The sequence below is a fragment of the Muntiacus reevesi genome, chromosome 11 (genome assembly GCF_963930625.1).
Source record: "Muntiacus reevesi chromosome 11, mMunRee1.1, whole genome shotgun sequence".
In the NCBI taxonomy this organism is placed as follows: Eukaryota; Metazoa; Chordata; class Mammalia; order Artiodactyla; family Cervidae; genus Muntiacus; species Muntiacus reevesi.
The window spans coordinates 58,273,497-58,345,585 of NC_089259.1; the positions used below are offsets into that span (position 1 = coordinate 58,273,497).

General features: G+C 36.5%; 1 protein-coding gene and 1 non-coding gene across 3 annotated transcripts; one reads left to right on the plus strand and one right to left on the minus strand.

The window, feature by feature from the left end:
* Nucleotides 1-22,205: 22,205 nt before the first annotated feature.
* SLITRK5 (SLIT and NTRK like family member 5) lies at nt 22,206-29,682 on the plus strand. Of its 2 annotated transcripts, none has more exons than XM_065901992.1 (2): nt 22,206-22,243; nt 25,429-29,682. In XM_065901992.1, exon 2 carries the CDS (start codon nt 25,437-25,439, stop codon nt 28,323-28,325), a length of 2,889 nt encoding a protein of 962 aa, XP_065758064.1. In that variant the 5' UTR covers nt 22,206-22,243; nt 25,429-25,436; the 3' UTR covers nt 28,326-29,682. The 2 variants fall into 2 exon arrangements, with proteins under 2 accessions (XP_065758064.1, XP_065758063.1); XM_065901991.1 differs by lacking the exon at nt 22,206-22,243 and adding an exon at nt 22,844-22,868.
* A 30,975-nt stretch (nt 29,683-60,657) lies between these two features.
* Nucleotides 60,658-60,730, minus strand: TRNAY-GUA (transfer RNA tyrosine (anticodon GUA)). Its single transcript has one exon. It is a non-coding gene; the product is annotated as a tRNA-Tyr (tRNA).
* Nucleotides 60,731-72,089: the final 11,359 nt, after the last annotated feature.

The window sequence follows — 72,089 nt, forward strand, 5'->3', positions numbered from 1 at the left end:
AAAGGAGAAGGGAGTGGTAGAGGATGAGATAATTAGATAGCATCACTAACTCAATGGACATGAATTTAAGCAAACTCTGGAAGATATGGAGAACAAGGGAACCTGGCATGCTGCAGTCCATGGAGTTGCAAAAGTCAGACATGACTTCACACTGAAACAACAACAGCAGCAATTAGTGAAGCTTCACTTTATAAAATAATCCACCTAAAATATTTTTTCTGATAAAATTTATTAAGTTTTATTTACACATTTCATTTTGGTATTTCTTAGAAATAAACTGAAAAAAATGTGCCAATATTGATAAAAAATATGCCATTGATACCAATTACTTGTTTTGGTAATGATACATTTTCTGTGACAATAATGTATTTTCAAATTTTTAAGAAAGATTGCTATTTCAATTTTTTAAAAATAGTATATTAGATACAGAAAATCCAAAATTATAAATTGTAATGATCTATATTTTTCTGAATATAGATGAATGAAATATGAATGAAAAATGCTACTCTATGATTTTTATGTTAATATTATTTCTTATATTAATATTGGTAAGAATTGATCATATTCAAGCTGTCAAATATATTATTGACCCAGGTATATTAATTTTTAAAAGACAGCCCGGCCTCATGTTGCAACATTCCCATGAATTGCACCTGTGATTATGACAGAAGATGTTTATAATTTATATGAAACTTATAATGAAAGCAAAGTCATTCACTTTTTTCTCTAGTAATTTACATGTGTTTTTTATGCAGTTGGAAAATCTCAAGTGTTTTCAAAGAGGTTTTGCTGCTTGCTCAAGAATACAATATTAATCATAAGATTTTCATGTTATTGACATAAACTATGAGCTAAGAATTTTAACTAAAAACACGGAGAGAAACTGAGTGGACTGTTGCTTATAAATCTGTACAATTTTACATAAGTTTTTACTTTAAAGACACTTTAAATAAGTCCCAAGCTAAAGTTTAGAAGATATATCAAGTCATAAAAGGCATTTAGAGTTGTTCCAAGATTATTAATGTTTATTACATAAAAGAAGTCCAAGATCTACCTATGAATTTATTCCAATGCCTGATTTTTTGGCCCAAAATGTATTCTAAAACAAACCTCACATGACAGAATCCACAAAGTGTAACCTCTGAAAATCCATTTAGTACTGAACAACACCCAGGTTCATTGTCATGGCTATTGTGGAAATTTTGTTGGACATATCATGTCTAACATTCACACACAAATTAATTTGCCAAAACATTAATTCTCAAAATGATTTCTTCTTCGTCATGATTTCTGCCTAAGCCAATATCTGGTGTGTGATCACTTGATGTCACCTAACTAACAAATGGAAAATGCTACATTGAGCTTGAACAATGGAGAGAGCTTTGGGACTAAATTTTGAGTCCTGGCACCATGATTGGGCAAATCATTCAGCCTCCTTGAATTTCCAGTTTTCTCCTTTTTGAAATGGCAATAAAAATGTTTAACATTCATGACTTGTCAACTGCTTTATTGAATTCTCATCAAGCAAACATTTATTGATCCTTTATCATAAGCTGCTTATATACGATACTTGATTTTAGAGAAATAATTTTCATTATATTTTAAAGTTCAAAGAATTTATTTTAGAATAAGTCACTGGGACAAATAAATCACCATGTGATAAGTACACTCACAAAGGTATGCACATTTTCTCTAAAGCAAAAGAAAGACAGATGTAAATTTTATGAAAGGGTTGGGGAAAGGCTTCTTAGGAACACTGATTCTTTGAAAGACATTTGAGCAAAAGAGGTAACTAGATAAAGATATGGAGAGAAGGTACAGACAAAGCAGAAAGCGTGTAAACAGACATGAAAGCATTTACTTCAGAGCTTGGATAGTCATTCCTATTATGTCATTTAGGCTTTTCATCAATTCTAAGACACTTGTTTTTCCCACAGTTTTACTTCATGGAAAAAAATGGTGTGTTTTACGGCCAATGATGCCTTACAATCACCATCAGTCAGATGACAATTGTTAGTGCTAGTTGCTCAGTCATGTCATTCTTTGGGACCTCATGGACAGTAGCCCGCCAGGCTCCTCTGTCCATGGAATTCTCCAGACAAGAATCCTGGGATGGGTTGCCATTCCTTTCTCCAGAGGATCCTTCCCTATCCAGGGATTGAACCCGTGTCTCTTATGTCTCCTGCATTGTAGGTGGATTCTTTACCGGTTGAGCCACCAGGGAAGCCTAACAATTGTTAGAAATTTGTGTAAAAACTTTCACTGAGGTCTCTTATTAAGAGGAAGCAAGAGCCAAGATCAATATATTGTGGATTTGGTGAAATACAGAGAAAAATATAGAGATGGAGATGAAGATGGAGACAAAAGAGGGAGAGGGAGGAGGAAGATCCCTCTGATTGTAGGACAGAAGAAGAGAAGAGACATCTGCTCTTTCACTGTGAATTTCTATAAATTCTTTTATATACATCTCTTACATTTTTTAAATTGAGGCATAGTTGACTTACAATATTATTTCAGTTTCAGGTATTCAACATGGTAGTTCGATATTTTTATAGATTCCATACAAATCAAAGTTACTATAAAATAATTGACTATATTTCTTGTGCTATAAATCACATCCCTGCTTATTCCATAACTCGTAATTTTTACTTCTTAATCCCCATTACCCATTTCACCTCTCCCCACACCTCTTGTTCCTTTCTATTTACACTGATTTACTTTTCAGCTACTTATCCGCAGATAAGTATTAACACCTGATGAACGTCTGTGCTATTTTCACCTGAATTACTTATGAAGAAGACTTTAGTGTACCCTCAACAAACTGTGGAATATTCTTAAAGAGATGGGAATAACAGATCACCTTACCTGCCTTCTGCAAAACCTGTATGCAGGTCAAGAAGCAACAGTTAGAAACAGACATGGAACAACAGACTGGTTCAAAATTGGGAAAGTAGTACGTCAAGGTTGTATATTGGCTCTCTGTTTATTTAACTTATATGCAGAGTACATCATGAGAAATGCTGGACTGGACAAATCATAAGCTGGAATCAAGATTGCTGGGAGAAACATCAATAACCTCAGATATGTAGATGACAGAAAGTGAAGAGGAACTAAAGAGCCTCTTGATGAACGTGAAAGAGGATGGTGAAAAAGCTGGCTTAAAACTCAATATCCAACAAACTAAGATCATGGCATCCTGTCCAATCACTTCATGGCAAATAGATGGGGAAACAGTGTAAACAGTAACAGACTATATTTTCTTGGGCTCCAAAGTCACTGCAGATGGTGATTGCAGTCATGAAATTTAAAAAAAAAAAAAAAAAAAAAAACACTTGCTCCTTGGAAGAAAAGCTATGACAAACCTAGACATCATATTTAAAAAGAGAGACATCGCTTTGCCAACAAAGGTCCATCTAGTCAAAGCTATGGTTTTTCCAGTGGTCACGTATGGATATGAGCCGTTTAGTCGCTCAGTCGTGTCTGACTTATTGCAACCCCACGGACTGAAGCCACCCAGGCTCTTACATCCATGGAATTCTCCAAGCAAGAATACTGGAGTGGGTTGCCACTTCCTTCTCTAATGGATGTGAGAGTTGGACTATAAAGAAGGCTGAGTGCTGAAGAATTGATGCTTTTGAACTGTGGTGTTGGAGAAGACTCTTGAGATTCTCTTAGACTGCAAGGAGATCCAAACAATCAATCTTAAAGGAAATCAGTCCTGAATATTAATTGGAAGGACTGATGCTGAAGCTGAAGCTCCAACACTTTGGCCACCTGATGGAAGAGTCAAATTATTAGAAAAGACCCTGATGCTGTGAAAGATTGAAGGCAGGAGGAGAAGGGGATGACAGAGGGCAAGATGGTTGGATGGCATCACGGACTCATTGGACATAAATTTGAGCAAGCTCCAGGAGATGGTGAAGGACAGGAAAGCCTGGCGTGCTGCAGAGTTGGACATGGTTGAGTGACTGAACAACAGCAACAACAACAAAGTTTGTGCTTCCTTATGAAATAAATTACAAATTAATTTAAAATGCAAGCTCAACTTCTCCTTCCAGAATGATTTATATCTATAATCAACAAGTGACACACCCCCTGGCCAACACTTTGTATCATATTCTCAATGCTTCCAAACCTGTTCAAAGCAAAGGTGCTGCTTTCCTGAAAATAACAACCCTAGAATTTATTCTGTACTAAACTTATAGCAAAATAAAGCCAAACATACACTATTCTGGTTCTTCTATTGGTTAATAAATTATTGGAAGATTTTTTTAAACGATAAGGAGAAGTCTAGTCAAAATTTACTCTTAACCCACAGTATTCTGAATTGGAAGGACTGATGCTGAAGCTGAAACTCCAATACTTTTGCCGCCTGATGTGAAGAGCTGACTCATTGGAAAAGACCCTGATGCTGGGAAAGACTGAGGGCAGGAGGAGAAGGGGCTACAGGGGATAAGATGGTTGGATGGCATCACCGATTCAATGGACATGGGTTTGGGTGGATTCTGGGAGTTGGTGATGGACAGGGAGGCCTGGCATGCTGCAGTTCATGGGGTTGCAAAGAGTTGGACATGACTGAGCGACTGAACTGAACTGAACTGATTCTGAATACCTGTTTTTCATATTAGTTGAACTATCAATATAATTCACTACATTTTAAATATTTGTTTTTGTGTTTCTTCAGTAGACTGTGAACCCTCTAAAAGTTTGATCCTTTGTGAGTTATTTATTTCTGAAAATTGACAAAGGACCTTACACTTATTAAGGAAATGGAAAATGATGTTTAAATATTTAACTATATTATTTAATTAAATAATTAAATTTATAATTTAATTTTTGAACATATAAACACACACAAGCAATGTTATGGATGTTACTGATAAAAAACATACTAGACTGAAAGCTCATAATCTAAACTGAGAATAATTTTTTTTATTTCATAAATAAAACACATGTTAATCAAATCTAATCAAATCACCTAATATGGATATCTAAAGACATCTGACTCAGGTGCAAGTAGTAATCAAGTGCAGAGATATTAAAATTTTAAACTTCCATAAAGTTTAGGTAATGACAGAAAAAAAGTGGAAGACAGGAATTACAAAAAATAGCACATGAACTATTCATTGGGTATATTTGTCCTCATGAACAATTATAAATAAAACCTACTTGTACTATTCACATAACAATTTAAAAGATAAGAAAGTACTCTAACCATTTAAAATTTTTACTGAAGAAATTAAATAATTATACATGCAATAGTGAAGTATTTATATTTTGGAGGTAAGAGATCTGTAAGTGTCATCAGATACCAAAAAACATTTTTGTATAATTTACCCTAGAAAGCAAATATAAGAAATGATTAAGGGTTAACTGTGAGGTTTTCAGGGCTTCCCTGATGGCTCAGTGGTAAAGAACCTGCCTACCAATGCAGGAGACGTGGGTTTGACTCCTGGCTCAGGAAGATCCCTTGGAGAAGGAAATGTCAATCCACTCCAGTATCCTTGCTTGGGAAATCCCATGGACAGAGGAGCTTTGTGGGTTACAATCCATGGGATCACAAAGAGTCAGACAGAGTCAGACAGGCCTTAGTGACTGAGCATGCAGGCACATGAGGTTTTAAGGAAAAGCTTCATATTAAAGTCAGATGAGACAAAAAGTAAAAATTTCTACAGTACAATCTCTTCTAAATTAGGCAGGATGCATCCAGTACTTCAGGAAAATCAGGTTAGAATGATCAAAGATGCATCATCCCTAAAGCAACTAATTTTGAGCATTTTTTTCATTTAACCAGTGAATTTAACTAAATTTACTTCTTGTATAACCATTTTTTTTGCTGTGAAATTTCATTCTCTGTTGCTAATATGAGTGCAATAGATTGCTTTAAAAAATTAATAATACATCAGCCTACTGACTATGCTTCCATTTAAAGAGTAAATTTTTTTATATAGTCTGCATGTGTTGGCAGACATCCAGCTCTTATTTTGTATCACACAATGAGAAGAGTTTTAAAACAAACAAACAAGTAAACAAACCAAAACCCATTTCAGAGTGTTTTGTTTCGTGAAAACATTTATCAGGCTTTCCTAACATTTCACACTGGGAACTCGGGAACTCCGGAGGGCAGAACACTTTAGAATCACCTATTGCTCTCAGCAGACAAGGAAGGCTTCTAGAAATAATTGCTCTAACAACTGCCAAAAGGTTTCTACAGTCTTTTAAGCTAGCACAGAACAGCTTTGATGGTCAGCTACAACCTGTCTCCTCAAACAACCAGGATTCACATGGCCATATATTGTATTTCTGAAAGGTTTCTCCAGCAGGAACTCTCTGGATGATTGAGGAGTCCAGCTACTGTGGCTCAGGCTCCTCCTTATCAATATGCTCACGGTCTGAACTCCAGGTTATTCTGCATTTTACTAGAATATGACTGGGGGTGTAGGGAGTAAAATTTTCAACAGCAGACAATTGCACAAATCCATCCACTCAGGTTTTAGAAAACAACAATCATTAGAAAAAGCAAGCTTAAGGACCATGTCTTAGCATGCTATCTGAATATATAGCCTTGGTGTATATAATCAAAGTAACATGTTTAATAAAATATTTTATAAGCATCTAAACTTCCAAATGCAGTAAAATCCGAATCACTGGATTTTCTTCCAGAAAAAAAAAAGTTTATTAACTAACATTTGGATATAATAATAAATGTCAAGTGAAATAATGGGCATATGTAGTAGATTGTATTTTTCATGTGAACATAAGTCAACAAGTAGCCTTGTTCCTGGGAGATATAAATAGTAGTACAAGCTAGTTGCTACCTATCATCAAGGAAATTATAGATTAGTAAGAACACATAAAGAATTCATTTGCATATATGTGGTAAGTGTCTTCTGAAATTGGCAACCAAAAAAATCGATTTTCAGGATGACATTCATGGTGAGTGCATTTTATTATGCTCTGATATTTGAAAATATATAGTGTGTACATTTATCATTTTCACTTCCTCTCTGTTCACATGCATGTGTGTATGTATGTGTGTATTTGCATGTGTACTCATGTGTATAAACTAGGACCATCCATCTCCACAAATAAGATACCAAAGTTAATATACCACTTTCTGTCATGTGAAAAGCAGCATCTGTAAGTCAAATGCACTAAAATTAATCTTCGTGAACTCAAACAAAATATCCATGCTCAAAATATTTTCTTCAAGAAGGAATAGGTTTTTCTTTTTATATATGACTTTCAAGGTCATAATCTTGGACTTTGAAATTGCACTTTAACAAAGTATTTCTTTAATAGGGACATTTAGAAAAAATATTTTAATAATGGAATTCAAACTTAGCATGAAAGGATGCTTAAAATAGTACAAGTTCAGGGATGGCAGAAATCATTCACAATATACAAGCAAATATATATGTGTTTATATGTATATATAAACACATACATATATTTTTAAAGTAGCAATGAAACGATAACATTTCTAATTTATAACTACATACATATGACAAAAATTAACAGAAGATACAGCAGAGCAATAATTTGAATTAGTGGTGCACATATATAATGTTCTAACTGCATGATAAACTAAATAATTTACACCAGAGTTTAATATCTCATAATTTGACTGTATGTCTATAAAAATTAACCTTTACTTTAATATCTAAATATTAACTATTAACTCCAGACTTATTTTAAATATATCCAAATTATATATTCATCCTAAAGATACTTGTAAGAATTGCTTTTTGCCTTTAGCATATCAAAATATTTCACATTCACACCTGACAGTTTCCCATACAATTTCATTACAGTATTTCATTATTTATGATGTTGTATACCTAAGATACAAAACTGTGGTTTCTCCTCTATTTTGTCCTCCAGATCTTTTGGAACAATGTACATACAGGAATTTTATAAAATTCATTACTAGGAAGTGCTGTCTGGCAAGCACTCCCATTTTCTTATTCCAGGCGCCAAAATAGCTGGTGAAATTTGCAAGCCAGCAACCACTTCATCTAGGGCAGGCCCTTGTACTATAAATCCATAACTAATCAGGGTCAGCTGATAATGAAGGCAACTTTTGAAAAATGTCTGTTCTGGGGAAAAAAATCTTTGTTGCAATCCTATGTAGCATCCTCAAATTCTATGCTCTACAGTTATGCTCTACAGATTCAAATTCTGTTGGTTTGACTAATATAACAATTTGCGCTGTCACTTGAGTCATGTCTGATTCTTTTCGAGCCTGTGGACTGTTGCCAGCCAGGCTCCTCTGTCCATGGGAATTCTACAAGCAAGAATACTGGAGTGGGTTGCCAGGCCCTCCTCCAGGGGATCTTCCCAACCCAGGGATCAAACCCAAATCTCTCTCTTATATCTTGTGCATTGGCAAATGGGTTCTTTACCACTAGTGCCATCTGGGAAACTAGTGAACAAAAATAATTGTTGTGTTGTTTAGTTAAGCCATGTCTGACTTTTTTGCAGCCCCATGGGCTGGAGCCCACCAGGCTCCTCTGTCCATGGGATTTCCCAGGCAAGAATACTGGAGTGGGTTGACATTTCCTCCTCCAGGGTTTCTTCCCAACCCAGGGATGGAACCTGCATCTCCTGCATTGCAGGTGGATTCTAATAGTTAATACTTACATAGTGCTTAAAATGTGCTGGGAAGTATGCTAAGATGTTAATGAGTTACCTCATATAATCCTCACAATTAATGCAGGTATTATCATTATACACATCCTATAGATGATGAAACAGAGGCACTGATTTAAATAAATTAACCAATATTTCAAGAAATCACTAAAATGTAGAGATGGGACTGGAATCCTAGGAAATGTTTACCCAAATATCTGTTTTTAATCCCTTCACTATCTTTGAAAAAGTCCATCACACACAGTAGAAAGCAATAATGTAATAAAAAATGTTTTGTGTTTGAAGACATTAAATGCATATGTTTTAATAAATCAGTATTGGATTAAAAATACAATAAAAATGACTTAGTTTAAGCCTGTTTTTTCCTAACAATGTTTTGAGGAAAAATCTATATGCTTCAGATATTTGCTCAATCTCCTATATAGAGTACGTATCCCAAAAGCCATGTGGAGAAACATTCTGTATTTTAATTCTGTTAAAAATGTTGAGGTTTGACCAAAAACAATGAAGTTTGTAAGCAATTATCCTTCAGTAAAAAAATAAATTTAAAAAAAAGCAAAAAAGTTATCAAATTCACAGGCAGAAAAATAAGAATCCAAAATATAATGTATTTATAGTGCATTAGCTGATATCAGATACCTACAGATATGAAACCCTTAACAGGAATGAGGGTATTTTAAGCAAGATCTAACACGCATAAATTAGGGTGCATGACTATAATTGTAAGATATTTTAATCACAGGCCAACTTTATTTATTCCCATAAACTATTGGCTTGATTTTCTTTTTTCTGTCAATGAACACATGGCAAAACAACAATTTACTTGTTACCTATTGATCACTTGTATAATGAAGTTTTTCAATAAACCAAGCTGACTTTTTTATAATCCACTCCATATATGAAGGTCTTATTCAAATGACATGGAATGCTGCCAAAGTAGCATGGGATCTGTGGCTGTTAGTGTCTTATTTTTATTTTGTATTTTTCAGAATAAATTATTAAGTTAACTCAGTTATACACCTTTGTTTTAGTCTTAAGCACGCTGACTAAGGGGTGAGAAAATCAGGAGAAAATTAGTCAAAAGTTGGTTAAAACATTTGCATTGTCTGAGTCTTTTAAATTAGGCTGTAGTACTCCGCATTCTCTAAATGCCTTGACAATTTAAAGATTAAGTGACTAGTTTTCCAGTTTTCTTCATTATTTCTCATACCCACAACTCCAAAAACATACTCAGAAACTGATATTTTTTTAAAGGCTTATAACTGTTTTTAATTTTAGATGGGATAGAAAATCTTCAATAATTCATTTGGTTTTAGGAACCAGATCTTTATAATATTATAATATTTAGAAACTATTGATCAACTAAGTGACTCAACAATTAAAAATGGATACATTTTCCAATGGGTTTTTCTATTCAACCATACAGTTGAATAGTTACCTGAAGGTAAGCTAATCCATTTACTTCCATTTGGACCTCACCTAAACTATTACAGAAACAGAGATTTATAATCTCACTTAAAATTTTAAGATATTTTCAAAAAGTATATTTTTTAAGTAATTCAAACTCTCAGTGACTGTTATCTCCATATGGATATAGAGAATATAAGGCTGAATATTTCCAGCAGAGTAATCATTTGTCCTTGGAGAAAGAAATGGCACCCACTCCAGTATTCTTGCCTGGGAAATTCCATGGACAGAGAAGCCTGGTGGACTATAGTCCATGGGGTGACAAAGAGTCGGACATGACTGTCCGGCAAATAATAAATAATCATTTGCCCCAAAAACCCCTGATAATGAATTGGGATAGACTATTCCAGACTGAAAAGCTTATTTGCAAATATAGCTTGTTTTTATATTATTCTACTCAACTATATTAAACATTTGACCAAAAAATGCATTCTATGCACTTGATCAAGTATAAATGGAAACAAAATACCTGTTTATGTGTGCTTTTCCTCACTCATGCCTGCTCTCACACACTCATTTCTACCTAGTATTGCTTTGCAGATTCTGCTACAATTCATGCTGCAATTTTTACCATCCTAAATCTCATGCTCTCACTGCTAGCAGGTATCTGCAGGTGTTTGCCTACAAGAAGTTCTTTGACAGTTTATCGCAATAAGAGTGCTTTCTGTGGCAGTGAAAATTAGCTGCAAAAGCGGAGCAGGCTAAGTAATGTAGGACAAGGATGCTTCATGTGTTGTGAATGCATAATTATTTATTACTGGTCAGGCAAAGAGTCATCATGCTGCTGTGATTATTTTTTTTCCCATGGAAGAAAATTAGTTATCAAATTCTAGTTTCCACAGATACTGTCAGTGTACTGGAAGGACTGCAGCTGTATCGTGAGTCTCATGGACATTTAACTTCTGACAGCTGTGAATGCTTCTTTGTGAATGCAGACATTGCTCTTTGACTCAGTTCCTGGAAGAGCTCCAAGATGCATTCTCAAGCACTGCTGCCTGCTCTCTGAGCGCATATTAGGAGAAGGTGGTCAGAAACGTCACAAACCGCCAAAGAGGACAGATCCTTTTACTGTTTTCACACACTTACATATTTCAGCATGGTAATAAATAGATGAAGTGTGATAGCCAATGATGATTCTAATATTTATGAATGTTCAATATTTGGAGATTCATAATTATGGCAAACCATCCCATTATAATTTTATTGACATTGAGGAAAGACTAACATACACAAGCACCCAAATATTTTGAGTTTTATGAAGTTTTGCATGTTGTATTCAAAAGGAAATAAGACTTTTTGACAAAGAGGGTTGATACAGTTAAAGTCAGGTGTTCAAAAATGATAAAATATTTGTAGTTCTTTGTAAGTAGATGTTAGCTATTTGTGATTAATATTTTCATGAACTAAAATGATTTTTCAATGACTAATAAAATTAATTAAATCATAGGTATCTCATTGTATGTATTATTTTGAAAAATTTTAGAAAATGTGTCATTCCAATTTTCAATTATTTTTATAACAAATTGATATCACAAAAGGCTATGGAGTAATCTCTTTAAACCTTTGCATGAAAGTGTTTATATGAATACTCCTCAAAGGTATCATTTTAGTATGTTATTAATGATTTTTAGGTGGCTTTATAATGATTGATTTTATAATGCTTGCTCAATGATTGATTTTATAATGCTTGCTCTAACTCTTTACTAAATGTAAAATAATCATTAGTAAAAAACTCAAAAATAAGGGAAAATTATTATTAGAGACTTCTTTACTCTAGAAAAAATTATATTTAATGCTACAAATGGGCTTCCCAGGTGACTCAGTGGTAAAGAATCCACCTGCCAATGTAGGAGATGTGGGTTGCTTCCTGAGTTGGGAAGAACCCTGGAACAGGAAATGACCCCACACCAGTATCCTTGCCTGGAGAATTCCACGGACAGCAGAGCCTGGCGAGCTACAGTCCACGCGGTTGCAAGGGTCCGACATGACCGAGTGAGCAGAGTACAGCACATAATATAAATATTCAAAAATAATTGTGGGTTACTGTATAATATCCTCTGGTAGTTAATAATGTCTTTGATATTCTTAATGTAGACTAATATAAGGATGGCTTATTTATAAATGTATTTCATGACCAATTTAAGATATATTTTATTATGATGATATCTTAAAAAGTAGTATTATACATTAATAATTTGGAATATATTTCTATTGTTGATTTAGAATCCATTTGATATTATAGAAATGATGAATCACTTAGAAGGTATCTTTACTGAACCTAATCATTAAGTATTGATAAATTATTTTCACTTTTCCTTTAAACTGAGGTAAAAGTTCAAAAGAACGCATTTGAAGTTGAAAAAATGAATACTGAGAGTCCTTGTAATTCTATCACAGTGTGGATCTGCTATGTACTGTCTGTATGAAATATGGACCATCACCAACTACCTTGAAATTCAGTTTTCTTATCTGTAAAGAAAGACAATACTTCATGAAGTTTCTGTAATAATCACATGGAAGAATGGGACAAATCTATGTGAAATAGCTACCAGTGAATGAGTATAGGTATGTTGCCTTTTATTTTGGATTATAGGAAAGTGAAAGTGAAAGTGAAGTCGCTCAGTCGTGTCTGCCTCTTTGCGACCCAATGGACTGTGACCCACCAGGCTCCTCCGTCCACGGGATTCTCCAGGCAAGAATACTGGAGTGGGTTGCCATTTCCTTCTCCAAATTATAAATGATGTTTAAATTGCCTGTTGATGCTTGTGTTAGCTGAGGTTGATAAACCACATAACAAATTGAAAAACATAGTCAAACAAATTCCTATTTTTTTCTGGGAAATCAATCTAGGCTCCATTTCTCTATATGGGGTTCTCTGGTGGTGGTAAAGAATCCACAGTGCGGGAGATTCAGGTTCGATCCCTGGGTCAGAAAGATCCCCTGGAGAAGCTAATGGCCACCCACTCCAGTATTCTTGCATGGAAAATCCCATGGACAAAGGAGCCTAGCGGGCTATAGCCATGGGGTCGTAAAGAATCAGACATGACTGAGCACACACACACATTCTCTATCTACTAGGAATCGTTTTAGTGTTTAATTATTGATTTTTTTTTTTTTAGGAGGCATACAAAGCTTGCTCTAACTACTGTTTTACTAAATGTAAAACAATAATTGGTAGAAAAACTCAAAAATAAGGGAAAACTATCATTAGAAACTTCTTTACTTTAGGAAAAAGTATACTATAAATGGGCTATCATATCAACACTATAATTAAATACTTTTAAGTTTAAAAGTACCTAGAAATAAATTCATGACTATCTTCATATGAGTAAGTGGCAGTGTAGTAATTGATCAAAGTCAACCTACATAGCAAACACTACTCATATAATATAGCAATTAAGGATGTAGATTGATTGTACAAAGAACTGTGCATCTTATACTGGTGATTCAAATCCAAATTAGTTTTTTGTTCACTGGGATATATAACAATCAATTAAAATTGCAGCAAACATTAAAATATGTCATATGACAATAACTATGAATCTAGTGTCACTATAAAAGCTTCATGAGATTGATGGAATGTCTTTGATAAATGCATCATGTTAAATTAAAAAAAACACTGAACTGCCTCTGATCTGTCTTTCTCAGAAGGTATACCATTCACAAGTGAGCACTGGATTGCCAATATTTATTTACATGAAGTTTACTTTATGTTTTAGTATAATGTGAAAATTTTAAATCTACAGTATAAGAGTAATGATTATGTTATTTTTCTTCCAATGAGATTACATTTTAATACTTATCCTTTGGTGAACCAGTGTGGCAGTCTTAAGGTCCACTGAAGAGAAAGCACAGTAAATTCCTTATATATAAAATATATGACCTACCCAGGGAGGGGTCTTCATAAATGCACGTGTACGATGGATGCAAAGGCAGAGTCATGAATGGGGCTGAGATCTCTGAGAGCCAGTCTACTGCTCTGGACCACGTGGCTTCCTACCTACTTGGGACTTGAGCTCTGAAGCCATTAATGCCCCTTTATGAAGCTACATTGATTTGTCCCATAGTGGAAGTATAGGTCAATTTTATTAGCAACATTTTATTTTATTTTATTTTTATTACCAACATTTTAGATTGATTAAAAACAAAACAATCCCAAAATTGTTAACAATTTGTTTTAATTGAAACTGATTACCAAGCTATTACAATTTTGTTTCCAATATATAAACTGATTTCATATGAACTGAGATTTACTCAGATCTTCATAGATATTAGAGGCCATATTTGCATTCAATGGTGGTAGTGGTTTAGTCCCATAGTCATGTCTTAATTCTTTTGCGATCTTGTGGGCTGTAGCCTGCCAGGCTCCTCTGTCCATGAGATTTCCCAGGCAAGAATACTGGAGCTATTTCCTTCTCCAGAGGATCCTTCAGACCCAGGGATTGAACTGTGTTTCCTGTGTCTCCTCCAAAGCAGGTTGATTCTTTATCGCTGAGCCGACAGGGAAACCCTTTTTGCATTCAATAAATTCATTAATTACAATTTGCTGTCCAAACTCTGTTTACTTTAATTGTGCAAAACACCACTCAGCTTCAAAATAGAGCTTTTGCATTCAAATAGATGGAATGCGAGAGAGTTCAAGTGCACTTTTTTTTTTTTTCCCAACTGACTGACAGGCTTTTCTGCACAAAGAGCCTATTCTAGAAAACTCCTAAAGCAAATGACCCCTTTAAGACTTTCTTTTCCAGTTCTACTAACATTCCATTGTGTGATCTGGAGAAAAACACTTTAGAGGGTACTTCATCATGCATAAAAAGGCACTTATCTTCTAATAAAATTCTATTGATATAATCTACCTTTCCTTCTTGATGGGGGTGTAATGAGGATGTAATAAGGAATTTTTAAATGCCTCTAAAATGCCTTGGAACCTTTAAAAGAATGGTAGAAACCCTCAACTCATGGAAATTTGGTAGAATTGAATAGAGACCCTCAACAGAAGCAAATCAGGCCTCTTGCAAATATGAATCATAATTGTCCTTGTTTATTGAGAGTGTCATAATCACCATCATTAGTTATGAGTGCAGCTGTTCATACTGATTGAATTTCCAAGGTATCCCGGATACTGCACAAGAAACACTATTTCAGTCTTTCAGGGATTTATACCCCCAAACTGCACGACCAATATGGTAGTCACTCACCACATGTGGTTATTTAAATTAATTAAAATTTTGAAAATCAAAATTTATTTCCTGTAACACGAGCTGCATTTCAATTAATCAGTAATCATTTGTAGTCAATGGCTATCATGTTAGACAAAACAGGTATAAATTACTCCCTTCACAGAAAGTTCTATTGGAGAACCCTTGGAGAGGCTTGACAAATGTAAGCTACAAGAAATATTCAAGTGCACAATTTATGCAACAGTATTTTTATACTTTATGCCATTTATTTTGACTAGAGAACGTAGGTGGTTTATCAGAAAGTCAAAATATCTCTGAAATCGCCCAACCATCCTGATATGAATCAATTCATTGTTTTATATAAAACATAATAGGGTTTAACACAATATGGGTACTAAAAAAATCTGTTGAATGAATAAACTCATAAGTGGATAAGTATTTCTTGGATATACAAAGGGGCTTCCCAGGTGACTCAATGGTAAAGAAACTGCCTGCCAATGCAGGAGACTCAGGAGACCCAGGTTCAGTCCCTGGGTCTGGAAGATTCACTGGAAGAGGAAATGGCAACCCACTCCAGTGTTCTTGCCTGAAGAATCCCATGGCTACAGGAGCCTGGTGGGTTGCATCCATAGGGTCGCAGAGTCAGACACGACTGAGAGGCTAGACACACACGCACGTGTATACAAATAATTATTGGGAGCTCATTTTTCTCACTGCTAACGAGGTAATAAGCACAATAAAATTCTGTTCTCAGTAAAACATGATAGTCTAGTCCAAATTAAAAGAAAACTTTACGCAGTGACTAGAACACTGTGCTAGATAATGTAAGATAATGTTTCGATAATTAAATCTTTAATGTTGGTTAGAGGAGGCAGGGAAGACTGTTTTGATGAAGAAAGTATTTACAGTGAATTTTCGAGTACAATAGATAGAAGGGAAACTCCAGTTGCTTAAGAAGGCAGCACACAGCCAAGGGTTGGAGTTAGAGGAAAGGTGAATTTATTTTGAAGGGCTAAAATGATTATGGGAGTCTCCTGTTGAATGAAGGATTCCAGCTGATAACAGTTGAATCAACTATGGTCAGTGTAGACATTCTCACGCAAGCAGGAGTCATTTTTTAAACATTGTGAGGACACTGTGTTTTAGAATGATTGTTTTTCTCTGCAAAACCAGAAAAGATACAGAAAAGATAGGCATAACAAAATGCTTGTTTGGACTTGTTTCCTAGAAGTGACTAGAGATATTTGAGAACCAAGACCTGATGATTCCAAGAGACAAATCATAGCTCCAGGAGGAAGATACAGTTAAAGGCTTATCCGGCTCTATAATGAAACTGCCTCTGGTCAATGCGCATATTTCAATGCAAGTGAGTCTAAGCCAGATGGCAGCAGACTTTGTTCTAACAGGGCCTGATATTAGTTTGTATATTTAGAATATGTCACAATTACACACTCACTCATCTTCCTGCAGATAGCAGTGAAGATCTGCTGCTGACAATTTCAAGTATAATCACTTATTCTCTCTAGAGAATCATTTTGATCATCCCCTTCACCCATCATATCAAATAAAGCTAATATTGCCAGTACACAGTATAACTCTGTATAGTGAAGATAAAGGGAAGCTAGCTTCTATTAATTAATATTGGCAGCTAGAATTGAGTGGCACATATAAGCGCTATGGAGAGAAATCATTTTCACTAACTAGTTTATACTCATATTTTTAGAAAGATATTCGGTACCTCCATAGGTAATAGTGCGTCATAAAAAAATAAAATAGTTTTGAGAACTATAAAACAGAATGTAACATGGTAAATTCATCTTCTTCATCACCTTTCCTATCATTCTTCCAAATATTATCCTTATTTCTCAAGTACATAGTGTTTTTATAGGGAATGTGCATGTAAATTGAAATGTTTATATATAATGTGCATGTAAATATATATATGCGTGTGTGTGTATATATATATATATATATATACACTCTTCCAGGTGGCTTCCATGGTAACTCAGAGGTAAAGGACCCTCCTGCCAACACAGGAGACAGAAATTCAAGCCCTGTGTTGGGAAGATCCCTTGAGGAGAAGATGGCAACCTACTCCAGTTGCCTGGGAAATCCCATGGACAAAGGAGCATGGCAGACTACAGTCTGTGGGGTTGCAAAAGAATCAGATGCCACTGAACACTCACTCACTCACTCTGTGTGTGTGTGTGTGTGTGTGTGTGTGTGTGTGTTATGGTGAAAAATAAATCTCCATTCTATTCAAGATTTCCCAGTTCTCCAAGAGGCAATGGCTACTGCAGAATTTGTGTATCTTTCCTGAAAATTTCTCTTTTCTCCCTTTCCTACTGTCTTTCTCTCTTTGTTTCTCTCTCTGTTTCAACAGGGTTCATAGATGATGCTACATACACTATTAATAATGACAGATCTGGATTCCTATGTACACTGTTATTACAGGAAGAAAGGTCTCCCAAACTATAGGTTGATATGTACCACCTCCCATTTAGTCAGACATGTAGGCTGTTTTAAACCATGTACAAATGCATGAGTCTGTTACAATGAATATCTTCTTACATGTCACGTCCTATACCTTACTCTGGTAACATCTGTAGACTACTTTCTGAAAGTATGATGGTTCAAAGGAGATATCCATTTAACTTTGGGTAGTTATTTTCAAGTGGTCCTCCAAAGAGGAGGTTTTCATACCCAAAACTGGCACACAGAAAAAAAATTAGACGGTATGTACAAGGAACTATATGAGACAGGAAGGAAATGGTCTATTTTATACATCTTTTCTTTGATGCCTCTGAGAGCATATTTCTAAGACTGCAGATAACTAAGTCTGTAAGTGAACAAATAATCTTGGTAAATTAAGTCAGTTTAGCCAGCCATTTCAGATTTGATAAATATCACTACATGATATATTTAATTGTAATTTGAAATGTAGGAAACTGATCAAAACAATATGCTATATCATTATTTAGATTAGCAACTGCACAGAGAAACAATCATAAATGATGACTCATGTTTTCACCTCCAAGAAAAATGTTTCTCCTTTCAGGGGTACGTGGGATATGTAATTTCAATTTCAAAGACATTAAAAATATAATTTAAATCTGAAACCTTTTTCATTTATTAAATAAGGTAGTATATAGTCTTCTTAGCTATTATTATCACAAAAGTAATTTATCCAAGTTAATTTGGGAGGAGTCTGGAATCCAGTATTAGAATTCTAAAATCCTAATTCACTAGTTGGGCTAACAACAACAACAGGAAATACAAGGTCTACTGGTTTTGGTCTCAATGATTTTGATTTATAGTTGTAAAATCTCGTAATTATCACCAAAAAATGTCCTTTTTTATAATCTCTGTTAGGTTCCTGCATGATGGACTATAATTCTTGACTAAGCCCTTTACTATTCTAAATAAACCACAGAGTGATACACAAAAGTAATTTGATGAGATATCTTAAGAAATGCTTTCAGTATAAGAAATTTTCCCTCGTTCATAAGGCACTAAAACAATAATTCCAGGTAATAATAAATATGAATTCACAAAACTATATGGTCAATTTTAAGTGACAAATATGCTAATTGTAGTTTGAACTTAAATTTTAATATGCAGGTATTAAATTAGGTCCATAATTTGCCCTAATTATTGACAAATCTATTACCACATAGGAAATGTATTCATAATGACATGAGATCATGAGCTAATTATAATATGCATAAATATATTCATAAACAGCTGGACAAAGATTCTCAGCTTTTCACATTCATCTCTATCAAAAAATGTCCAATTTGGTATCAATGACCTAAAATCTGGAGAGATGTATTTGATCAGTCATTTCATTTTCTAGTTCCTAAGTGTGTTTATGTAATCATATGCGTACATTTGAGTGTTGAGTTGTAGCATGTATACATATCACATGACTATATATTGTTCAGTACAGACTAAAACATGTTTGCTCCTCTAAATAAAAATCTTGCTCAAATTAGATCAGCTACATGATTCATTTATACCTTTTCTAGGCAGTAGTCAACAGTCAAAGCAAACAAAAGTCTACACACTAAAAAACGAGGCCTTTTCTTGTTTTTATGATGTTTTCTTTCTCCATTCTTCTGTTCTTGTCTCTTCATGTCACAGTATTTTCTCAAAATTCACTTTCCCGCAGGGAAGCTTACAGAGACACCTAGTGGTAAACTCATGGTGGCATCTCAGGCCATCTTCCATACTGAGTTAATGATAGAAAGTTGTCATTAACTTACCTAACCACAAGAGGTAAACTAGAATACTTTTAGTGTCAGTGTTTCTAACAAAATTATAACCTAAATTAATTGCAAACATGTTAATACTGCTTAACAAGCTTTATTTTAATTAGGATAACAAAGTAAAAATAACACAAAGCCAACAATTAAACTAAAATTTGATATTAAATGCAATTGTGAAGATTTAGGAAAGGAATAGAAGAAGGAACTAAAATAACTATGCTTCAGTTACTTTGAGAAGTCTAATAATTATATGTCACTTCATACCCATTGAGAACTTCTATAGAGATTATCAACATTATAAAATATGTCTCTGTGATAGAGCTTAACATTTATATTTCAAAAGTTTCTAACTGTAATTAACATGTAATTTGAAAAGTATGACACTTAAATACTTTCATTTTGCAAATATAAAAGCAATTTTATACTTTAAAAAAATTTCTACAGTGTTTATATCATGTTAGAAGATAATGACTAAATAAACAATACAGCAACAAGCCTGTTTTGGGTGAAGTTTAAGTTGCCTGTTTATATAATGTACCTGTAACATTAGGACTATCATTCCTAGGCCAAATGATTGTAAATTTACTAGGAAGTTCTCTTATTATAATACTTTACTTTTAATTATCTGATACTATAGATTTCTTTATAGATTTCTCCTTTTCTCCCTTCCTGGTAACTACCCCAAATTTAAGCAAAACTAACAAAATCTTTCCAAACCAAGTATGAATGGTTTTAGTAAAAAAAAAAAAAAAAGAAGAAAGAAATTGCAAAATAGACTCAGAAGAAATTTCAAGAAATATTGCAAAACCTCAGAAGATTATCATACTCACCACCTCTAGAAAACTCTAATTCAACAGAGAGGATGTAGAAAGGCATGATAGTGGCAATATGTATATACATATTTTTCAGAATTAATTTTATATGTAATCAGGGTATTATAACCACAATGTTACCCCAAATATTACCAAAAAGGACACGATATCAGTTATGTTTAAGACAACTACAAACGATACTACATAATTAATTCCAAAATTAAATGGATAAAATACATTTAAGTGATAAAACTACCCAGCTATCAAAAGAACAGACACATGTGAAACTCAGCCTACATTGAGCCACTTAGAACGATCAACTTTTCTTCTATGCCTCAGATGGTCTACCAGCTCTAGTATTACAAACTGTGGAAATGTTCCTTATGAAAGTAAAGACTCCCTTTTGGGGAGGGAGCTCTCTGGTTTCATGAAAAGAGCCAGGAATACTTACTGTAGAGAAGACGCTAGTAGAGTTTAGCAGGTGACTCTTCAAGAAACTTGCTTTCTATCCTTACTGCATTTATTTAGGGATTTCCAGCTTTTTATACACCAAACAATATTCACAATCTCTCTGAAAGTCGTTCACATCCCTTGTATCGCCTAGGCATACTTATCAAACGTAATTCTTAAAAAAAAAAAAAAAAAAAATTGCCCTTGTTGGCAGCTAGGATGGACCACTCCCTCTTCCAGGGTCCTTTACAGGACGAGAGAGACAGCAGCACGGGCTGTGTGAGTCTAATAAACGCGAGGTGGAAGGCAGATCATCAGCCCAGGGCTGGAATCAGCTGTTCCTGACCACCAAGCAGCCTGACACTGTCGGGGTTATTTCCACTCCTCCCTTTTTCAATCGGAGGGTTCCAACAGTCCCACGCTCGTGTTACGCACATGGTCCAAGACTCCTCTGTCTCCCACGAAGGTGGCAGTCGGGGCGGGGGAGGGGGACGGGGGCGGCGGGGGGCGGGTAGCGGGGAGGCTCCGGTAGCGCCGCCGGAGCCCGGGGACGCCTTCGCCCTCGGCTGCCATCTATCGGCCGCGGAGCGCCCGCTTCGCCCCGGGCCCATCATGTCTGCTGCAGCTTGGCTCGCACCAGCCGCGCGACAATAAGCAAGTGCGCCGGACGGGGCCCTGCGCCCGCGCCGGAGCAGCTGTCTCAGAGACCCCCGCGAGGCTTACCGCGTGGCCGCCTCCTCGCCGCCCGGGAGGGAAGACGCGACTTTTCTCTGAGTTTTGGGGGGTTTTTTAAGAGCCGCCGGGCGGCCGGGACACGCCACAGGCTTAGAACAACGCTGTTCCTGCCCTCCCGGCCCCTCAAGGATGTCGGAGATAGAGAATCCCAAATAATGAAGATCGTGCGCCGCATCCGAAGCAGGAATAGAGGAAAAGCCCCTGCAAACACCCGGAGCGACGAAATGGCCAAGAGGATGCGGGAGCCTTCCACCCACTGATCAGGGGCCGCGGCGGCGGCGGCGGGCTCGGCGCGGGGACGCCGGCGGCGGGATCCCAGTGCGGTGGTCGCCGCGGCACGGGGGGGCGGAGGACGACGCGGGAGCCGCAGCCGCCGCGGGAGCAGCCGAGGGGCCGCTGCCAGCTTCGCTCGCCCCCTCTCTACCATGTACAGTGTGCGCTGCAAGAAGAAGCCGGGCGATGCATGTGCACCCCTGCGCCCCGCTCCCTCCGGCTCGTCCCCGGGCGTGCGCCACTGACCAGGGGGGAATGTGGTGAAGACGGCGAGGACAGCCCAGGGGGGAGGGGAGGGCCGGCCCGCGCGAAGCCAGGCCGGCGGGTGCCAGGAGCCAGAGGCGGCTGGAGGGGGCGGCGGCCGCTGCTGGCTGGGAGAAAGTTGGCCCCTAGGCAGATGGCAACTGTAAGTACCCGCCTGGGGGGACGGCGGGGTGCGGCGGACGATGGCGGGGACCCCGCGATCGCGCGGTGGCGCGGGCTTGGGAGCGAGTGAGCCTGAGCGTGAGCGGATGCGAGCGCTCGGCGAGGCTGACCGTCACGTTGGCTGGGCCGCCCGGGGCCAGGCAAGCCCGCTCGGCGTCCCCCTCCTCGGGCTCCGCGCCTCCTCCCCTCCTCCAGCAGCTCTCTCCCCGCCCCGCCCGGCTCCCGGCCCCTACAGCGCGGCGCCTCGACCGCCGGCCCTCCGCCGCCCCCTCCCCCTCCCTTCCCAGCCCGCCGCTCGCGATCCCCCCCCACCACCACCCGCCCCGACACTCCCCCCACACCCCGCTGCCCGCTCCAACTACCACGGAGAGCGCCGGGGACAGCCTTTCGGGGAGCCCCGGAACCCGCGGTCGCCACCGCGGCGGCGGCCCGGGGCTGGCGGCGTCCGGGCGCCTCTGTCCTCGCAGCCGCCCGGATCGCGGTGCTAGCCCCGCCTGGACTCGCAAACCCTAGTGCACACCCCAAAGAGGTTTTTGGATTTGTTTTTTGTTTGTTTGTTTTGCAAGGGTGGCTATGATGAGTGGGCCTCGGAGATGTGAGACGGGGTAAGTCGGCCGTTTACTTTGCCAAAGAGGCTCCAGCGTGTGTGTGTGTGTCTGTGTGTCTGTGTCTCTGTGTGTGGCGGCCGGGTGGCTGTCTTCCCTCTCCTCCCGCCCCTCCTTCCTCCCCTTTCCCGGCCTTCGCTTTGGGGCGGGGTGGGGGAGGGGGAGCCTCGCGTTCTGGAACTCCGGGGGCTCCTGCCTGGGGGCCGCCGCGGGAGCAGCTGCGCCCTGGAGCCGAGGGTCCGGCCTGGGGGCCGGGCTTCAGCCCACCCGTTCCCACGAGGCTTCATGCGGGGATGCTTAGGACGACGATCCAGGGTTTAATTCTTTGTGGGCAGGAGGGGGGAAACAGATACAGCTTCCCCGCCCCCGCCCTCCAAAAAAGAAAAAATCTGAGACTCTGAGAATGTGCAGTCCCCGCGAATTTACATCGGAGGTGCGTTTCCCAGTCAGAAATGTCAGCCTTGCCAGGCTCATTCAACTTTATTTGCTCAAATTTTCGGGCTCCTTTGATAGCAGGGAGGAGGGAATCGGGAGTGGGGTGAGAGGAAAGCTCTTCGACCCTGGCGAGCCAGAACTGAATTAAAGTTGTAAACGCTCAAGTTTAATATTGGCTGGACGCGTTTGGCGATGGGCTGTCAGAGCGGGTGGGAGGTGAATGGGGGCGGGGAAGCGCCGGGCAGGAGGGGGAGGGGACCCAACCCCCGCCGAATGGCTGTGCCGATTTGATCCAGCGGAGAACGGCGATTTCAAGGTAAACGTTTTGCTTTCATAGAGGGTGTCTGTGCCGCTGTTAAGCCAGGAGGTGTTCTGTCGCTGCGTTGGGAGGTCGGGGATACTTGCAAGGTTTAGACACTGTGGGTTCCCATTCGTCTCGACACGTCTGGGTGACCACACGTGAATGATTCGCAGGCATACTTGCACACGTGCGTGCGAATGCAGGGGCTCTTCATAACGCGGGCTGGAGTCCACTCGGGGGATCCAGATCGTGGTCTCCAGGCTTGAACCCGTGCTTCAGAACCGTCTTGGCTTTACTTAGGGGTTGCGATTCGACATCAGACTTCGGGGGTGGTGAGGCAGAGCCAAGCAAGGCTGGACAGAGAAAAAAGGCATTGGTTCCACGAGCCCAGCATTTCTACCGAATGTTCCCTCTCCCCCTTCTTCCCCCAACCAACGCAACACACACACACTCGCTCCATTTATGTCCTTTCCTTCTGAGCGCTGCTGTCGACTCGAAGTAGAAAGTCGAAGGAAGCCTTTAAAGGGGCAAAAAGAAAGCCAGAAAGAAAAGGGAGAGGAGGGTCAGATTGATTCCTTGGGGAGATGAAATTCGGATATTAAAGCACTGACTTGTATCACTTGCTGTCCCCCCTTCCTTGCTCCCTTCTATTTTGCCTCTTAATCACCCCAAGTCCCCTTTCTGAGGAAAGAAGGTGGGGGGGGGGGGAGTAAAGCCTTTGTAATTAAATACAATAAGCAACTCCAATGGTGGGGATGTGGCGAGGTGGTAGTTCAGTCCCAATCTTGCTAATTTGGTAGGGTTAGTTTTGCATACCGTGGCAAAGAGACGCGGAGCCCGAGGTGAGGGAAGCTTTGGCGCTGGTCCTGGGTTTACTTTTAGCTGATTCCGGGTAAGCGGTGGGAACGTCTTCTTTAAACTCCAGGTACCCGGAGCTTGTTCCGTGATTGCGGATGCCTTCGCAGAGTTCTTTGTAATCCACCGTGCAGAACTATTTCAGTGGCTTAAAAATGCGGTTTAGTAGCGTCGCTGACATGATCAATGAAGTGGACGCAGGGCGCTCTGGGGAGGCGCTGCTAAATGGCACCGTGCATGCAATTAGGACGCTGATGTGCTTAATAGCGTGATAGTGAAGTCCACCATCAAAGCGAAAGCGCTCTCCTTTTTCTCCATGCTCAAAGCTCCCGAAGACAATTGGCCTTAACAGCTTCTTCTGGGTCCTTTTGATGCCTTCTCTTGCATGTTTTTTGCCTCTGTGAAAAGTATTCTTTAGGTTCCCACCCTGGCATTACCAGCGATGGTTTTAAAATAGCCCAAGTATTGTGGCTCCTGGGCTTTTCCGTGAAAATGGGAGACCTTCACGGTGAACTGTTAACTGAAGAGGTTTTGAAAAAAAAGCAGGGGGACAGGGTATAGGTGAGGTGGGGAACCTGATAAATATGGTGCTTCTTTTCTCTAAAATTTAAACTGTGAATCTGAACTGACAGCCATTTGATGTATATTTATGGATTGGTTTTGAAAGTGGGGGGGGGGGGACACGCAAGATTACTAAAACGGGACTTTAACTTGCCCTTATCTTGTAAGGAGCAGCATGTTCCTGTTGTCATTAGGGAATGAAATCAACCTTTAAATCAAAGTGAATATCAGATTTTAATAAAGTCTGGAGAATGTCCATGTACCTCAGGGTGTGGGGTGTCATTACTCTCCCCTTCTTCTGTCTGCCAGAAAAACAGTATTAGAAAGGAAAGAGACTTTCTGATTGATCCCTTAAGTTTTTGTCATATTCTGTTGTTTCCTTTTTTCCCCCCTCTCTCTCCCTTGCAGGAGATAAAATGCACACGTGCTGCCCCCCAGTAACTTTGGAACAGGATCTTCACAGAAAAATGCAGAGCTGGATGCTGCAGACTCTAGCGTTTGCTCTAACATCTCTCGTCCTTTCGTGTGCAGAAACCATCGATTATTATGGGGAAATCTGTGACAATGCATGTCCTTGTGAGGAAAAGGACGGCATTTTAACTGTGAGCTGTGAAAATCGGGGAATCATCAGCCTTTCAGAAATTAGCCCTCCCCGTTTCCCAATCTACCACCTCTTGTTGTCTGGAAACCTTTTGAGTCGTCTTTATCCCAATGAGTTTGTCAATTACACTGGGGCTTCGATTTTGCATCTGGGGAGCAATGTAATCCAGGACATTGAGACCGGGGCTTTCCACGGGCTGCGGGGTTTAAGGAGATTGCATCTGAACAATAATAAACTGGAACTTCTGCGTGATGATACCTTCCTTGGCTTGGAGAGCCTGGAGTACCTACAGGTCGATTACAATTACATCAGTGTCATTGAACCCAACGCTTTTGGGAAACTGCATTTGTTGCAGGTGCTTATCCTCAATGACAATCTCTTGTCGAGTTTACCCAACAACCTTTTCCGTTTTGTGCCGTTAACGCACTTGGACCTGCGGGGGAACCGGCTGAAACTTCTGCCCTATGTGGGGCTCTTGCAGCATATGGATAAAGTCGTGGAGTTACAACTGGAGGAAAACCCCTGGAATTGCTCCTGTGAGCTGATCTCCCTGAAGGATTGGTTAGACAGCATCTCCTACTCCGCCCTGGTGGGGGATGTGGTTTGTGAGACCCCCTTCCGCTTACACGGCCGGGACTTGGACGAAGTGTCCAAGCAGGAACTCTGCCCAAGGAAACTTATTTCGGACTACGAGATGAGGCCGCAGACGCCTCTGAGCACCACGGGGTACTTACATACCACCCCGGCCTCGGTGAATTCCGTGGCCACTTCTTCCTCTGCTGTTTACAAACCCCCCTTGAAGCCCCCTAAGGGGACTCGCCAACCCAATAAGCCCAGGGTGCGCCCCACCTCTCGGCAGCCCTCCAAGGACCTGGGCTATGGCAACTATGGCCCCAGCATCGCCTACCAGACCAAATCTCCGGTGCCTTTGGAGTGTCCCACCGCGTGCACTTGCAACCTGCAAATCTCCGATCTGGGCCTCAACGTCAACTGCCAGGAGCGCAAGATCGAGAGCATCGCAGAGCTGCAGCCCAAGCCCTACAACCCCAAGAAAATGTATCTGACGGAGAACTACATCGCCCTGGTGCGCAGGAGTGACTTCCTGGATGCCACGGGGCTGGACCTCCTCCACCTGGGCAACAACCGCATCTCCACGATCCAGGACCGCGCCTTCGGGGACCTCACCAACCTGAGGCGCCTCTACCTAAATGGCAACAGGATCGAGCGGCTGAGCCCGGAGCTGTTCTACGGCCTGCAGAGCCTGCAGTATCTCTTCCTCCAATACAACCTCATCCGCGAGATTCAACCTGGGACTTTCGACCCGGTCCCAAACCTCCAGCTGCTATTCCTGAACAACAACCTCCTGCAGACCTTGCCGTCAGGCGTCTTCTCAGGCCTGACTCTCCTGAGGCTCAACCTCAGGAGTAACCACTTCGCCTCCTTGCCGGTGAGCGGAGTCCTGGACCAGCTGACGTCACTCATCCAAATCGACCTGCACGACAACCCTTGGGATTGTACCTGCGACGTGGTGGGCATGAAGCTGTGGGTGGAGCAGCTCAAGGCGGGCGTGCTGGTGGACGAGGTCATCTGCAAGGCGCCCAAGAAGTTCGCCGAGACGGATATGCGCTCCATTAAGTCGGAGCTGCTGTGCCCTGACTACTCGGACGTGGTGGTGTCCACGCCCGCGCCCTCGTCCATCCAGGTCCCCGCGAGGACCAGCGCGGTGACCCCCGCCGTGCGGCTGAACGGCACCGGGGCGCCCGCGGGCTTGGGCGCGGGCGGAGGCGCCGCGTCGTCGGTGCCCTTGTCGGTGCTGATCCTCAGCCTGCTGCTGGTTTTCATCATGTCGGTCTTCGTGGCTGCGGGGCTCTTCGTGCTCGTCGTGAAGCGCCGGAAGAAGCACCAGAGCGACCACGCCAGCACCCACAACTCCGACGTGAGCTCCTTCAACATGCAGTACAGCGTGTACGGCGGCGGCGGCGGCGGCGGCAGCGGCGGCGGCGCGGGGGGCCTCCCGCACGCGCACGCGCAGCACCGCGCGCCGGCGCTGCCCAAGGTGAAGACGCCCGCGGGCCACGTGTACGAGTACATCCCCCACCCCCTGGGCCACATGTGCAAAAACCCCATCTACCGCTCGCGGGAGGGCAACTCCGTGGAGGATTACAAGGACCTGCACGAGCTCAAGGTCACCTACAGCGGCAGCAACCACCACCTGCAGCAGCCGCCGCCGCCGCCGCCGCAGCCGCAGCCCCCGCCCCCGGTGCAGCTGCAGCCGGCGGGGGAGGACGAGAGGCGGGAAAGCCACCACTTGCGGAGCCCCGCCTACAGCGTCAGCACGATCGAGCCCCGGGAGGACCTGCTCTCGCCGGTGCAGGACGCCGATCGCTTTTACAGGGGCATTTTAGAACCAGACAAACACTGCGCCACCACCCCCGCCGGCAACAGCCTCCCGGAATACCCCAAATTCCCGTGCAGCCCCGCTGCTTACACCTTCTCCCCCAACTATGACCTGAGACGCCCCCATCAGTATTTGCACCCGGGGGCGGGGGACAGCAGGCTGAGGGAACCGGTGCTCTACGGCCCCCCCAGTGCGGTCTTTGTAGAACCCAACCGGAACGAGTATCTGGAGCTAAAAGCTAAACTAAACGTTGAGCCGGACTACCTCGAAGTGCTGGAAAAACAGACCACCTTTAGCCAGTTCTAAAAGGCAAAGAAACTCCCTTGGAGCTCTTGCATTTCAAACAAACAAGCGAGCAGATACACACGTGAACCCCATTTGATTCATTGTGTTGTTTCAACGTTTAGGGTGAAGTGCCTTGGCACGAGATTCTCAGCTTCGGCGGAAGATACTGAAAGGGTGTGCAATTTCCTTTTAATATCACACGCGGGGAAACGTTTGTGTACACTGGGCACATCACTTCTTGCGTGTGGGGGAGGCGAGGAGAAGGGCTTTATGTAGGGCAGTTTGCTTCGCGGGTGACTTGTAAAAGGTCGTAGTCATTTTTGTAGTGGTTGGAAGTGTTGAGAATGGTGGAAGGTGACAGCGCGTAGATTCTCCTCTTCTCTTTTATTCTTTTCCCCTTTCCCTTCTCCCCCTTTGAGCCATGGGTGGGTCTAGATGGCTTTTGTGGAGAGATTAGCACACCCCCAACTTTAATAGAAAGTTTGTTGTTTTTTTTATTTTCTGTCTCTCTTTCCCCCGTCCCCATTCTCTCTTTTCTTCTCTGCTTCCTCTCTTTCTCTGCCTCCCTGCCTCCCTCCTCTCATTCCTTTCCTTCTTTTTAAAGGATGTGTTTGTATGCATTCTGGACATTTGAATTAAAAGAACAAAAGTATTGTGATCTTGAAAAGATCACCATAGATGTGGACAAATCATTAAAATTACAGAGCTATATGATCCATAATTGATTAGTCAAAATAACTTATTGATGAAATATACGAATATTTTATTGTAGCACCTATTTTTATATGCACATTTAGCATTTCTCTTTCCTTCACTATTTAGCCTATGATTTTCACAGAGGTGTCGCACTATACCAGGAGCTGTATTTCCAAAACTGAAGTGATATCAGGAAGGCATTTAAAATTATATTAAAAATATGGAGAACTTACATTTTAAAAGTCAATGCAACCCACCCAATTGGATCTGTAATTAAAAAAAAAAAAAAAAAAAACTGGTTGTATCCCAATGTATAAAAGAAAAATATTTAGGGCAATTAATTGGGCCATTCCAGTGAGAATCATGTGCAAGTTTCTGGTTTTATTAGAGAAGATTTAAAAGTATTTCTATTAGTCAACCAAAATGATGTATTGATTTGACTACTATTGTAGCCAATTTTTGATTGTTTAACCAAACCCAGTTGCATTTGTACAGATCCACGTGTACTGGCACCTCAGAAGACCAAATGATGGACTGTACAAATCTCTATCCAATGTCTTTATCCCTCTGGGCAGCAAGCAATGATGACAGCCACAAACAGGATCTCTGTAAGATGGGGCTACTGTTGTTACAGTCTCATGTATCCCAGCACATGTAATTTTTTAAATAGTTTCTGAATAAACACTTGATAACTATGTCAAATATGAGGGACTGAAGTAATGATTACTTAAGTGCAAAGAAATAGCTGTGTGATTTAATGAATAACCATTGTTAATTTAAGACAGTAGCTAACTTCTACTCCTAAAATGTCCCCCTAATGATCAAATATATATAATTGCACCTTTGTTGGTTCAGGGAAGTATGGTTATCTAAATGTGTCATTTAATGTGCTCATTCATGAAATTTCAACTGTTTACTTCTTTTCCTTATTGAAGTATCCATCTAACATGTGGAGCATGGTAAGTAATGTACTGCATATTGATTTTATATTTTGTGATACCAGTATTATTTATTTGGTCTACAATTTTGCATAGTTTACCTTCTGTAAAGCTACCTGCAACAACCGTGATGGGTACTTTTATCTCCAGTTGATCTATATCCTAAATGTCAAAATGTTGGTGAGTATAAGCTGGTCATGTCTGAGTAAGGTTTGCCAGTGAATTAGATTATATTCAAGGGTAGGAAATGTTTGGATTAATTGAACCTTAAAGAGCCACATGCTTCATTGGTGTTTGGTACATGTCTGCATAATCTCACCGGCAGTGTGTACAATGTCAAGGGCTGTACATGAACTTTGTTTAAGGAACATTTTCCGTGGCATTCTGCCACAAAGAGGCAGCATTCACCCATGAGTAAATTGACAGTAACTGCTTGAATTCAGATTGAACAGGTGGTAATAGTTTCCCTAAGGAGTTATAAAAAATAAATAATAATGCTACCTTGGCCAAGAGAAGTAAGCTATCCCAGTTCTGTGCAAAGTTTTCCCTTCCAAATTTTCTTTTCATAGGGGAAGTAATAAATGTCATGATATTATCATGGAAACAATGTATCTCTTACTCTCCATCTACCTCCTCCATGTTAGATCCAGGATTAGAAGATAAATATAAATGATAGTATTTGCCTTCACAATTGGGGTTGCTATTAATTTTGTCTTCACAGTGGGAGTTATTTTTCTTTAAAATTGCTTTCACAATATTATCGTATATAGATATGGCAGTGTTGTACAAATTATAAAATATTAAGGCAAAGTGGAATCCTCCATGTAACTAAGTTTTATTTCTTAATTGATGTATAAAAACTAAGAGGCAACAATTACATGAAGTCAAAAATGTAGGTCTGGACAATAGAAGTAGCTTCCAGAAAGTTTGTTGATGTATTTTGCAAAGATTTACAAAGTAATATTATTGTTTTCAAACCAGCACTATTTCATATAATCTTGTTGCTGTAGGTGGTTTATTTCTACCTCTACTCTTCGTAAGGTATCCAGCATTTTTTAATCTCAAAAAATAACAATTATATAATTTATAGAAAGAAGTTATTTCTAATTTTTAAATTATACTCTTCCCATCTGTATGAAGAGGATAAAAGGAAACTTATCCTTGCCCTAATAAACTTGAAGTTTTAACATATAGAATCGTGAAACTGTGTAGAATTTAAAAATGAATTATTTTTCTCCTTCCATATGGTTTCCTGCCAAAACAGTGGCATATACAACAGAACATAATTTGTGTGGTTTTGAAAATCTGAATTTTGGGTTTTCAGGTATACTGAGTAAATAATTAAGTTGGGTATATCAGTGGTATATGATTGGATTAAGGAACCCAGGAAATTCTTTCTATAGAATTTTGGAGAACAATGTAATGTTTCAGACATCAATTAAAATTTGAATGCAAACTAAGCTTACTCTTTGTGCTTGTTCAATTTGATATGTTGCATAATCTCATACAAATATATCTCCAGGTAGAGATTACAAAATCTTACTTTTATCTATATATATATGATTATAATGTAGATACTTAAATTATCTGAGAAATACGTTTCATGTAAATGTAGATACTTTGTATGCTGATATTCAAAATGCCTTGCAGCTAAACTAATGATTGCAGTTATGAATTAAACAATTCATAACAATTTTAGCATCATACTCAGAACACATCTTTTGTTTAGGCAACAATATCACCTCTATGTGTGTGGAGTGGAAATTTTTGATAAATGTCCTGGATATCCATCTCTGCCCCTCACCCACTGTTCCCTCAACCTTGATAGGAAAATCAAACTAGTATGTAATGAAGAACCCACACAAAATGTGAAAAAGGTCAGAATTTAAGAAAAAGTTTAAAATTTAAGAACTTAGTCTAAGATGTCAGTTTCTTGCCCTGTATCTTTAATCCTATTCTCATGACTCAGCAAAGTATTCAAATTACATATATATATATATATATATACACACACACACATATGTATATATATATATATATATGTATGTATGTATAATATTTATTTCTGGGCTCTCTTACAGTTTTTTTCCTTATGTCTCACCCTTCCCTCCCTCCTTCTCTCTCCTTATACTTTCTTTTCTTCCTTTTTCAATAAGGCAAGGGAAACAATGAGAATAGTTCAGTCCTTGTTTGAAATGACAAAAACTGGCTACTTAATTTCAAGAGTCAATACATTGTTCCCAAAGTCACACAATTCCAAATTAGTGAAAGTAAAGAAGAACACAAATATGCTTCCAATTCATTTGGAAAAATACTTCTGTTGCACTTTCAGATGGTCCCAAATTAAGATATTTGCAAAAGTGGGAAAATATTTCTTATAATTCATTTTAAGAATAAATTTTACACTGAGAAAGAAGAACTAAAAACAACAAAAGCGGCAATTTAAACTCTGGAATGTAGGAGTATTTAATGTATTGATTTTCAAAGGAAATAAAACGTGAAAGTAATAATTTAAGTGATGTTAAATCAGCTATTTAATTTATGCGTAATGTTCTTCATACCCATTGAAGTTCTCTACTACTTTGCAAATACAAATATATGAGGATAAAATTAAAATAGTTGGATGAACTTTAGTCATGTTGCTAAAAGTAATCATCTAACATCTAAATCCAAAGAACTTTATGTCAATCAATATAGCATTTGACAACTGACCATTTTATCAGATTTTAATTCAATTTAATGCCTACCTGTAATTACCTGCATTTCTGTTAGTATATGTAGCATGTATATAGCAGATAAAAAATGTATTATCAAAGAGCGTTCCATACCCAATTTTCATTTAAATATTTTAATTATTTCAAATTATACTTTTGTGCTTTACACTTTAGTCATGTTTGATGGGGGGAAAAATTAATGCAACATAATTTGAGTGTGATAATAATATACTTTTTCTTCCTCTGTGACAGGGGTCAAACATTTCTAGCATTGTGCCAGTATCACAAAATGAATATCTTTTTTTTTTTTTAAGAGCAACATTTAAACTTAAGTTTGAGTGATTTAGATTATTTCTTATAAAAAGAACTTTCAAAGATCAAAACATAAATATTTCAAAGAGAACTGATGTAATGAAAATATGAAATAATTTGACTTTTTCACTTTCTATCTACTGTCAAAAGAAAAATGTAATGATATATTGCATAATGCTAAGCTAATCAGGTTCATTTTTATTAGATACAAAGAAAGCCATTTTTAGAAGAAAAGTAATACCCATGAAGATATGTTGAATGGAAGTCTTGCAATGAGTTTTTTTTTTTTTTTTAAATTAGGTATCTTATCAGTGAACATGAAGGAAATTGTATATTTCTGCCATAAAATAAACATGTTCATTCTTCAAAATTACATATGTTTCTAAAAGTGGAAAATATGAAACAATGTCTTTATGAGGGAATTTTTTTAGGTTAACATATCCAGGAATGGAATTATGGCTTTTTTCAAATGGAAAACTCATCAGCATTGTCGAATTTCAGCAAACTTATTTGAAGATCATTACATTTTAAGACATATTTCCAATATATCATGGTGTAAATTCAATTCAAATTTTTGATATTTCAGTACTGAATCATGTACATGCTAGTGGTAGATTTTGGTTACATTTTAGTATTCTGGAATATGCATATTTTAGATTTTCTTACAAATTGATTTCTACCACTAGTAATAATTTCTAATGTTTGCAGCTAACACATTTTTAAGAATCTGATTGTACAGTTCATTAAAAACAATTTAATATTGAATATTGAAAGTAAAATAACCATATTTTCAATTTGTAATTAAATACATGTCCATTGAAATAAAACATGAAGGGTGGCAGTAACCCCACATTATTTTTTTTTTTCAGTCATGAATGCTTTCACCTTTATTTTTCTTGATATATTTCTTGATCCCATGTTAATTGATTAAGAAAATTCTTTGTCAGGTACTATTATAGAGACTTTACCAGCATGTTTTATCCTCGAGAGGTTCATCAAACTGTTGTAGACTAAAATTTCAAATAGTAAGTGTAAAAATTGATATATAAAAAAGGAATACCTGGCCAATTAATATATTTGCCTGTAATGATATATCTATTTAAGTTAGCCATATAAAATTGTATCTTTTACCATTATAATATAATACTTTTGCTATGTTTAAGTCCAAAGTCAAAAAGAATATTTCACTTCTGAAAATCCCAATAATGGGAAAGTTACAGCTATCAAATTTATCTAAATCCTGAGTTTTAATACTGACTTTAAATCTCCAATCCCAAAAATAAAGTTTATAGTGCATGTTTTTCTTTGTTACTGAACTCTGCCTTCTCTAAAGTTCCCTAAAGATATGTAAATGCATATAATGTATGTCTTTTATGCTTTGCTTTTTGATTAACATTTGGAAAGTAAAAGTGTGAGTTGCATAGTGGTATCAGACTGTTTGCAACCCCGTGGACTGTAGCCTGCCAGGCACCTCTGTCCGTGGAATTCTCCAACAAGAATACTGGAGTGGGCAGCCATTCTCTTCTCCAGGGCATCTTCCCAACCAGGGGATTGAACCCAGGTCTCCTGCATTGCAGGCAGACTCTACCGTCTGAGCCACACATTTACGAACTAACACTTGTTAAATTATAAATTAAATTTGGTTTCGTTCAAACTGTATCCTGAATTTTATAATTATCCCCAAATTTTTACAGCTAGTGAATAGTATATTTACATAAGTGGTTCCAAATGTGAACATTTTGATTCAGAAATTACTCATGTATGTCAGAGAATATTTAAAATCATTCACCATACTGCCACTTAAACTCATTTAATCAGAACAATTTTTTTTTTTTTTTACCCAGTTAAGATTTAAAAACCCTAAGTCTTAGGTGAAAATTTAGTATCTCATTAGAAACTTTTAAAAGAAAAAAAAATGTAAAAGATAAATACTGAGTATTGGGATATCTTCTCCGAAGCTAACAAAATTGTACATACAGTAAACCATTATTGTGTATTTATGTAAAAGTATACATTTTATTAAATTTCTTGTTTCACATGCCTTGAAAAATTTTGACTTTCTACAATGAACCCTGTCTTTATTTAAGAGTTTATCTCATTGAAAATTTTTTTCTTTTGCATAGGATGTGATCTTATTGTCCTATATGGCTTTGACCTACACCTTTATTTAAAATTTCTGTGCCCATTTTCAAAGGTACTGAAAACAGTCTCTATTATTATGTTTAATTCTTGCAACTCAAATCATTTCATTCTTCCCCAAAAGAAAAGTTGAAAAGAAGTTGATATATTTCTCCTATTTGCTAACTTAACATGAATTTTGAAGTCAAATTAATGATTATCCCAAATCATTCCAAATAAGCAACCTAAGTGCTGTGCAACATAACAATGTGAGTGTGAAGTCGTGGATTTAAATTGTCATTATGGAAGTGTTGCTCATTAATAATCTTAAATACACAGCATCTAAATATAAAAGTGAAAACATCTTTGAATGTTACCAAAATGCCACTATTGTGTACTTAGTAACACTAAAGCATACAGGTCAAAGCCTGAAAAATCTGTTTTATTTGATCAAAGCAACTTTATTTCCATTTAGAAAAAATAAATTTGAATTTGAATGCATTTAGGCTAGAAAGCACCCTCTATATTACCTTTGCTTAGCAGCTTCATATAATTTAATATTATCTGCTGGCCTGCAAGAGCATTTCACCTTTCAGCTATGTTTAAATTACCTTTGTTTCTTCAGTGTTAAAATTTATGTATCAAAGATTTTTTAGGCTTTGTTTTCTAGGAGCTCTGAGTTGTTAATTCTTTATATACAACATATGAAGTAGCAGATTCTATATAGGCTTATATTATAAAGAAATCTAGATTAAATAAAGGAAAAATAAGAATGAATAAATTTACAACCAGATGGAACCAGTTTACTGTACATGAATGCTCTATTAAAAATGTAAATGTGTTAAAGATTTACAGTGACTTGGAGTTTCCAAGAGCTACTTTTGTAAACTATCCCTGGACTTTCTAAGGAGAGCAATAGTAACTTTAAAAGTATGTCCTTACAGAGAGAACATTATAATTGCAGCTCAAAACAAAAGATTTTCCCCAAATAACTAACTGCTCATGTACTTGAAAATACTGTAAAAGGTCAATTCAATAAAAATATGTCAACATCAAATATTATGAGAATCACTCCCAGGAAGGAAAATACAACTTGGAAAATTTGATGCAACAGATCTAGGACCAATAAAAGAGGGAGAAAGAATTTCCAAGGCTATGTTTTCAATGCAGCAGCAGGGCAAAATAATGAGTAGAGGAAAGATAGTTTTGGTATTACTTGACTGTGCTATTGATAAGTTTTCTGTGAATTGGTATATATATTTAGAGGAAGTAAAAGATAATGTAACAAGATTCCCAAGCTCTCCAAATGTTTGTTTTCTTTCAAGATTTATGTTCACTTTTTAAGACTAAACTAACATATTTTGTAAAGAAAATTTGGATTTCATCTTTTTAAATTATTTTTCTAACAAAATGTGAATTAGGTTTACTATACAAATACACTGTCAATTGGATTTTTATTTTTACTTTTGATTTGGTTTATCAATCATGTAAACTTAGCATTTTCCTTTATTGAAAGCTAACAAGCTGTGCCTGAAATAACAAAATGATAAGTGCATATTATTTGCTGCTATTTTATACCAAATGGTAGCCACTGGCAAGGAAGCCGAGGATGATACTAAAATTCTAAATTTATGTTCCATTTCCCATTACAGATAGTATGTCCTTTTGTAACTTTCTTTGAATCTCTGCCCATTTTCAATTTGTGAAAAGTAATACAATGCACTTGGTTTATGAAGAGCTCAGAAAACTTAGATTTCTTCTTTTTCTGCTGCATGTATGTAAACTGTTTTCTCTCCCTCTTTATATGTAGGTATGTATATATATATATTAGTTTGGAAAGTATTTTTCAATTTCCCTGTAACAGCTTATAAATCAATAGTCACTTGTAGATACTTTACAGTAAATTTAAATGTACAACTTCTCTGAAAAGGAGAGAACAGTGTAGTCTTATTGACTTTATTACATATTCTTACTCATAGACTTACATGAACTTACTCAAATAATACTGAACTTTCAGTGTAATTCAAAAATATATGATCAGTATTTATCTCTCAAAAAATTGAATGTTGTTAATAATTTTATTATATTTGCTTATTTTGTTTACATTTAACACATTTTGAAATTACGTGTGAGATATTTCCATTATTTTGGTTTTAATTCAAACATTCTTGAGAATACTTTTTTATTAGATAAGATTGTATAATAAATGTCAAAGTTATATCAATTATCTGTAATATATATAATATTTAAGGCTCCTATGCTTAAGTTTTTTTAGAGTTAACTACAAAAGGTAGAATAAATACATGATATATCATTCATCATTTTAATATAGCATTTACATACATCAGGTTCTCTCCAACATAATGATTAATAGTATAGATAATATTGAATTCCTTTTATCTGTTCTGGTATACATTTAGTTTTTAATCCATTAATAAAATTACTTTCTCAATATTTTCAAATATCATTACAGTAACTATTTACTAGTTTCAGTGACAATGTGTGTTCCTCTTCAGATACTTAAAGCAATCATTATAGATTGTAATAAACAACTCTAATGGTTAGCACTAAAGTGGTAACAATGAGAAATCAACAATAAACATAATTATAAACCATTGCCTTCTCTAATAAGAAGAGAACGGAAACTCAAAGAACATTAAAAAAATGTTCTGATAGATTATTGGAAATATAGCAAGCTGACATTCGTACCTAATAAAAAGACCATACTAATATCCTCTTGCAATATTTATATTGTTCTATACAAATATTATATTCAGTGCAACAAATAATTTATTAATCCATAACTAATCCATTATTTTTCTCTCTAATTAACTTGCTGAAATTCATCTATAAAAAGGTAGAGTAGGAAAAAGAGATATTTACAATATTGACTATAACTATTACCAGATCCTAGGAAAATACCATGGAATTAGTAGGCACTCCCCAAATGAATTCACATATTTATAGATGTCTACAGACTAAGGTGAATTATGTGAAAACTATGATGATCCTACAGTTGCCTGTCACAGTACCATGTGCCTAGCCTAAAACTTCAAGGATGGCTAAATGCCAATTAGGATATTATGTGAACATTTAGTACCTTGGCATGCAAATTTATAACAGGGAACCACTTGGAATGTTACTTTGTTATTGCTTAGTTGCCAAATCGTGTCTGACTCTTGTGACCCCTTAGACTACAGTCCTCCAGGCTCCTCTGTCCATGGGATTTCCCAGGCAAGAATACTGAAGTGGATTGCCATTTCCTTCTCCAGGGGATCTTCTTGACCCAGAGACTGAATCCGCATCTCTTGCCCTGCAGGGAGATTCTTTACCATTGTGCCACTGGGGATATTATTATTGAATTTTAAATATATTTATAATAAACATAGGAAATAACTTTCCAAGTGGCTCCACTTTTAGTTCACTTTCCTAGAAAAGTTTCAGCTGGTTACAGAAAAATTAAAATGAACACTAAGACATAAAAATACCAATTTTTAATTACTAGTTTTGCTTTGCTGGTATACTTGGTTAATTTCTATTAAATAATTAAGGAAAGTAGTGATTGCTGGTTTAATCTTACATTACTGTCCAGAGTCTGCCTTAATCGAGATACTGATGAAATTTTCAGGCTTTCACAGATATGCTTCTGGTGTTTTAAGCCTGGTGAGGTGTTTATCTATTTAGGAAGCTTTTCTGGGCACTATGTGCTTTCCCCTGGGTGTGAGAAAATCAGTTCATCCTTTTAATGAGAATGTTTCCTCCAGGGAAAAAGTAATCCAGAAGGAATAATACATTCCTCAGGGCAGTTTCTGACACAGGGACATGCTTTTCTCTGGAGCTGACTGCATGTATATTTCAGTGGCAGATTTTTAATATTTTAAATATCATTGCATTTAGTCATGAGGCACCGTGACTATAGGATACAGTACTTTTTCAACATATATAGACATTTTTCTAAGCTCTTTTATACGTCAATTATCATTTAGGAAATGTGTATTCTTAAAAATTGGCCTATCTTCACACTTGAAGTATAATAAAATAGATCATTATTAATATATACTTTACATATTTTGTTAAATTTAGAGACAGACAATGAAAGGTTTGAAATGAAATGGCTTTAGAATTGTACTTCTGACCCCAAACAGCACAATTTCATAAGTCTTTAAGCTGTTTTGATGCAAAATATAAGTTCTTTCTCTCCAAATAAACTTCATTTTAACCTTGATTAACGTTTGGATGATGAAGTATCTACTTCTTGTGGTCTCTTAGAACATTTTGGAGCGATCATGCCTTGAGAATGTGAAGCTGTTTGATTCTATAGCCACATGTTTAATTCTTCACCATTAAATGTAGTATTCATATATTTCAAAATTATGTTCAGTCACTACTTTTACTCACTAAAGAATATTGGAATATAATTACATAACTTTGTGGATTTTAAATACTAGGCAATTTTTTCTTTTACAAACACAATTTTCTTTCCTAATTCAGAACCAATTACATGTTAAATATACAATATTAATACATCAATATATGTTGATATTGTGCTTTTGTTTGTAAAAGATACATTTTCATAGCCAACAACTATAGTAAGTAAATGTTTGAGTCAAAAGACATAGAGACTATCAAAACATTTCAATGACAATCTGATGGTAAATAGGAAAAATGCACTTCATTTTAAGAATACCAACCTAATGTGGGATAATTTGAGGAATAACACATAAGAAAGCACCTTTTAAAAATATCTAATATAATCAAAATGAAAGTTAGATTTTGGCAGGGGATGGGGGAGATCTTTTCCTCCTGCTATTTTCTCTTTTTTTTTCTTACTATCAAATCAATTTCCTGTTGTCAATATTCATTACAATTGTTTAATTTTAGATGTTATTTGATTTAAAGATAAAATTATAATTGTTATTTAAAATAAAAATAATAGGCTGACCTAATTCATAATTAAATTTTATATCTCTGTATGTTTGTTGGGCTTGCCTGGTAGCTCAGCTGAAGAGTCCACCTGCAATGCAGGAGACCTGGGTTCGATGCCTAGGTTGGGAAGATCCCCTGGAAAAGGGAAAGGCTACCCACTCTAGTATTCTGGCCTGGAGAATTCCCGGGACTGTATTGTTCACAGGGTGGCAAAAAGTCAGATATGACTGAGCAACTTGCACTTCATTTGTTTATTTGTTTCAAATAATGTTACTAAATTAATTAAGATCAGTTGTTTTTGAAATGAGTTTCATTAAAACCTATTATATGCCTTGGATATTAAAGTCATTTTATCATATGCTAGAACATATTAAATACTTTAGAAGAGAAAAATGAAAGATATTCAATAATTTGAATCTCTGTAAATATGAACTGATTCTACACACATACTGAGGTGCAGATTTCTGTTTACCTATTGAATACTGGTATTCATAGGCATGATATAAATGCAGTTTAATAGTTTGAAGTACATTTTTGTTTGTTGAATTGGATAAAAAGCAACATCTAGACAACTAAGTAAGAAAATTTAAGGTCTTCATATTTATAAAATACTATATCATGATGTCATATATTATGCACATTTTTGTAAATAACTTGAAATATGCAAATCACACTGACAGAAATTGAATATATGTATTAAAGTTCAACAATGTAGATTTTTATTCAAATTTTATATTGTAAATTTGTATTTACAAATATTTTAAGAATAAAATTACATTAAAGCTTAGTATATAAATGTGCAATGAATAATACTAAAGGCAAAGTGTTTACAGTGCCAAAGACTGAAGAAAAGCATTTTCAAAAATAATTGGAAAAAATATATTTATGTGGTAAATTAAGCAATAACCTAAGTCTGATCTCCAGGTATTTTGCATGGTGCTTCAATTAGTAGTATGTCTTTTCACATACTTTTTATTCATTTATTTTAATTAACTACAATGTCAGACATACATGCTAAAGATAACCTCTTTAAAAACATTATTTCAAAATTGCAAATAAGATATCAGAGTATGTGGTGCATACTCTGCACCACAGTTATGACAAACCTGTAAATATCACAATGGAATGGTGTTTATTAATAATTATATAATAATTTATATATGTATATGTACATGTATTTTTATAATTGGGCAGTACCACAGTTTTAGCAGAGTCTGATGTGACTGAAAGACTGAGCACCTCTACTAACTAGAATTTGGAATTTGGGGTCTCATATGTTCCTCTTTAATTTTTTAATTTCCCAATGGGTACAGAATCTTGATGCAAAAGTTCCTATATACTTATTCACACAAGCCATATGCGTGCTTTTACATTATTATTAATGTTTCATGATATCTCATTATGGTTTTTATTAAGTTAAATGTGCTTCATGGATCTTTAAATTATATATCCCTGTGTCATGATTATTTATTTCATGCACAGTATATAAAAGAACATTTTGTTGTCAAATTTTTGTACTACAATGAGCCAGCTAGAGTTGATAACTATATCAAATAGAGGACAAGGATATGGTATTTGTCTATATAGGAAAATCAAAGGTATTTTAAAGTGATTATTTTTTGCACGTTGACAATGTTCAATTCAGTGAAATGTCATGTCATTAATTATTCTTCGAACAGTTGATTTATATTACCTAAGAGTTGTAAAAATTTTTTCATTGTTCTAATTGTTCATAACATTAGGAATTCACTCAATCTGCTTAAACTTAACCTGGGAGAAGTGTGAAGTAGATAAATTATACCACTCTTTCAGACTCGTTCTGCTTTTGGCTTTCCTTTTAACCTGCAGTTCAACAAGAAAATTACAATTGTGTTGCCTGCAATTTATTTTTTCTGAAGTGTTAGTTTGTTCATGGCACTATGTTTTACGAGAGTGACATAGTGACCATGCCTTAATTCAAAGAGGATTTCAAGGCTTTTGAACATACCTCTATCTACAGAAACGTAGGCTCTGTGACAATTATAATAGTAGGAGATGTGGGACAAAAAATGAATCCCAGCACCAAAGACAGGAGCGATTAGCCCAATCATCCTGTGGGGGCCAAGCTTGCCAATCTTATAGATGTAGCCACCTAAAAGAGTAACTCAGCTGCATTTTGTGGTTTATATTTTTCAAATTGGGTAAGAAAAACAACAACAACAGAAAAGTTGAGTGTGTGTTACAGATGAAATTTAATCAAGAAAAGATATTTGAATCATCAAATCTATTTTTTACTATTATATGTCAATGCCTTTTAAAAACACTTTGTTATAAACTGCATTTGCCACAGTTTTCACATAGGATATAAACGGAAACGATGGAGTGCATTTACAATCAATTCAGTTCAGTTGCTCAGTCGTGTCCCACTCTTTGCGACCTCATGGACTGCAGCACGCCAGGCTTCCCTGTCCATCATCAACTCCCGGAGCTTGCTCAAACTCATGTCCGTCGAGTCAGTGATGCCATTCAACCACCTCATCCTCTGTTGTCCCCTCCTCCTCCTGCCTTCAATCTTTCCTAGCATCAAGGTATTTTAAATGAGTCAGCTCTTCACATCAGGTGGCCAAAATATTGAAGATTCAGCATCAGTCCTTCCAATGAACACCCAGGACTGATCTCCTTTCGGGTGGACTGGTTGGATCTCCTTGCAGTCCAAGGGAGTCTCAAGAGTCTTCTCCAAACCACAGTTCAAAGCATCAATTCTTTGGTGCTCAGCTTGCTTTATGGTCCAGCTCTCACAGTCATACATAACTACTGAAAAAACCGTAACTGTGACTATACAGACCTTGTTCGGCGAAGTAATGTCTCTTTTTTTTAATATGATGCTTTAATATTAATTTACAATGGTTACTAGTTTTTCCATGTTGTTGTTCAGGCGCTAAATCATGTTCGACTCTTTTGGGACCCCATGGACTGTAGCCTACCAGGCTCCTTTGTCCATGGGACTTCCAAGGCAAGAAAACAAGTATATTGTCATTTCTTTCTCTAAGGGATCTTCCAGACCCAGGAACTGAACCCACATCTCCTGCTTGGCAGGTGAATTCTTTACCACTGAGCCACCAGGGAAGCCTAGTTTTTCCATTGATCCAACTAAATTCATTCTGATGTTAGTTTTAAAAATTATCAAAGAAAATGTACTACTTCTTTTTTTTTTCTTTGCATTAACTGGCTGATATACTGATTAGGTATATTTACTTAATAAACTACAAGCTTGGGTAAAATTATAGTTTGGTATTATGCTATTTAGTTATAATTTATTTACTACTATAATGAGATATTTTATCTCTACCTCCACAAATAATGCAGTTTCATCAAATCTATGTTCAAGTAAACAAGCACTTCTTTCCTTTAAAATTTTTGTTCTAATTCTAATCTAAATAGCTTCTTAAGTTACAACAATAGTAATATGATTCTTGTGCTTATCCTTTTTAAGTGTAGTCCAGAATACAAAAAATTCTTTTAGTCTTACAATTTGGATTTTTTAAAAAGAAAACCCAAACCCAGGGTATTAAATATCTTTCCTATAAGGTAATCTAATTAGTATGATAAAATAATTATAAAATAAAGTACTGTAAAATAAAATTACTTTAAAATAAAATACTTCCTATATTTTCAGCATCTCAAGATCATTAGCATCCTTAACCTAAGTAATTTTAAACTGGTGTCATAAGCTTATCTTTTGTATCTGCAAACATAGGAGAAATGAAGAAGCAAATGATGTGTTTTTTTAACATTCTTTAAGGTTATGAGATGCATATGCATGTTTATGTCAGGCAAGGTTTATAGGAGGAGTTGTTTGTTTCATGGGTTTTTGTTTCTTTTTTTATATTTTGCAAGCCGTCATGAACATTTATATTATAAACTTCATACACAAAAACCTGCTGAAGATTTGAAGGAAGAGACAGCACGGTCTTAGCGATCCCTGTGTGCCATCAATCGCCGGCAGGAAGTGACACCAAGAGGGTTTGTGGGCTACACTCTCCACTGGTCAGTTCTTGGGACAGAGTGGGGCTTAGTAATGTGTAGTTAGCCTAACTTCTAGGTCTTGTTAATTGCATACATGTTTGTTATCTGATTCCAGGTATGGTAAACTAGATGTTAGCAATAGCCACTCTTCTTCAAATTTCATTGTTAAAAATAGCACTATTTCAAAAGATAGTGTTTGTCCAGAAAAAATTTAAGAAAATTTTGAGTGAGTAAGTATAGTCAGTGCACATATGCCTTAAACAGAGATATTTTAAAAACCTTTTCATTTTTATCCTTTTTACAATAAATGGCAAACTAGTGTCATGGAATTGAGGTGAAACAAAAGAGTAAAGCCACGTGAAATGTTGAACTCTTACTGTGTATTAGTCTCCCTTTTCTGTTTGCTTTGCTTCGTTTCATATAATATACATGCAGTATGTCACAGCAGGGATTATTATTGGCAATCTTTCTTGAAATGGTTATTTATTTGCATATTTCTCATTTTCTCTACTAATCTAAAACACATTTGAATTACTGAAGTATCAAAAAATATTCCTCATTGTAGAATTCCAGATCATTTGTTTCACTTTATGCCAATTATACTATTGTGGATAATGATTCAGTGTATAAAATATAGGTATTTTTCCTTGTTTTGCCTTCCAGTGCCCTGCTTGCTTTGACTATTCTAGTTTTCCTTTTCCTTGATATGTTGCTAATTATAGAGTTCATTTTTATCATAAGATTTACATAACATTCTGAAAGTCTTTGCTAAGTTAAAAAATGGAAAAGTCACTTTTTGGAACCATGAGTTCATTTTAAAAAATTGTGCTCTTTTTATTTGTGTGTGGGTGTAAAACTAAACTGTGAACATTGAGAACTTTTATTCTTCATTTAATTTTGTTGCTTTGAGGGCTGTTAAAGCTTAAAAAATAATTCGGTTCAGTTCAGTCGCTCAGTCGTGTCTGACTCTTTGTGACCCCAGGACTGCAGCACACCAGGATTCCCTGTCCATCACCAACTCCTGGAGTTCACACAAACTCATGTCCATTGAGCTGGTGATGCCATCCAACCATCGCATCCTCTATAGCCCCTTTCTGCCTTCAGTCTTTCCCAGCATCAGGGGCTTTTCCAGTTAGTCAGTTCTTTGCATCAGGTGACCAAAGTATTGGAGTTTCAGCTTCAGCATCAGTCCTTCCAATGAATATTCAGAACTGATTTCCTTTAGGATGGACTGATTGGTTCTCCTTGCAGACCAAGGGACTCTCAAGAGTCTTTTCCAACACCCCAGTTCAAAAACACCAATTCTTTCCATTCTTACCAACTAAGCCACCAGGAAGCCCTCTTTGACTGATACATGATACCTTTTATATTATTTTCCTGTAAAGAATGGTAAAGAATGCACTTGCAACGCAGAAAACTGCCTGTAGTGCAGATCTGGGCTTGATCTCTGAGTCCAGAATATCCCCTGGAGGAGGAAATGGCAACCCACTCCAGTTATTTCTTGCCTGGAAAATTCCGTGGCCAGAGGAGCCTGGTGGGCTGCAGTCCATGGGGTTGCTAAAAGTTGGACACAACTGAGTGCACGCGTGCACACACACACACACACACACACACACACACAGATCTTACTTTAGAACAGCCGCCTAAGAAAAGTCATCAGTGTTCAATGTTTCCTGCCCCAATCATTTTCCTGCTCCTGCATTTGAAATTTCCTGCTCTCCTCACTCTCCATTCTGGAGAATGCGATCGAGGATTCTTCTTTTACCTCTTACGCAATCACAAACTCCCTGGGTTGGTGCATGGTGGAGCCGCTGATGGTAAAATGGACTTAAAGAAAAGAAGAGTAAAGAGAAAGAGTCAGAGATGGGAGCTCTTCCTACCGCTGTTTTCAGCAGCCCCAGGACAGTTCATGCCCAGAGCTTTCCAAGGCTGGCTCCATTTCTCCACTCACACTTCCCAACAATTGCTCCCACTATAAGTGCAAAGCCCTGGCCCTATTTCTGTGATACTTTTGGTCTTTCCTTCTGACACATAGAAGGTTTTCATTTGTCTGTTTGTGTATGTGTCTGTAGTCCATGCATTATTATGTGTGAGTTTGTGTGTGTGTTTGTTTTCACTACTCCCCATCTATGATTATATACAAAAAGAGCCAGGTGAAGGAAAAAGGTAAATGTTTAACACTAACAACAATAGATGGCTCAGAAGATAGAGAGACAGATGAATGGACTGTGCATTTGTTTTGGGTAGGAGAGACACCATGTGCTGTTGCCCTTATAATTTGGTGGATTTGGAAGGAAAGAAATCCAGATTAGAAGAACTATGAGTAGTGGCATGGGAAAGCATTAGTACGAAGAAAAGGTTGGGGTAAATATAAGTTGGCCTATGATGTGTTGTCTTCAAGTCTCATTTTATTCTCTGCTACTTGGAGCTGTGGTCTAACTCTCATCTCTGAGCTGAGCGGTGACCTCCAGGACATCCATCTCCTTGCTTCAGGAGCACTGAGTCTTACTTACCTGCATTCCTTCCACAGGCCTTGAAAGGCATAATTCCTTTCTTAGAACTGGTGAAGATCCTGGTGCCTTTACATTTGGAGAAGTCAAAGGTTAATAATCTGTCCTTTGATTGCAAATAAGTGCCTGATAACTTAGGTCTTTGAATTATTTTTAAGATTGTCACATATGGTTCTCTATAATATCCACACTGTGTAGTAAATACTCCATGAGCATTATTGATTAGATCATTTTGTTGACAATTATAAAAGTATGGTTTTATAGTTTTATTTATATCAGAAAAAATCAAAAGGGGACTGTAGATGATAATATTTTAAAGCAACCCATTTATAAATTCATCTTGTGTATTTCTTAACCAATTCACAAATTTTTATTTAATAAAGTTTGTATTACTGACAAAAATGTATAAGTATATGTAGAATTAAAATTGATAATACTTTTAATGTTTGAAATGCTAAGGTTTTTGAAAAAATCATTGGTGACCAGGTAAAGTAAGTGATATATATAACAATGCACATCCTTGAAGATACTCTGTCATTGTAAAAGAGGCTGGCCACAGTGCTTTATGCAGTTATATGTAGAGTTCAATGGAGTGATTTGGACACTTGCAATAGATATCTTAAAAAAGCACACTACAGGCAATATGTGTGAATTTTATTTTCTGCTCAGACTAATACATTTAAATCTAAAGAATACTGTGTCTCTGAAAATGGCTTTTTAAAATACTGATTTCATTTTAAAATGAAGGCTAGATTATTAAGCATTCATTAAAGCAAGCCTCTACCTCATCAGTTCTGAAGAAACCATGATGGCCTTGGACAGTTCCAGTTAGGGAACATTAACTTCACTTGGACTCTACTATCTAATGACAGCCAAGTCATGAATAAAGCGACTCGCCTTGATGACTGAGCTGGCTTGTGAATGGTTTTCTAACTAATTATTTAATTACACCATGAAATTATATTATTTCCATCATGTGAATGAGTCAGAGAATTTTTGTATGGACGTTTTTCAGCCTGATTTGAAGCAGAATATTTATGACTGCAGTGACAGCAGCAGACAGACTTTGCTGACAAGAAAGAATAGCTGCATTTGCGAAAAATCAGTGTGAAGACCACAAGGCAATGAGAAAAAGTGGCAGAGAGTGAAATGCCTTCTGAAAATGAGAACACAGCCGCCAAACAGCAGTAAACCCTGTAAAACAAGATAACATATGTGTGACAAGGTGGCTGTCAATCTGACCACTTTCAGAAGAAGCAGCAAGATCATGCAACTCTAAGCTATGTTATGTTTAATGTTTAACATTTTCTCTTATTGTTAAATGTACACAGGTCTTCAAATTCAACTGGAAACTGAGGCTGGTAAAATATCCAGGGACATTACATTTGTGACTTCTTGACAATTGACCAGAGTTCTTGTTAGAAACTGATCACTTTTGATTCACCTTTAATATAATGACCAGATTTCATATTCTTTTTTCTTTTAATAAGCAAATTAATGAGTAGGTCTTGTCTTATTAGGTTAATACTCATTCATGGACCCTCAAGGAGACTTTCTAGAGGCACTGTTTATTAAAAATACTTAAATATCAATAGAACTAGTCATCACTTTCAATACACTAGCTATCTGGAAAGAGAAACATATAGAGATGGAATGATTTCAATATACCAGGATATAAACTTGTAACTTTTTATTACCATGTTAATTTGGAAATTTGGTCAAAATTTTACTTTTAAAATATAAATCAAATATTGAAGATTGGTCACTTTAAGTTATTTTTATTTTTAATTATATTGTTAATCATATTTATATCAGCACACTGTATTGAAACCATACTAAATGTCTATGTTTCTGAATTTTCTTCCCATCCAATACTTGAATTCATCTTTGCTAAAAATTTCACTGCCTGGATTGGTTACACTACTGAAGCTGTTAAAGAAAACAGTTTGTATTTATTTATTTGAATACACTGCATAAGAATCATGGTTCTTGTGCACATTTTAATTTTCTTTATTTTGCACGCAAGGAATTCAATTGCTTTGGAATGTGGCGTGTCTGGGTACTCAAATGTGATTACTGGAAACAGAAATAATCATAGAAATTGTGACCCCAAACCTCATGCTAATTTAAGTACTATCTGGGAATCAACTAATGTTCTATGTGAAAGAAATTAGTTTCTGGAAGACGCTACGTAAAAGTGCTCATTCCTCTCTTTCTTTTTCCTTTTTCCTTTAAGTGGATGCAGATAATTAGTTATTTCCAGTTCTAGAAACAGTTTGCAACCAGGTAAGATTATAATTGATGTATCAGATTTAATAAAAACTGATTTACTAACATTTACTACTGTAGATAAACTATTCAGACTAAAGTTATTCTAGTTCTTTGGAATGTTTTGTTTGTAATTTCAGATATGTGTCTGACTCAGGCTACTTACATGTAGCAGATACATTTTTTAAAACAAAATTTACCAAAAAGTATTTGGTTGGTCAAATATGATTATACTATTCAATGAATTGAGATATTTGAAAATTGTCAATTTCTTCTAAACCTGAGAAAAAGTTCAAACTTCAGATTTTAGTTTCATAAGTTTGTGTTAATTCAACTCAAATCTATAACTGAATTTATAATGGTAAAAATTAAAGTAATCATGAGAATTTTATTTCATAACAGAAGATGAGCAGTTCTAAATGCATTTAACACATTTAAAAGAATTTGAGAATTGTCTTCCATGTGTTTGTTTGGTAATCTAGAGAGTGATGAATTTCATATGTAAGATATTCAATACTACAGTTTTGACCAAATCCTTAACATGATTTTGAGAATTATGAGGTACCAGGAACTGTGCTAAATGATTTATCTTTTGTGATAATTTGTATCCAAACTTGTGTATGTTTATAGCAAATCCAGACTACAATATTCTTGTAGATATAATTAGAACACTTTACTACCATCTGCCAAAAAAATGTTCACTCTTTTAACTCTCCCTGAAAATACTACACATTAATGCACTTGTTGGCAATGAAAATCAGTAGAGTAACATAAAGTGATATTGCAGTAACTTGAATTTTTATATTTATTAACATTCATCTATACTCAAAGCCTTATTTCCTTTGGATTTGGACAATTTCTTTTTATGAGATAAAAGAAAATGTGTCATAAAGTTAATTTCTACATCTAAATTGCAGGATTGTTGGTCCCTGAAAAATAAGATTCTTTTAATAGGAAATTTACCTATAGTAATAAAGCCTTAACGCTTTCATTGAAACTCATTTTTGAAAAGTCAGCAATGAGAAAAAAGATTATAGTACAGCAGTAATAAAATATACTGCATAGGCTTAGTCAACATATAATGAATGCAATATTATATAGCTTACTATTTTTCATGGATTAATATAATATGTCCATTTATAGGAAGGGGAAACCAGAAGACATTTCTAGGTTTTCGTTTTTGTTTTTTAACCCAGAATCATTTGGGTTCCAAATTTTTGTAGATTTGTACTTGAAATCTTCATGTTTTGTGTTAATACCCAACAATCATTATGAACACTGAAAATAAATTGTGATATCAGGCTAAAGGGTGAACCCCTCTGCCTCTAAATTACTGTGCTTATCCTGTGAATACTGAAAGCTAAAAATATGTAGAAAATAGATATACAAAAATATAACTGTGAAATCTCTTATAAAAATGGAAATGGAGTCTGTGAGAATACAAATGGGGGGAAAATACATTACATTGGGGTTTGGGAAAAGCATCATGAAACGTGTAGTATCTTCCAGTACTTCCAAAATGAGTTCAGATTTTGAGAGGAGACAGTGGGAAACCTTGATGTGCAGGAGTAGCCTAGACATGGAGGCCATAAATCCCCAGGGCAGACCCAAGAACGGGAAGCAGTTCTGTTTAATCTCAGTGTTAGTTCAGTTTACTCTTAGTGCAGAATATTCTGGAAAATCAAATTATTTTTCAAAAATGACAAGCCTGAAAGCAATATTGGGGAATTTCCAATAATCCAACAATCCTGAACAGTTCAAAGTTTTTCAGCAGGGTTCTGACAAAAGTAAAATTTTCTTTTAGAGATATAACCATTGGAGAAGAAGGCAGATTGGCTCTAAAAGGAGACACGCTGGAGAAAGGAACACTGCTTGGGTAGGCATTTCAGTAACCCAAATGTGAAAGAGAAAAAAAGAGACAGTGGAAAAGAAAATGGGGAAACATTTAACAAAGACAGTATATAGAAAGAATTGTCAGCTTTGGGCAACAGAATGCATTTACTAGAACTTACACTCAAAGAACATAGAGCGTTTTTTTTTGTTTGTTTTTTTTTGTCTCTCTTATCTCTAGCACTCAAATGAAAATGACAAGAAAGAGAAGGTAATCAGGAAATATTTTTTAATTGACAGATATAGAGAGTGAAGGAGAAACACTAGTCAAATATAAGTGAACATGGACAACAATTTTGACATAAGGGGATATTTTTTAAACATTTTTATGATTACAAACTTTTATGTCAATAATATTCCTCTCATTATTTCTATTAGCTGATTAGTTTTTAAAACAGGTTTTGAATCTTTCTGGGTGTGTCTAACTCTACCAAATATAGATAATGAACAGTGATAAATAATTTTATGTGTTATTTTTTTAGCATTTACGTAATGAACTATGAACTGAAATATTTCATTATTGTGGATTGTTTATTGGAGCAGTGGATTTTAAAAATACGGCTTGGATATGCTTGTGGTTTTAACCACTGGTAAAGACACATAACTGATCTTACATGTGCTTTCCTAAAATGGAGAAAAGCAGAATGAAAATAAGTATTTTCCAAGGAATGGAAAATACACTAAACATGTTCAATATAAGGGCCACTTTGATAAACCTCTTGTTTTTGTGTATGCATGTATATGTCCTTATAAAAAGTGTATATTTCATTTTCTTATTCACAGTGATAAACTTAATTACTTGAATCTTCCAGTCTACCAGTTGTATTAACAAGAACAGGATTCTCATTTTTCACATGGGAGAAATTGTTTCTGAATTTCTCTAAGGGTATCAAACATGTTACCACACAAACTTGAGTTAGAAAGATTCTTCCAGTGTTCTTTGGGGACTTGGGAATTTAATGATTTCATTCCACAGAATGGTTTAGGTAACATAATCCATGCTTTTTAGTAATATAATAGACTTCCTGCATCAAATTTTCAAAAACTAATTTCCTAGAGCATATTTTATAGTCAAAGTAGATGAGTTCTTACTTCAACTGTCCTTTTTCCTGAAAAGGAAATAGACATACAGCAGCATAATTTGTTACTGGTGCTGGAGGTGAGATTTTTCTTGCAGGGTACTCCTTCCCATTTCTATTACCCCTGAAGCGTTCCTTAGTCTCTTGTGCAACTCGTGTGGTACAAATAAAATGAGAGTACGATCAGGATTCAGCACCCGAAAATGAGACTATCTCAGCAAAGGCTGTATGATTTCTTGTAGGAGGTATTGGTATAATAGCTGTGCTCTGGCCAGCTGGCCCCATTTTAACTCTTCACTTGGAGTAGATCCACATATGCAAATTTCCCTTCTAAGTGCATGTATGGATGTGCCCCTAGGCACTCATTCTGAGAGAGGAAGCAAAATTAAAAATGGAATATAAATTTTCCCAGGCTCCTGAGCCTCAAACAGAGGCAGGAAAGACAGCAAACTATGGGATGATTAGAAATGTTTCATTACTGAATTTTTAAAACCTCTAGCTAAAATTTGAAACACAGTGTATGTGTTATCATAGTTTCTTGGAAAAGAAAATAATTACGAGGTGAAAGGTTTTTACTTTTAACTGAAGAAATCTGTGACTTGGTACATAGACTGAACAAGATCTGGAAAGCCAGGAGAGACGTTTGTTTAACCAGACACCTCCAACTCAGGGTCATCAAGCCTGCCTTGTTCCTCAGCTGTCATCTAAATGTTTCATCATCTCTCTTCTCCTTTTTTTTCTGTGTGTCTTTTTATCCTTCCTACTGGATTTCTACAATCAGTCGATAAATGTGCTCACATCCCATTTACATGAATTTTTTAATCTTTGGTAGCTCAGACGGTAAAGAATCTGCCTGCCATGCAAGAGAGGGGGGTTTGATCCCTGGGTTGGGAAGATCCCCTGGAGGAGGGCATGGCAACCCACTCCAATATTCTTGCCTGGAGAATTCCATGGACAGAGGAGTCTGGCAGGCTAAGTCCATCAAGTCGCAAAGAGTCAGACACAACTGAGCAAGTCACACTACACTGCACAATGATTCCTCTAGCTATTGTGTCTCTTCTCTCTCTTCTAACTAAACTTTATTTTTAAACCATAATCTGCCATTCACTTCTTAGCTATTAACAACTCATGTTGATTGCATATATGATTCTATAACTACATTTTGCTGTGTCATTATATATATATATTTTTAACACAGAAAAGATGGTGTTTATCTAGTGGGCTTACTTGCTGCGTTTGACTCAGTTAATTGCTCCCATATTTCATGATCATGTGAGGTTAGTTTCCCACTCTCTGATCTATATTGCATCTGTGATGATTTCTTCTATCTTCATATTGAAGATCATGTGTCTTTCTCCTCTTATTACTGGTGTTCCCCAGATGTCTCTATTTATTTTCCTCATCTTTCTTTTGCCTCTAGTTCTAAAGTTTTGAGTCATCTAGGGAGCTTATTAAAAACATGAGTGCTTTGGAGAGCCCCGCTTACCCCATCTCTGTCATTCTGGTTCCTGGGATTTGCAGCTCCAGCCATATAAAAGAGAACCATCCGTACCAGCTCTAGAATGTTAGACCATTACTGCTGGAAATGTACAAGGAGTCAGGTAAGGTACTTAGAGTACTCAGCACTTTAGGGTACTGATCATTGCATTTACCCTTCTCTTTCCTCACATGCCGCCATTTTGTCTATTGAATAGTTCTCAAGTCATTCTCTTTTATCTGGATAATCCTGTTCAAATTTAAGCCGTCAAACTTTTTTTGAATTTGTGGTAAAATATACATAACCTGGGGCCTTCCCAGATGTTTCAGTGGGTAAAGAATTCGCCTGCAATGCAGGACACATAGGAGGCCCCGTTTGATCCCCAAGTTGGGAAGAGCCGCTGGAGGAGGGCATGGCAACCCACTCCAGTATTCTTGCCTGGAGAATCCCATGGACAGAGGAGCCTGGAGGGTTACAGTCCATAGGGTTGAAAAGGGTTGGACATGATTGAAGGGATATATAACATAAAATTTACCATTTAACCTCTTTTAGGTATATATTTCGGTGAAATTAAGTACAGTCACCTTATTATGAAACCATCACCACCATCCACCTCTAGAATATCTTTTATCTTCCCATATGTGAACTCTCTATGCATTAAACTATAGTTGAACTATAACTATAGTAAAGCTAAACTGTAACTATAGTTAAACTTTAACTCTCTAGTCCCCCTTTCTCACAGCCCCTGAAAACCACCGTTCTACTTTCTATCTCTGACTACTCTAAGTACCTCATCAAAGGGGGATCAAATGCTATTTTGACCTTTTGTGAGTGGTTTGCTTCACTTAGCATGAAGTCTTCAAAGTTCATCCAGGCTGTAACATGTTTCAGGATTTCCTCCTATTTAAGGATAAATAACATTCCACTATGGGCTTCCCTGGTAGCTCAGCAGTAAAAACTTAGGCTGCCAATGCATGAAACGGGGGTTCAACCCCTGGGTCAGGAAGATCCCCTGGAGGAGGGCCTGGCAACCCATGCCAGTATGCGTGCCTGGAGAATCCCATGGACAAAGGAACTACAGTTCATTTGGGGTCATACAGAGTCAGGCACAACTGCGGGACTAAACAACAGCCACAGCAAACATTCCATTATAGATAGTCATAGATATAGTTAGACCACATTTTTTATCCATTTATCTATCAGTGGTCACTTGGTTTGCTTTCACCTTTTGACCAACGCAAATAACTTCTTCTATGAACATCAGTGCACACATATACGCTTCAGTCCCTGCTTTCAATTATTTTGGGGACTTAGAGATGGAATTGCTGGAATATAAGCTAATTCTAGTTGTAATTTTTTAAGAAAATGCCATACTGTTTTACATATCAACTATACTATTTTACATTCCCACGAACGATGCGCAAGAGTTCTAATTTCTCTACATTCTCAGCAACATTTTTTTCCTGCTTTTTGCTTTTGGTAGTAGTAGAAATCTTTTTTCTTTTCTTTCTCTCTCTGTGTCTATGTTATTTTTTTTTTCTTTGTAGCAGCAGTCTTAATGGGTATGAAATGGAATATCATTGTAATTTTGACTTGTGATTACTACTGTTGAACATGTTTTGATATGCTCATTGGTTATATTTATATTTTCTTTGCAGAAATGATTGTTAATATTCTTTGTCAATTGTTTTTTTTTTTTGTATTGTTGAGTTGTATACGTTCTTTATGTATTCTGGATACTACTCTCTTACTAGATATATGCTTTGCAGATATTTTCTCACATTCCATGAGTTTTCTTTTAACCCTGTTGATAGTCATGTGAGGCACCAAAATTTTAAACTTCGATATAGTTCGATTTACCTATTTTTTTCTTTGGTTGCCTGTGCTTTCAGTGCCATAGCCAAGAAATAATCACTACATTGAATGTCACGAAGATTTCCTCCTCAGTTCTGTTCTAAGAATTTTATAGTTTTAGCTCTTACTTTTAAGCCTGTTATCTATTTTGAGTTATTTTTTTGTATATGGCATAAGATTTGGTCCAACTTCAGTTGTTTTTTTGACATTTTGATATAAACATGTATAACATAGTATAATGTGTATGTGCTAAGTTGCTTCAGTCATGTCTGACTCTTTGGGACCCTGTGGACTGTAGCCCACCAGGCTCCTCTGTCCATGGAATTCTCTAGGCAAGAATACTGGAGTGGGTTGTCATGCCCTCCTCTAGGGCATCTTCCCAACCCAGGGAGCAAACACATGTCTCTTATGCCTCCTAAATTGACAGCTGGGTTCTTTACCACTAGTGCTGAGAAGCCCAATATAGTATAATACATGTATTACATACACTAAATGTAGTATAGTATATATTATCTACTTCCATTCTTTCATCCACATTTTTATCAGAGTAATCTTTAAAAATTTTAAATCTACTCACACTATTCCCATGATTAAAAATTCTCTGATGTACTCTTCCTATAGGAAGAAGGTTAATGTATTTAAGATAATAAATAAGATGTTCACTATTAAGACCTAGTCTCATTCACCCATATACACTCACACACCATTAATATATGATATTTGTCTATTATCTCTCTGTATTTGGTAATACTGCCCCTTCCCCCAGAATACTATCTCTGTCATCTTCCAGTTCATACTTTAGGCAGAAAGTCCTTCCTTATAACTCACCACTCTTTAAGCTCTATAAGTAAGATAGGGTCCATTTCATGTGCACCATTAAACCTGATACCTATTTCTTACAATGATCTCATAAGTTATTATATATTAATAATGCTTGTCTGTCACTTTTGCACTGCTACACCATGAGCTTCCCTTGGGAAAAGACTATGCTTTGCTCATCTTTATACCCCCTATACCTTAGCATGTTAGGCTTAATATTAAATATGTGGCTGATTAAAGTGGAATCTTGAGGAGTATGTCATTTTTGAGATGAGCTGGGGTGAAAGAGGTTAGAAAGGAGGATAATGGAGGAACCATTGGCAAGGCTGGAATTTCTTAGGAAGGGCAGAGGTTCAGACTAAAGAGCATTTAAGAGCCAGCTCAGTGTCTGTGAGTGAGGAATCTGGGTAAAGGCAAGAGAATGGATATATGTTTGGGGTCAGGGAAGCTTTGAAAAGGGTCATCTGACTTTGGACATCATGTCAGGAATATCTAGGAAAATAAAGTATTCTTTTCTGGGCTAAATGCCAAGCAAGAATACCATTTTAAAAGAGGTATGACAACCTCCTTATTAGGAAACAAAAATCATTCTCAGCAGCAGTTGGTCAGCAGCAGCCATAGATGTATTACCTGTAAGACAATGCAATTATGATTATAGGAAAAAAATAAATCCTGACTCAGCCTTGAGAGAACCTGGAACAAAGGACACACTGCACTCGGGCACTCACCAACTATTGGGTCTGAGCCTGTGTGTGAGCCTATCCCCTATGATAATGCACACAGTAGGACTGAAATCACAAAAGAAAAAAACACTATGAGCGAGAAAGTAGTTTTTTCATATGATATAATCCAGTACTTATCTAAAGCTATAATTATGTTGGATATATACCAAATATTTTTCTCATAAACTAAGCACAATGCCTCAGTTCAGATTACATTTTTTCTCATTTATTGAAATAGAAGATATTTTGTGTTGCTTTGTTTATACGGAGGACTGAAATAATTATCTACCTAATTTCAGATATTTTATAGTATGCTCACATTAGTTTTAATTTGTGACTATGAAATTTTACATGATTATATCTAAGAATATCATTCCTTCTATATCTTTGTTAGCTGATAAAAAGTATATTCTTTTTTACTTGGGTCAAGGACTGTATAGAACTTACAACTTATCATTATACTTGAAATCTGATTCCAAAATGAAGTAAGCACTGAAAAATAGAAAAATCATGCCATTGCCTTCACTGTAAATTTGATTGGAATAATAAAATCAAATAACAATATTATTGGATTTTAGGTCAAGAATCCAATTTCTTTCATTTATCAAATCCTATAAAAACTTCAAAAAATGCCATTCTTCCTTAGACTACCTCCTTTATACTTGAAATACTTCCAAAAATTCATGTTAGTGTATCATTAGTCTTCTAAAAACATAGAACTATGGCATTGATATTATCAACATGTTGATAATAATAATATTCACAAGAGCATGAGCATATCTGCAAGATCCTCATTTTTTTTAATGATTTCAAGCTACTTAATAGCAAGTATTTATTTTAGTTGTTGTAAAATTGAGATGTCATGTTTTAAGGATTGCTTATGCATTCATGCCTATATCCCTCTCTTCAAAGAACATTATTTTGTTTACACAATGCATTAAGCAGTTTATTAGAAATTGGGGAAAACAACCTTCCCAGGTTGCTCTAGTGGTAAAGAACCTGCCTGCCAATGCAGGGGACATAAGATATGTGGGTTCTATCCCTGGGTCAGGAAGATCCCCTGGAGGAAAAAATGGGAAGCCCCTTCAGTATTCTTGCCTGGAGAATCCCATGGACAGAGGAGCCTGGCAGGCTACAGGGAAAATGGCAATTTGAGAGCCTAGAAATATTGTCTAATAATTCTATGATAAATATAAACAAAACTTTTTTTTTTCTTTTTGGTTGATAATATGGGAAAACAAATCTACCTAGATAGCATATTAAAAATCAGAGACATCACTTTGTCAACAAAGGTCCTTCTAGTCAAGGCTATGGTTTTTCTGGTGGTCATGTATGGATGTGAGAGTTGGACTGTGAAGAAAGCTGAGCACAGAAGAATTGATGCTTTTGAACTGTGGTGTTGGAGAAGACTCTTGAGAGTCCCTTGGACTGCAAAGAGATCCAACCAGTCCATCCTAAAGGAGATCGGACCTGGGTGTTCATTGGAAGGACTGATGCTGAAGCTGAAACTCCAACACTTTGGCCACCTCATGAGAAGAGTTGACTCATTGGAAAAGACCCTGATGCTGGGAGGGATTGGGGGCAGGAGGAGAAGGGGACAACAGAGGATGTGATGGCTGGATGGCATCACCGACTCGATAGGCATGAGTTTGAGTAAACTCCGGGAGTTGGTGATGGACAGGGAGGCCTGGCATGCTGCGATTCATGGGGTCGCAAAGAGTCGGACACGACTGAGCGACTGAACTGAACTGAACTGAACTGAATCTACTGATGGTAGGAAAAGGATAGAAGAACACAAAAGGAACTTTGTCTAGCTGTCTTCTGAGCTACATCTTCAATTAATAGTAATTATTAGTAGTTTGGGAATTTTGTAACAATTCTGTGCTTTCTATGACCTTAATATTTCTTTTTCTTTCTTTCTTTTTAAATCTTGAAGACATCAATGATACTCTTTTGGCCTCTTTATTTCCACACTGAAAAATCAGATAATTGTATAAGTATCTTATCATTGAGTACTCCATTGATCAAATTGTTTTAATTCATTTCTTTAAAATTCCCTTCAGTGATCCTTATTTTTAGTTTCTCTAGAAATACATTGTTAAAGCAGTTCAAATTTTAAGGTTTTAATGGAAGAAATAGATGTCACCATCATGAGTACTGAAAGGACAGAATCTCTTATGAACTGTCTGACCTCTATGGGTAAATGGTTTTGGAAGGCCTGGGTCACACGTGATTAAAATTTCATGTATATATCTGTACTCACCTGTCAATTTCTATGGGTGGCTGTTTAACGTAAATTCCACTTCATTCTTCCGATATGATATTCTGAAATTTAATAATGCAAATAATGTAGCTATTTATTTTTGTAGTATATATAGAGTATTTTCTATGCATCAGTGCAGAATGTTGAATGAAGCTATTGAAAATTGACATACATTGTATGACAAGATACTTTAATCTGGTTTTACTTACAGATGACAGAGTGGAGTGAGAGTATCATAATAATAAGCAAAATTAAGCAAATTCATTATACAGTCTTTCATATACTACAGGTAAGTGACCTAACAGGCATTGAGCATTTCTGATATGCCAAAACCAGATGTTCTGCAAAATTATTTCATTTTATCCTTACAAAAATACCTGTAAAATTATCTATTACCCTTATTTTGCAAAAGAGGAAACATACATAGGAAAGTTAAACAACCAGATAATCAAGGTTATAATGCTAACTAAATTTTTTGGCTATAAACTCCATAATGATTCTGCTATAGCATATAACACCTAATTAATAAGCTGACTTCTCTAATTAACGTGAAATTAGTGAACTATTCATAAATAAATATTTAGATTTAAATAGATCAGGAATAACTCTGAAACTATAGTAAATATCATAGAATCTCACTTTTGTTCTGGAAAACCCTATTGTATCTTACATTATCTTGTGACATGATGCACACTATAAATAAAGAAGTACAATATTAATTATAATTGTAAGATATTTTTATAGAAATCCAGGCAACTATATTTTATGACAGTGATATCTCACATGCCCTATAGTTTAAGTAACATTGGCTATAATAAATTGAGTGAGGTTCCCTCCTACCACACCAAAGACCTCTACATCCCTGGAACTAGAACCTTGCAGATGAATTCCTAATGGAGATTCCAGGAGAAACATTTCTTGTGTCCTCCCAGAGATTGACCACATTCCTTGGTACACCAGAACACTCCAACCTCTGCCTCCCTCCTAACATTGGCCCTACCATCAGCTTGATGGTTTATGGCTGCTATAGGAAATGAAAACTTCTTGGGAATAGTTTCCAGTCATTTTTTTTTATACTAAATATTGGATAATCTTTAGAAGTTAACTTGAAGTCTAATTATTTTGTTATAATTTGTAATAGGTTGAGAACTAAATGAAAATGTATGAAACAGCTGACCTGTTTTATATTTAATTGACACTATTGTCAAAGACTAATTATGCTCTGTAAGTACCAATCCCAGAGTTTGGAACTAAGTAACTTATATGAAACTACTCATTGATATGGTTATCCAGTGCACTGAAGATTTAATTGAGATATTTAACTATATGTATTCATTAGAAAAGATCAAAAAAGGACCCTGGTAACTACAGAATAAATATTTAAAATTTTCTGGGAAAACTTAAACAATATGTAAAATTATTGAGTAGAAACATTAAGATTGTTAGAAATTCAACATGGGTTTATAAGAATAAATTATTTCTAATATAATAGAATTCTTTGGGAAAATAAATTTTCATGTATACACTCAGTGTCTATGATAATATTCTTGTAATTCAAAATTCTTGTTTTGCAATGTTTCCAAAAGCTATTTCACTAAGAATAAATCATTTTATAAAGGAGTACAAATTTTGAGAAATGAAGTAGGTCAGTCAAGTGCAGCTCTTTGTGATCCCATGGACTGTAACCTAGCAGGCTCCTCCATCCCTGGCATTTTCCAGACAAGAGTACTGGAGTAGTTTGCCATTTCCTTCTCCAGGGGATTTTCCTGACCCGGGGATTGAACCCAGGTCTCCTGCATTACAGGCAGATGCTTTACCCTCTGAGCCACCAGGGAAGCCATTTATATTGTTTTCTAAGTGGAAAACTTACAATAAAGAAGGAAATATAACCTGCTAGGAAGATGGAGTAGCCAGATTTACATAGAGTTGGTGAGGAGACCCCTTACACAGCATCTATAAGAATGGATTTTCAGATTTGAAGAAAATTACTAAATAGTGAAACATCAAATCAATTGGTCAAAAAAGTAAATAAACAGAGAGGATTACTCTGTTACCAGGCAATACATAAATTGTCAGAAACATTATAAACTTAAAACTCTTTGCTATAACAGTTATTAATAAAAACCAGCTTGAGAAACATTAAGCAGTGTCTGGCATATAAAACGCATTGATAAATGTAAAGGAATCAAGAACTTTTAAAAATCAAGAGTAGACTGGGCCTTCCTTGGTGTTACAGTGGATAAGAATCCGCCTGCCAATGCAGGGAACACAGGTTCAGTCCCTGGTTCAGGAAAATTCTATATGCTTGGAGCAATTAAACCCACAAGCCACAGCTAATGAGCCCTGTACTACAACTACTGAAGTCTGTGCACCCTAGAGTCTGCACACCGCCACGACTGAACTTATGTGCTGCAACTGCTGAGCTTTTTGCACCAAGAGCCTGTACTCCACAATGAGAAGCTCGTGCACTGTAACAAAGAGTAGCCTCTGCTTGCTGCAACTAGAGAAAGCCCACACAAAGCAATGAAGACACAGTGCAACCAAAAGTAAAATTAAATAATTATTTTTTTAAAAACTGTAGACTGGTTAAAGGTACCAAAGAGATCCACTAAAACTAAACCAAAGTTATCAAATCTGCAAATAGCAATTATTGCATATACAGGTACAGATTAGGCCAGAAAAGTAGAGGCCCAAGTGTTTATTATGACGAATATGTATTTTTCTGCTTATAATTAATACCCCATTAACTTATTTAATTTTCTGTGATTTGTAGTTCTATTTCTACATTGCATCTTAACTGATTTTGAGATGTATATGTATGACAACTTCAAAAGATTAATACAAAGAGCTGTTTCTTGAAAAAATTACATGACAAAATACATCATCAATTCTCCTAAAAATGTAGGCAATTAACTCAAACTGAAAGAGTGAAAAAAGGGAAGAAAATTAGAAAAGGTGGTGCCAAAGGAGCTTCCTGGCAAGCCTCTCAATCATCTTCAATTTCCCTGTGGGATTGTATTAAAAAATATGATCTGCTAAACCAAGAAGTGTGATTCTTATTAGGTAAAAGTTTTGCTAGTAATTTTATCATCCATTCAACATCTTCTCCAAACAATTGTCAGAAATTGGCTAATATTGTTGACTTATAGCAACAATTTAGAACTTCAGTTCAGTTACCCAGTTGTGTCCAACTCTTTGCTACCCCATGGACTGCAGAATTGTCATAAGTTACAGTACACCGTAAAATCACATTTAGCAGTAGTGCATTTTTGAATTTTTATTTTTAAAGTATATTTATAACATGACAAAATATATTTAGGCAATTTCTAAAAACTGAGAAACATCAGAGTGAAGAATTTGTTTACTCTTCCAGGAGGAAAACTAGTGATTTAAATATTTGAAATTTATAAGTGTGGGGTTCTGAGGTGGCACTAGTGGTAAAGAATCCACCTGCCAATGAAGGAAATGCAAGAGACTCAGGTTTGATCCCTGATTTGGGAAGCTCCCCTGGAGTAGGAAATGGCACCCTACTCCAGTATTCTTGCCTGGAAAATTCCATGGGCTGAGGAGCCTGGCAGGCTACAGTACATGGGGCCACAAATAGTTGGACATGACTGAGCACACATTTATAAATAAGATATAATTGTCTATATTTTCCAAAAGTTAGAAATCTAAGAATGATTAAGACACATTCGTTCAACAAGCATGTGTATTTAACCTAAAATATATTAAACACTCTGCTTCATTTAGGAATTAATATACAACTAAATGCATAGCTTCTAGTCCTAAGATTTCAATCTAAGTTCAGTTCAGTCACTCAGTCATGTCCCACTCTTTGCAACCCCATGGACTGCAGCACACCAGGCTTCCCTGTCCATCACCAACTCCTGGAGCCTGCTCAAACTCATGTTCATTGAGTCAGTGATGCCATCCAACCATCACATCCTCTGTCGTCCCCCTTTTCCTCCTTCTTTCAATCTTTCCTAGCATCAGGGGTTTTTCCAGTAGTCAGTTCTTTGTGTCAGGTGGCCAAAGTATTGGAGTTTCAGCTTCAGCATCAGTCCTTCCAATGAATATTCAGGACTGATTTCCTTTAGGATGGACTGGTTGGATCTCCTTGCAGTCCAAGGGACTCTCAAGAGTCTTCTCCAACACCACACTTCAAAAGCATCAATTCTTCAGCACTCAGTTTTCTTTATAGTTCAGCTCTCACGTCCGTACATGACCACAGGAAAAAACCATCGCTTTGACTAGACGGCCCTTTTGTTGGCAAAGTAATGTCTCTGCTTTTTAATATGCTGTCTAGGTTGGTTAGTTTCTTCCAAGTTGCAAACAGACTAGTGGGACTTGATTACAGAACTTCCGCAGGGAAGTCAACAAGGAAGTCTGAGTCAGACTTGCCTATGATTGTCCAGGAGTCTCTGGTGGAGGCCTGGGCTGACAGTTTGACCTCAGGCCAAACAAGAGGGAGGGAACACACCCCCGCCCATCAACAGAAAATTGGATTAAAGATTTACGAGGCATGGCCCCACCCATCAGATGGAGATCTGAAGCTTCCACAAGCCTCTTATCCTTCTCCATCAGAGGGCAGACAGAATTAAAACCACAATCACAGAAAGCTAACCAAACTGATCACATGGACCACAGCCTTGTCTAATTCAATGAAACTATAGGCCATGCCATGTAGGACCACCCAAAATGGACGGGTCATGGTGGAGAATTCTACTGGAGAAGGCAATTACAAACCAGTTCAGTATTCTTGCCTTGAGAACCCCATGAACAGCATGAAAAGGCAAAAAGGATTCCAATCTAGTGGGGACCTTAAAATGAGCATGAGTCTATTGAATCTATTAATCTATCAACACAACTTATAATAATTATTGTGTTGATATCTGTATTTCTTGTTTTTATGGTAAATGACATTGTGTTTTTATCAAAGTGCACACAAGTAAATTTTAAAACATTTTAATCATTTCTGAACATAAATACTAATTTGGTTAATAATTACTGAGTGTTTTCCAAGTGCCAGAAACTATACTAAGCATTTAAATTCACTGTACAGTTGTGAGTATTAAATAAGCAGGCAATCCAATAACAAAGGGAGCTATTATTATCCTCACTTACCATTAAACATCTTGGAGACAGTAAATAACTTTTCAAGTTCACAAAGAAATTAATTGGCAAAGTCAATGCTGAAACTCACATCTGCCTGCCCCAAATGTTCAGCTTTTATATACTTCATTATACTGATATCAAATTTTATTTTATATTTTTATCATCCTGCCTACACAAAGCTTATGTTAAGATGTCCCTTTCTGCAGCTTAGAATGTAATTTTACATTGATGAAGGCAATAGAATCAATGAACTGTCAATGAGGATTTTGCCCAAAATCCCCAACTGTGTATAAATTTATACTGTTCTTTCTTGTGTCATCAGTTAACATTCTCTTTGTGGTCAAGGGAATAAGTTGGAAGCTTATATTAATTGAGTTTAATTATTCTGTCTATGCTATTGAAGAGTGGTAAGTTAACTATGCTAGAGATAAAACTCAAGACTTTAATTATAGTAACATCATGCTTTAGTCTATAATACTTTTTAGTATAAACACTTACTGTAATTAAGAGATAGTTTCTTCCAAAACTAGCTTAATCTGATTCTACTTGAATTAATCATAAAATGTATATACTTAGCATACTGAAAATGTTATCTGACCATGAATCAAGGATAAAGTGCTTGGGGTATACGTGTATAGAGGATCACCATTCATGTATCATCATTTTCTTCAAATCAACCCTGTATTCCTTGCTAATATTTTTTTAAATGTTAGAAATATAAATTTTGAGAATTTGCATAATTCCTATGTCAAATATCCATATCAAGGAAAGTTTGGTATATTTTCAAAACTCTTAAAAGCTGAACTTGTTTAAATAAGCATACTTTATTCAAGACACTAAAGTTGCCTAAAAATGTAAAAAAAAAGTCAGATATTTTTAGTGAGTTAAATATTCATGATTTTAAAATTAAATGTTCAGTTTTAATTGCTTTATACTCTAAAGGGATTTTAATAACCTGTACATCACTTAGTATGTTTTCACATTTTGTAAGTCAGTCATAAAGACAGAAATGTGACTATATCTTGGTACTGTGTATCGAAATAATTCAAAATCTTGCTAGAAAGTATATGTGCCTCTAAACCATCAGTGAATTATAAAAGAAAACGTTAAAGTGTCCTTCATCTGTTAGAGAACCACTATACTGATGGTTTCCAAACCTTTAGATTTCATCTAGACTATTCAATTTGCAGCACTCTGAAATAAACAAGTCATAATTTACTACCTACTCTATTAGACAGTATTTGTGATTTTTTTTCTTTAAAACTTCGTTGATTTTTTTCAATTTTTAATAGCTACAATGTATTTTTTTTCCTCTTAACCAGGTTTTTGAGTCTCTAGAATTTACATGAAGTATTTATATATTCTGTCATGACTTGTCTGTCTCTTCCCACACCTGTCACTTGTCTGATTAGATGAACAGATGACTTTGTCTTCTCCATTACCTTCTAGAATAACATCAATTTCTCCTAGAATAACCTGGTGGGTTTGCATCAACCTGAACCGTGTTCTCTTCTGCACTCAACTGCTTTTCCCCAATTTTCTCTTTTTCATTTTTGTGTTCTCTGTATGGAGTCTATTCTTTCTATGAAGACTTTACTTATTCCCTGAAATTGACTCACGTCTAAATAATTTAAAACCCTTCTTCTTTTCTTCTAAAATTGAAACTTTGAAACTAACAGAAAGAAGTAAGATTCTCTTGAAAAACAATACTCTAATTCATATGAGAAAAGGAAAGAGAGAAGGAGGAAAATTCAGGGCAGAGAAATTTCTTCTATGATTTTATAAAAGAACAAAGATCTCAATTTTATATATATGAATGTAATATATTCATTTGTTATGGCTTATAGTTCCTGAAGAAGAGTATAACTTAAAATACCAAAATATAAATAATATATTATCTGCTCTAATTAGAAGCAAAATTGTATATACTAATATACTTTTTTTCTTCAAATATTCTTTTCCCATTCGTCTCTTCTAATAATTGTTTTTTCAGTTTATAATATCTTTTGTCTTTCTTGATTTTTAAAAATTTTATCATAAACTATGTTTAATTTAAAAAAAAAACTATCTTTTCTAAGTCATTAACAGAGTAGTTAAATAAAAGATTTCAAACAAAATCACAGGAGCAGACCAACCAGAATTTAGAATTGATTGTTTTTCTCTGTAACCACTTCATATTTAACTTTGCTGCCATCCATCATCACAAATGACAATTTATGAATTATTATAAAGTAGATTTGGAAATAATATTCTTAGAATGGTTGTCATGATCAAAATACAAACATATACACACACATTAGTAGAACAAAAATCATTTCAAAACTAGGAACTCACTTTCTCATGATTTTATAATTTTTATCAGATTAAATTATCAAAGTGATCTACATTTAAATGTCATCAATTTTACAGGTAATATGAGACTATGAAAATAATTTTCGTGTGATTAAAATTTATCCTGTGAATAATTTCCATAAATATAGCCATTATACCATAATTGTAATTTTATAGTTTATTGAATTCCTATATGAGAGAAATCAATATTTGATAAGACATGGAAATAAATATGCTTTAAAAAACTATATGATATTCCTATTTATGTCAAGAACATTCTGAAGCATTTAACTAAACTATCAATACTAGCCATGGTCTGTAATTAGACAAGTGTGGTTTGCCCTTTGAATTGCTCACCATCTACTGGAGAAATATTTTTATATTAATTTTGCAATAACATGACTCTTCCCTCAGCTCCCATGACATATATCACCTGATTCTATATAAGCTAAATGGTTTTTGCCATAAGGTCAATTGCCAGAGGAATTGCCTATGATTTATTTCTTCTTGTCAAGGAAAGAAGAAATAGGATACAAATAAGAGAGGAAAGGAAAAGGAAAAATGTAAGTTTCAGTCATATAAGAACACTCCCACTTCATACTATAACCTCTGGTATAGGCTAAAGTGTATATTGAAAATCTATGGGGATTAGCGATACATAATGCTGAGTCCTTGTGAGCTAAATGTTTTTGGAATCAAGGTCAATTGTTTCTCTTGCTCCCCTATTTTAAAATGTTACTATTTCATCCTAAAGAGATGGATGTTCACATCAGGAGCTCAGCTCGTCTGTGAGAAAGAGGAGAGCTACCAGGTGTTGGAGTAGCCAATTACAGCAACAAGTCAAAAATGAAAGATAATCTTTAATCACCACTGCCAAGGTACAAACAAGAATCTAAAAACAAAGGGAGTGCTAATTTCCCTACTTCCATTTTACTCCATGGAATGGTATGTAGGTTGAGGGTCAGTGGATCATCCCACTGTTGAGGGAGCCCCAAACAAAAGGCTTCAGCAGGTTTCTGGACCCTGGGGCAGGGGCAGTGGGAGGTCAGGAGGAAAGGCTAGGAGTGGAAAAGAACTGAGTCAGAGTGGGGAAAACCGGCTTCAAGTATGCCCCTCCTTCTCCCATAAGGAGGCCTCAGTGGGAGGTGTTTGAAGAGAACGCTTGCCCAAGGTCTTAGAGAGACCCAGGAATGAAGGCGCAGGGGCCTGAAAGGCAAATACACCACCAGCATGACTGGCAAAGTGCCCTCAGCCATGCACTGAGCCTGGCGTGGGGACAGCAGCCTTTCTTTGTGAGGCCTGACAGGAAAAGCCTTTGTAACTGTCTGTGCTTGGGCCTGAAAAATCACATAGGTTTTTAAGCAGGAGCCAGACCCCTCAGCTTACATTACAATACTCCCATCAGTAACTGTGAGAATCACTGTGGAGAACCTGCGTTAGCACTGTAGAAAAGTGGCTGATAGTCTGCTTTAGATGCTTCTCCAAATAGTTTTTTACAACAGTGGGTCAAGGCTTAATCCTTACAGATTGAAAAGAGCAATTAAACAGAGCTAGTGGTAAAGAACCTGCCTGCCAACAAAGGAGACCTAAAAGAGAAAGGTTGGATCCCTGGGTTGGGAGATCCCCTGGAGGAGGGCATGGCAACCCGCTCCTGTAGTCTTGCCTGGAGAATCCCATGGACAGAGGAGCCTGGCAGCCTACAGTCCATAAGAAAGCCGATTAAGACAGGACCGAGGGGACTTAGCAGGCATGCACGCACCAACTAAGTTGCATTGTTGTGTGTGTTCCCTGATGCGTAGGCCTCTCTTTCAGTACTCTGGAAAATCTAGGACTCTCAGTAATTATAGCATATTGCCTCCCAAATTTCGAGAGAAAGATGAGAGCAGGAGGGAAAGGAAAAAGACCTAGGAGATGTGAAAGTGAATTCAGCAGGCTGCTTAGTGGTGATATGAGGGTTATGTAATAAAGTATTTCAAGTTTATCTTAAGAGAGGACAGGGAGAGCCATGACATTGAGATGAGTTTTAATCCCAGAAGAGAGATGATGGTGGAAGGAGGCTTCTGTACCGATAAAAAGAAATTTCAAATGAGTGCCCCTGAATGCAGGAAAGGTAGCACAGGATTGCTTCCTTCTTCCTTCTAAAATTTTGTGAGGTCCAGAGGAAATCCATTCAACACGGGGTCAATTGTTTATCTCTTAGGCTCAAGCTCTTGACCTGGCAGGTGGAGCATCATTCATCAAGACAAGAGTCCTTGAGAATGAGGATAGTTCTAAGTGCTGATTATGTATGCTTGTTTCTAACTATATCTCCTGGTTCCAATAGCTCTGCACGTGGAATGTCTGAAACAGAACAGGGGATCTTCAGGCTCCTGGATTCTAGAAGAAAGGCGCCATCTAGATGGCCAAGCCATCATCTAAGGCAAGCCAGTACAAATTTGACTGATAAACTCTGTTTGGAGGAAGGAGGGGCAGGGGAATAGTCTATAAGAGCCAATGAACCTTAATCCGAACTTGGAGGACGGTGCCTACCTACACCATAAGGTTGTGTAGGTGAATGACTCAGGATTGATTGGGAAGCAGCTTGTCTTCCCTGGGGAATCTCCACTGACAGATGTTGTTAAGTTACAGAGAAAAGACATCCAGAAATGAAATGAGCCTGAGGGATTTTTTTTTTTTTTTAATAATGTTTCCACAGAAAATCAGGTTAAAGTATAAATTAGTTTCATATTATATTTACAATAATTGGAACAATACATTTAGCTTCATATTGACTCTAACATAAATACATGCTTAAAATTATTTAAAATCAAGTTTTATGAGATAATTTAAATGGTTTTAAAAGATTAGAATCTTGTATTTATTTTAACGGTCAGGTGCTTCATGCTACAAAAGTGGATCTTTACATAATGGTCTGAAAAGCTATTATTCCAGTGTATTTAGTCATTGCCAGATTAGCATTATGACTAACTATAGGAGATGAACACTGATACCTCATAGATTTATGTATTCAGGCAAACTCAAGTCCTAGTACCAGAGTCCTATTCACTTCCTTTACAGAAATAAGTATCTGCCTATTTGCAGCCTTTGACTAAGTTTATCTCAAAGAAATGCATGTGATATAATTTCACCTTTTCTTTCTCTATTTTGTTTTTTTTTTTTATCCTGTATTATGTAAAGTTCAAGTAAATTGGATATTATGTAAAAATATGAAAAAGGTTCGATATACTTGTCAGTGGCTTAAAGTTTTGGTTTTTGATGATGCTATTTCTCCATTTTATTTTCTTTATTTTTTACGTCACCACACAATTGTCTTAGTTCCCCAACCAGGGATGGAGGCTGTGGCCCATACAGTGGAAATGCAGATTCTTAACCACTGGACTGCTAGGCTTAAACTTTTTTGAAGAAATATTGTCATATTGTCATTGTGTGTGGTCAGTTGTGTCTGACTCTTTGCAACCCCATGGACTGTAGCCGTCCAGGCTTCTCTGTCCATGGGATCCCCCAAGCAAAAATACCTGAGCAGGTTGCCATTTCCTACTTCAGGGGATCTTCCTGATCCAGGGATCAAACCTGTATCTCTTGTGTCTCCTGTATTGATAGACAGGTTCTTTACCACTAGCACCATCTGGTAAGCCTAAAGTATAAGATACACAAAATGATATATAGAAAAATGAATACAATTATATTTACAGAAGTTATCAGAGCTTTTAGACTCAAAAATTCCAGGAATGGCTCTAAACTTGAGTAAAACAGGTGAAATAAATATAGCAAAATAAGTTTCAATTGTTGAATGGCCTAAACTTTAAATGCAAAATTGTAAAATAACAGAAATATACAAATTTTTCTAATTTTTCTGAACATGACTCCAAAACCAAAGAACATGAAGAAAATAAACTACATATAAATTTAAAATATTCCATATCTGAGAAATGGTAAATTAAATTTAGAGGCAGCTGGAGAAATACTTGATCACAACATGCACTAATCATATAAATTGTATAATGTTTGCTTCTGTGATACATAAAGAATTTCCGCAAATTAGTGAAAAAAGGAACATCTTAATAACAAAGTGTATAAATTATATAGATAGTCTATTCCTAAGGAAGAATATATAAAACAATTTCAAATTTTCAAATTTAAGTTTTCAAAAAAATAAAATAGAGTGGAGACATTTCTTTTTCTATTATACTACAATATGTGTATACACACACACACACTCACACACATACACACGATGCTGAGAACAGTTCAGGTAAAGGCCCAGGTTCATATACAGGCATAGCGACATAAATACCAGTATAGGCAAAAAAAAAAAGAAGTTTGCACTTTTGTATGTACAATTTCAAGAACATATTGTAAAAATATAAATTAAATGTGGACAAAGGCTTAAATCTAAAGCTTTCTTATCTTAATATTATTTATTTTAACAAAGATTTACAAATATCTTTAACAAATTTGAGGCACTCTTTTAAACAAATCACAGTATTTCAGAATAATGAGAATTTAAAAGTGATATTGCAGATTCATTCTCCTTACATAGAATATCTTATTAACTTACTTTACATGTGTTTTTACATGAAGACATATCATAATAAATAATGATAAATTTATCTATAAAAATGACTCACACTGAATATTATCAGTATTTTTTATGACTAGTAGAATTGTACTAATTTTGATCTTAATTCTGTGTTTCATCATTTTTCTACCACAACATATCTTCCTTTTAGAACAAAATGTGTTTAGTTCCAAACAACAATAGAAGTATTTAGTGCAGGTTATCCTCATAAGGATTTTTAAATATATGGATAAATATTCATTGAATTGCTAGTTTTACATCAAATGGTACCAGGGAAATATTTTTTTTTTCAAATTGTGTAACAGGAGAAATATTATACTTAGAATTTAATTTTTGAAACTCTAGGCATTTGATAATAATTAAATCATGTGGAGATAAGCTAACACATAAAAACTTACACTAATTATAATCAATAGCTGTTGTTTAGTCTCCAAGTTGTGTTGGACTCTTTCGTGACATACACACCGAAGACCCTCAGGCTTGTTCTGTCGGTGGAGTTTCCCAGGCAAGAATACTGGAGTGGGTTGCCATTATCTTCTCCAGGGTATTCTCCCAAACCTGGGATCGAACCCATGTCTCCTGCCTCGGCAGGCAGCTCCTTTACCAGAGCCACCTTGGAAATACATGTACACAGCTGCGGGAGACACACATGCTATCACTCTTGTGTTGCAAATAGAGATGAGTTTACCATACATGCTGGCTATATAGCTAGGATGGCTTTCTTGCCATTGATAATTATGGTTATTAGCTGTCCTTGATAACTTGCTATCCAAAGTGACTTTTTTGGCTTTGAGAGTACAAATGGGAGGGAAAAACAGGGAAGTGGCTGTTAAAATAAATTGTAATCACATATAATTAAAGAAGATAGATTATTGAGTCTATTGAAATAATCCAAATGAGGTAATGTGATTTCAATATAATATCTTCTGTATTGAATATTAATCATATTTTACCATTTATAAAATTATTTTATTGAAATTCAATTTTTCCCATGAGCAAAAGATAAAGGTTGAGATGCTCTGTTCTAGCAATATACATTTTTAATCTATTTTCCATTTCTCAAATTTTGTATAGGAAAATATTTTTAAAAGTTCTTTAAAGGAATCATAAAGGAAAAATGACTTAGGTGTTCATCTAAGGGGAAAAAAAAGCACCACTGTGCCTGCTAA

Coding starts and splice junctions, on each gene's coding strand:
- SLITRK5 (XM_065901992.1), top strand. CDS start 25,437: ATGCACACGTGCTGCCCCCCAGTAACTTTGGAACAGGATCTTCACAGA.